Source organism: Lepus europaeus, chromosome 6 (genome assembly GCF_033115175.1).
Source record: "Lepus europaeus isolate LE1 chromosome 6, mLepTim1.pri, whole genome shotgun sequence".
Lineage (NCBI taxonomy): Eukaryota > Metazoa > Chordata > Mammalia > Lagomorpha > Leporidae > Lepus > Lepus europaeus.
In genome coordinates this window covers 32,112,052-32,184,140 of record NC_084832.1, presented here as the reverse complement: position 1 = coordinate 32,184,140, position 72,089 = coordinate 32,112,052, and the positions used below count along the sequence as shown (strand labels likewise).

Below are 72,089 nucleotides of genomic sequence, written 5' to 3'. Positions count from 1 at the left end.
ATTTAAATGAAAGTATTATTTCCCCTATAAAATTTAACCATAGTTACTTTTCAAGTATTGTTTGATGTTTAAATGTTCATTTTCCCAAAATTCATAAGTAAAAGAAGAGTAATTATGCAAGGTTTCAAGGTTTAAATACATTTTAAAGTTGCACTTAGAAATTGATAATTATTTTGCTTAGAAAAAACATCATCATACCCTACCAGTATTTACTGCCAAGTGTACATTTCTATTAACTGCCTTTTTTTCTATTTAGCAAATAGAAATTTCCAAAGTACAGTTTATGAATTACAATGGCTTTCCCCCCTCCCCATAATTTCCCTCCCACTCGCACCCCACCCACCTCCCACTCCCTCTCCCATTCCATTCACATCAAGATTCATTTTCAATTATCTTTATATGCAAAAGATCAATTTAGTATATATTAAGTAAAGATTTCATCAGTTTGCACCCACACAGAAACACAAAGTGTAAAATACTGTTTCAGTACTAGTTATAGCATTACTTCACATTGGACAACACATTAAGGACAGATCCCACATGAGAAGTAAGTACACAGTGACTCCTGTGGTTGACTTAACAATTTGACACTCTTGTTTATGGTGTCAGTAATCTCCCTAGGCTCTAGTCATGAGTTGCCAAGGCTATGGAAGCCTTTTGAGTTCGCCGACTTCGGTCTTATTCCGACAGGGTCATAGTCAAAGTGGAAGTTCTCTCCTCCCTTCAGAGAAAGGTACCTCCTTCTTTGATGGCCCTGTTCTTTCCACTGGGATCTCACTCACAGAGATCTTTCATTTAGGTCTTCTTCTTTTTTTTTTTTCCATGGTGTCTCGGCTTTCCATGCCTAAAATACTCTCATGGGCTCTTCAGCCATATTCGAATGCCTTAAGGGCTGATTCTGAGGCCAGAGTGCTGTTGAGGACATTGTCATTCTATGAGTCTGCTGTGTCTCCCGCTTCCCATGATGGATCGTTCTCTCTCTTTTTGATTCTATCAGTTAGTATTACCAGACACTAGTCTTGTTTGTGTGATCCCTTTGACTCTTAGACCTATCAGTGTGATCAATTGTGAACTGAAATTGATCACTTGGACTAGTGAGATGGCATTGGTACATGCCACCTTGATGGGATTAGCTGCCTTTTAATGGTAATGACCCAAACTATAATTTCCTTGGGAAAAGTTTCAGACTATTAAGATAGCTGTCAACAATTTAGAAATAAGTGCATCAATAACAATATCTATTATTTTTATTCTATAAATCTTAGCTTTTATTATATTTTCCTTCTTCACTTGGCTAGTCATTTTAATTTGTGGTAATTTTTTTTCTTTTTTTTTCACAGATTTATTTATATATTTAAAGGTAGAGTTACAGGGAGAGAGAAGGAGAGACAGAGATCTTCCATCCACTGGTTCACTCTCCAAATGGCTGCAAAAATTGAGGTTGGGCTAGGCTTAAGTCAGGGCCTGGGAGCTTCTTCTGCATCTCCCAGGGTCTGCATGGATCCAAAGATTTGGGCCATCCTCTTCTGCCTTCCCAGGCACATTAGCAGGGAGCTGGATCAGAAGTGGAGCAGCTAGGACTCGAACCAGTGCCCATTTGGGATACTGGCTCTACAAGGCATGGATTAACCCACTGTGCCACAACACCAGCCCACTGTGGCATTTTTTTCCTCAGCAGAATCTTAATACTGCTGATTAAGGTAATGTGAGATTTTTTCCAGTACTTCTTCACACACTTATTATTCTAACCTTGTGAAAGGGCTGTATCCTTTTCCCATTAGTTCAAAAAGAGAAACAATGCTGCCATGCAGAGAAGGTAAATTATTTGTCAAAGACAGGTTAGAAGCACATCAATAATGTCATTCAAAAATGCTGGCTAGTCTCAAATTTTACTGGTGATATATTTACTTCTATTTTCACATTATATCCATAGAGAAAGCCCAACATATAGCTACTCTTACTCTACTTTCAAAATATGTACATCCTCACCATCTCTGACTCTCCTGTTCTACTTTGCTGTTAGAAAAAGGGTACTTGGCAAAATAAATACACATTAAAAAAAAAAAAGAAAATCAGCATCTGAAAATATGTCATCAGACTCTACAGAAATTAGTGAAATCCATAAAGAACCAGTTTCCCTCCTCTCCTGTCCCCTTCGCCAATGCCCACCAAAGGGGGGGAAAAAAACAGACAGGCTTGTAAGCATCCAGCTCTGGCTACAGAGCTGTTTGATTGCTTAAGCTGGGTGGTCAGACAATAGGACCAGAAAGAATGGCCGCTTCCTTCCTTCCTGTTGAGTGTTCTGCCTGAGTGAGCAAATTCAATAGCACTTTGCTTCACAGCAACACTAGGCTCTAGCACAGGGAAAATCAACAAAGAGCCATTCTAGGGCATTTCCAACCCCACCTAAGCCAAGCCTCTGAGCTATAGTACCATGGGGGAGGGGGCCGATTCAGGCACTCCTGGGGGTGTGTGCATGAAAGCACACAAACCTCCACTTATTGTTTATATTAAGGGCCAGAATTTATGCTGCTCCATGCATTTGAAATTTTCTCTTTTAGTTATCATTTTCCACTTTCTAATCTATAGTTCTCTAACACATTTTAAAACTTTCTTAAGATCTGGCGATTTCGTTGTAGCAATAAAGTAAAAAATCGGTGTGGATGATTGTGATGACAGTAATGCTAGAATCATCTTAAATGCTCTCCCAGTAAGTCACCCTTCTCTCCCCCACTGACTTTTAAATCTATGTAGGCTAGATATAATAGTTTATCAATTTGGCAATTAAGAAAGCGAACCAGAGAAGTTGTGAAAGAAAGACATTAAATACTTACTCTTATACAGCTCTCTTTTAACTAATCCTAAATTTCTAAGAAAATTGAATGAATTTTGTATTTTTCTAGAAGGATGTATACATGTGTGTGCAGTGTATAATCTCAAACATCTTCAAAATTACTTATGCTGCATTTATATGGGAGAAATAACTTTAAACTGCAATTTAAAAATTATATGTGTTTGAGGCCAGCATTGTGGCATAGTGGGTTAAAGCCCCAGCCTGTAGCACCAGCATCCCATATGGGCGCCGGTTCAAGTCCCGTCTGCTCCTCTTCCAGTCCAGCTCTCTGCTATGACCTGGGAAAGCAGTAGAAGATGGCCCACATCCTTGGGCCCCTGCACTAGAGTGGGAGACCTGGAAGAAGCTCCTGGCTCCTGGCTTCGGGTCAGCTCAGCTCTGGCCATTGCTGTCATTTGAAGAGTGAACCAGCGGAATGGAAGATCTCTACCTCTGTCTCTCCTTCTCTCTCTGTGTAACTCTTTCAAATAAATAAAATAATTCTTTAAAAAAAAATTAAATGCTTTACATGGTAAAGTGTATTTATTTTTGCCATTCTATGTGAAGCCTACTAAGAACAAATCATGTCAGCCTTGTACTCTTGAAGGGTGTCACACCTTGTTTTCTTCACACCTTGTTCACACCTTGAATTGTTCACACCTTGAAGGGTGGTAGGCTGAATTTCTAGGGATGGTCCCCAATCCCTGAAATCTATGAATATGTTGGCATGCCACTCCTCAGTTAATTACTTAAGCCCTTAAAACCCAAATATATTCTCTAGCTGTTGCAAAAGATGTGAGAGATTGGAAGTAGGTAAAATGCTTGGCTCATAATTGCTTTTTTTTTTTTTTTGGACAGGCAGTTAGACAGTGAGAGAGACAGAGAGAAAGGTCTTCCTTTTCCATTGGTTCACCCCCCAAATGGCCGCTGTGGCTGGCGCACTGTGCTGATCCAAAGCCAGGAGCCAGGTGCTTCTCCTGGTCTCCCATGCGGGTGCAGAGCCCGAGGACTTGGGCCTTCCCAGGCCACCGCAGAGAGCTGGCCTGGAAGAAGAGCAACCGGGACAGAATCCGGAGCCCCAACCGGGACTAGAACCTGGGGTGCTGGTGCCACAGGTGGAGGATTAGCCAAGTGAGCCTTGGCGCTGGCTCATTGATGCTTTAAAGACAGAGGAAGCTGTGTAAGAAGAAATGTGAGTAGTTCTGCCCAGACAGTAGCCATCAGGGAAATGGAGACATATAACTGCAAGGAACTGGATCTTTCCACCAACCTGAAAGAGCTTGGAAGAAAATTCTCTTCTAGAATCTCCAGGTAAGAGGGTAGCCATGAAGTAACTTTGATTTCTGTCTAGTAGGACCCTGATCACATAACCCAGGTGACCCCACCCAGACTTCTGATCTACAGGACTGTGGGATAATAAATTGATGCTGTTTTAAGCCACTAAATTTGTGAGAATTTGCTTTGGCAGCAATAAAAAAGTTATGAATATGAAAATGTGTGTTGCTATCTTTTGTTATTGACTTGGTGACATGTTTCTGCTACTGTGACATCCATGGAGTTTGAGATTTCTGGCAGTGAGAGTGTATGTGTATTTATGCATGGGCATTCCACAAATGGTCTTCAGTGGCATCCAACACCATTACTAAAGAGGTACTGGAGTACATTAAAACTATGATAAGGTTCAACTAAATTATATTACTCACCTGATAGATTTGAACTAGAACATATCTTTGATTCAAAATTGAAGATGACAGATAAGAGTTTTATTAAGTGGTTAAAGAACTTCAAGTGCCTCATTTTTCAATATGAAAAATCAATTTCTACATGCATTCTAATTTGCAGTAATTTACACATGAACTAATTGCATCCTTTATTTTGTTCCACAAAAATGATCTCTAATGGGTAATGGTAAAATTTATAACAACCACAGACTGTATGAAGAGCATTTCTATTTAAATTTTCAAGCAACTCCTTTAATAAGTTTTAATTATGGTCACAACCCTTTCACAAAGGAAGCAACAGCAGCTTAAAGAGGTTACAGGGGATAGCCAAGTTCACACAGCAGGAGCTGGCAACTTGATGACAGACTCCCAGTTCTTACTTTTGTAAATATAAAATATGATTTTATTTTAAAAGAATCTTAAATGTATGAGAGTTGTCAATACAGAACAAAGAACATTTTGTTTTCCTGAACCATATGGGAGTAAATGTCTTAGATGCTTCATGCTGCTATAACAGAATACTACATACTGAATAATCCATGAAGAACAAAGATTGATTTCTTAAACTCTGGAGACCAGAAAGTCCAAGATCAAATGGCTGGCATCTGGGGTTGGTGTTGCAGCATAAGGGTAAAGGTGCTGCCTGCAAGGCTGGTATCCTATATGATTGCCAGTTCCAGTCCCAGCCGCTCCACTTCTGATCCAGCTCTCTACTATGGCCTGGGAAAGCAGTGGAAGATGACCCCAGTGCTTGGGCCCCTGCAACCATGTAGGAGATCCAGAAGAAGCTCCTGGCTCCTGGTTTCAGTCTGGTCCAGCCCTGACTGTTGCAGCTGTTTGAGGAGTAAACCAGAGGATGTAAGATCTCTCCATCTCTCTCTGTCTCTCCATCTCTATCTCTGTAACCCTAACTTTTAAATAAATAAAATAATTAAAAAAAAATGCTGGCATCTGTTGAGGGCTTTCATGTTACATACATTAGCATTTATTTTTATTTCTACTTTTCTCTCTATATATTCCAATCTATAAGTTCACAATACTGCCAGTTCTAATCACTACAAAGTTCATTGTAATTATCTCTCTTTCTTTATTTGTAACTTCCTTCTTAGACAGTAAAAACCTAACATTATCCATATGTTTATGTATTTCATCGATTTGGTTATATGTAACCAATCTCCTATGGAAGAGACAGACCTTTAGGAAGAGATTAGGTCACAGGGCTCTTCTGTCATGAATGGAGTTAAGGTCCCTATCAAAGAAGTTCACACAGCAGTCATCTCTCTTTTGCCCTCATAACCTCCACCACATGAAGACACAGGGACAAGATATCATTCTAAAATAGACAGCAGCCCTTATCAGACACTGAGCCTGCAGGTGTCTTGATATTAGATTGCCCAATGTCCAGAATTATGAGAAATAAGTTTATGTTCTTTATAAACGGTCCAGTTTCAGATATTTTGTTGTAGTGGGTGAAACAGACTAAAATGCACTGCTTGGGCTCCCACATCCACACCAGACTTTGCTCGTACAGGAAGTCTTCTTCACACTAGAGCTAATTGTCTACACACATGGGCAAAGATAAGAATGAAGCTATTACACCTTATTCACAGAATGATTTCCTTTGTAAGAAGTTGCAGCCAGCATGATAAGTGAACACTGCTGTTGAACGTATTTGCTCAGGAAGAGAGAACAAGCTATTTTTTTTTTACCCTGATTTCTGAGATACTCTATTCAAAATAAACCAAGCCAGAGAATTCTCTTCCTAGTTTCTCCATCTTGTCCAGTCACTTCCTTTTCTAGGACATGATTGCTTTCTCTTCCAGTTCTGTAAGGCATCAGGGAGATTCATCCTTAATGAGCTAGACAAATTCCATTTAGTTCTTCACATGAAATGCTGAAGCATTCATCATTTTAGGCTGTTACAAATGGCTTAGTCACTGCCAATGTAAATGATGGATTCCTTTGCTGTTAAGCTCTGTTCTATACATAGAAAGGCACCACTTCCAAAGCAGCCACCAATATGGCCATATTAGCTAATTGTTTCACTTATGCTACTTTGTGTTCTCAACTAATTTAGAAGTTTTAAGGGCTACATTGTATTAATCTTTGTATCTCTTGTGCCAGAAACAGAGAGACTCAACAAAAGTTTAATGAATGATAGAATAGCAGCAAATGAATGAACAGTGGAAGCTGTAAAATGAAACTTCTTCCAATTGTCACCACAGTGCAAAACAAATTATGAAGGCTTCCGGTCCAAACTATCAGTTTATCAGTGTAAATATAAGTAGAATACTTCAAAAAAATTTGTGGACAAAATAAATTAAAAGATAAGCTTATTTTTCATGAAATTTATTGATGTTCACTTATACATGGAAACACAGACATGCATGTATATATAATATGTGTGTCCTATTTTATTCTTCAATATGTTCTACTATGACAGACAAGCAATCTCATATTCCATATAAAAGAACTAGCAGAGATATGTGAATCATTATAATTTCAAAGCTACTTCCTTGTTCTCAGGAACATCTGAGCCCAATTCTACCTATATTTATGGCAGGGAGTCTTTTTTTTTTCAGATCATCTTCCATTCCTTCCCTATCACACATTAGAGCATATAAGATCATCCCCAAGATATGGGGTTAAAATAAGTCAAATATCATCATATTTTTGCTTTAATGGATGCACACAAATAGAAATTAATGGAGATTTGCTAACTCTTATACTCAATCTATCAAAATCTGTGATCTGCATTCAACAAACACATATAATTCTAAACCACATAAGTCTATTTTTACCTATCCAGAATAAGAAATTCTAACACTCTACAAAATCTCCACTGATGTCAGATATGATTTGTATAGTCAGTGAGTGCTGAACAATAAATCAAACCAGTATTGGCCCTGAAAATTGACATTTAGGGGTGAGCAATTAATTTAGCTGTTAAGAAGTCTGTTAAGAGGCTGATGTCTCACTTCAGAGCACCTGAGTTTGGGTACCTGGCTCCTGCTTTAAGCTTCCTGCTAATGTAGATCCTTAGAGGCAGTTTGAAGGCTCCAGTAGTTGAGTTCCTGACACACAGAAGGGAGATTTGGATTGAGTTCCCAGCTCCTGACTTCCCCTTGGCCCAGTCTTAGCCATTGGTGGCCATTAGGTAGTGAATCAGCAGAAGCGAGATCCCTATCACAATCTATGTCTTTGTCTCTCTGTTTTTCTGTGTCTAAAATAAACAAATACAGAATAACTTTTTAAAAAGATAAGTGTATTTTAACCCCATTAATATTCTGACTGATTCACACTGCAGTATAATCAAACAAAAATGGTGACAAGGTTTATTATTTTCATTTATGAGGAAACATTTATAAAATTATATATTATATATAATTCAATTATAGTAGCTCTTTGAACACTGGCTAGGAAAATTACTTTAATAGCTTTTCATGTTGACAAGAATAATTTATTTAAATGTTATTAAAACTTACCAAAATATAATATTATCATGCAAATTTATCTATAAAAGTGCTATATATTATAAATGAAAGGCATTCAGACATTTGGGGAAATATGCACACATGATGTGCAACAATTAAAAGGAATCTTCTCACTCTAAGATCATAGTAAAACATAGATTTAAGTTGACATTTTCAGGGAGATGTCATGGAAAATGGCAGAGAAGGAAGCTCCAGCGATCAGTCCCTTCATCAAAGTACTAATAAGACAGAAAAAAACTATCCAAATTACCTACAAGTAGTGATACAACAAGAGGAGTGCTGGATAAAGCAAGAGATTGGTGGTGGTGGGCCTTGTAGATCAGCAAGTTAAGCTACTGTTTTGGATGCTCCCATCACACATTGGAGTGCCTGGGGTGGATTCTTGTCTCTGCTTCCAATCCAGCTTCCAACTAATGTACTTGGGAGGCAGCAGAGGATAGTCCAAGTGTTTGGGTTCTTGCCACTCATGTGGGAGACCTGGATGGAGCTCCTGTCTCCTGGCTTCAGCTTGGCCCAGCCCCAGCCATTGTGGGCATTTGGAGAGTGAATCAATGCATAGGAGATCCTTTCTCTCTGTCTCTCCTTGTCTCTCTGTCACTCTGCCTTTCAAATAAATAGCATTTTTTTTTTCAAAAAAGGGAGAGGATGATGAAATTTTAAGTAACAGAGTTCCCTGCACAAACCAACTACCATTCTCCATTACTCAATCTGCCTCAGGAATGGGATGCCAGCCCATATCCCTAGAGCAGTTGGCTAAGCTGAAATGGACACTAAGAAAGATGCCTGTCTCAAAAAGTACTCCAAGGAGTAGTGTAGACCTTTGCCTTTGTGTCATCTCCCACTTCCCAGTAACAGTATCGAGTGGAAGATTTAAAGAGACACATACTTTTAAAAAAAATCAGATATTTAAGCAAATATATGTCAGGTCACATGCCAACTGCAGAGCTAATAGTACAAAATATTGTATGACCACATGCAACAAGGAATACAGATTTGCAAAAATAGGTTGGAGAAGTTGGTATACAACCTGAGTCCTTAACAAAGAATAAAAGCAACCGATAAGAGAAAGAGAATTTTCAGACATAACACTTTACAATACTCAAACTATCCAGTTCCCCACAAAAAATTACAATGCACAGAATGAACCTAGAAAATATGGTTCACTCACAGACAAAGGAGAATTTGAAAAATCTCCACAAGGAAGCCTCATCATTGGAAACACTAAGAAAAGATACTAGATCAACCATCTTAAGCATGCTTACCTTAATTAAAAAGAAACCATGGGTAAAGGGAATCAGGAGAACAATATAATGAAAATAGAAAATGTGAGAAAACAGAACCAAATAGCAGCCAAATAGAAATTCTGAAGCAGAAAACTACAATATCTGAATTTCAAAATCCACAAGTAAGAGTTTTTTAAAAAGATTTATTTATTTATTTGAAAGGCAGAGTTATAGAAAGGCAGAGAGAGAGAGAGAGAGAGAGAGAGAGGTGTCTTCCATCCGCTGGTTCACTCCCCAAGTGGCTGCAATGGTTGGAGCTGCACCGATCCAAAGCCAGGAGCCAGGAGCCAGGAGCCAGGAGCCAGGAGCCAGGAGCTTCTTCCAGGAATCCCACTGGGTGCAGGTGCCCAAGGACTTGGGCCATCTTCCACTGCTTTCCTAGGCCATAGCAGAGAGCTGGATTGGAAGTGGAGCAGCCAGGGCTCTAACCAGCACCTATATGGGATGCCAGCACTGCAGGTGGTGGCTTTACCTGCTATGCCATAGTGCCAGCCCCTGCAAGTAAGATTTAACAGCAGAGTTAAGCAAGCAAGAGAATGCTAGCAAGCCTGATAAAAGGAAATTAAAATTACCCAGAGTGAGTAGCAGAAAGAAAAAAGAATGAAGGAAAATGAACAGAATTCCAAAGATCTGTAAGACACACAAACATGTGCATCATGCATGTTCCAAAAGGAGAAGGGAGAAAGAAGCAGAAAAATGAAGAAATAATGACTGAAAAATATGAATGAATATGAATTACATTGTATGAAAGATAGGAATGTCCACATTCAAGAAACTCAACATAACTCCAAACATGATAAACTTAAAAAAAAAAAAATTACATCAAGGCATCAGTTTTAGTTAAACTGTTAAATGTCGAAGGCAGTAAGAGACTTCTCAAATCACTTGAAGAGAAAGGATTCATCATGTATGCGCAATCGCCAATAAAATTAAAGGCTGATTTCCCATAAGAATCATGGAAGCCAAAGGCACTGGGAAAATCTTGTAAGTGTTGAAAGGAAATAAAATTGTCAACCAAGAAGCCTGTGTCTGACAAAACCATCCCTCAAGAATGAAGGACAAATTAAGACATTACCAGATAAAAATAAGTTAGGGGAGTTTACTACCAGCAGATCTGCCTGACAAGAGACGCTACAGGTAGTCCTTCAGGGTGAAATGAAATGACAATGGAGAGTCATCAGAAGCCATATGACAAAATGCAAAACCCTGGGATGGAGGCAGGTGCTGGCATTGTGGTGCAGCGGGTTAAACTGCTGCTTGTGACAGAGGCATCTCATATCGGAGTCTGGGTTCCAGTCCCAACTGCTCCGCTTCCCATCCAGCTCCTTGTTAGTGCCTGGGAAGGGAACAGAAAATGATCTAAGTGCTTAGGCCTCTGTCACCTACATGAGACACCTGGATATAGTTTCTGGCTCCTGGCTTTAGCCTGGCCCAGTCCTGGTAGTTGTGTACATTTGGGGAATGAACTAGTGGCTGGAAGGTCTTTCTCTCTCTCTCTATCTCCCTCCCTCGCTCTCTTCCTCTGTCTCTCTCTTGCATTCTTCCCCTCAAATAAATACAGAAATAAAGAAATCTCTTGGGTCTGACATTGTGGCATAGTGGGTAAAGCTGCCTCTTGCAATGCCAGCATGCTATATGGGTGCCAATTTGTGTCCCAGCCATGTCACTTCTGATCCAGCTGCCTACTAATGGCCTGGGAAGGTAGGAGAGGATGGCCCAGGTGCTTGGGCCCCTGACACACATGTGGGAAACCTGGAAGAAGCTCCTGGCTCTTGGCTTCAGTCTGGTTCAGCCCTGGCCATGGCAGTCATTTTGGGGAGTGAACCAACAGAAGGAACATCTCTCTCTTTCTCTCTCTCTTTTTGTCTCTCTCTCTCTCTTTCCTTTTCTCTCCATAATGCTTTCAAATAAATAAATGAATCCTTTGAAAGAAAGAAATAAAAAAGGAAAGAAGGAAAGAATTATCTTTAAAAAAGCAGGGTAGGCCGGAGCCGTGACTTAACAGGCTAATCCTCTGCCTTGCGGCGCCGGCACACCAGGTTCTAGTCCCGGTTGGGGCGCCGGATTCTATCCCCGTTGCCCTTCTTCCAGGCCAGCTCTCTGCTATGGCCCAGGAAGGCAGTGGAGGATGGTCCAAGTGCTTGGGCCCTGCACCCGCATGGGAGACCAGGAGAAGCACCTGGCTCCTGGCTTCGGATCAGCGAGATGCGCCGGCCGAAGCGGCCATTGGAGGGTGAAGCAACGGCAAAAAGGAAGACCTTTCTCTCTGTCTCTCTCTCTCTCACTATCCACTCTGCCTGTCAAAAAAAAAATTAAAAAAAAAAATTGCTGTATTATTTTCAAACACAATAGATTTTATCTCAGAAAGGACTAAAAGAGAAAAGGAGGCAGGCATTGCAGTGCAGCAGGTGAAGCCCCTGCTGGGGCTGTTCATACCCCATGGCCGAGCACCAGTGTGAATACCAGCTACTCCACTTCTCATCCAGTGCTGGCTAATGTGCCTTGGAGGCAGCAGATGGTAGCTCAAATAGTTGAGTCCTTGCTATCTGTGCGGGAGACCTGGGTAAAGCTCCTGGCTCCTGGCTTTAGTCTGGCCCAGCTCTGGCTTGTTGCAGCCATCTGGGAGTGAACCAGTGAGTGAAAGATCTGTGACTCTCTCTGTTTCCTTGCCACTCTACGATTCAAATAAATAAATAAATCTTTTAAAAACAAAAAGATTCATTATATTTACTTGAAAGGCAGAGTTACAGAGAGAGGGAGAGAAAGAAAGACAGGCAGAATCCACTGGTTCACTCCCCAGATGCCCACCACTGTCTGGGCTGGGACAGGCCGAAGCCAGCAGTTAGGAGATTCTTCTAGGCCTCCCGCATGGTACATGGGTGCAGGGGCCCAAGCACTTGGGCCATCCACCACCACTTTCCCAGGTGCACTAGCAAGGAGCTGGATCAGCAGTGCAGCAGCCGGGACTCGAACCAGCACCTATATGGGATGCTGACGCTGCAGGAGGAGGCCTAACCATCTGAGCCACAGCACCAACCCCAGTAAGTAAATCTTAAAAAGCTGAAGACTAAGAATGATATTATATAGTGATAAAAGACAAATTCCATCAAGAAGATATAACAATTGTTTTTAAAAGCCAATTTGTTTTTAAAACTTTGTATTTATTTAAGAGACAGAAAGACAAAGTCATTCAATCGGAGAGAACTCTGATCTGCAGATTCACTCCCCAAATGCCCACAACAGTCGGGGTTGGGCCAGGCTGAAGCCAGCAGCTAAGAATTCTGTGTGGCTTCCTTGTGGGAGACAGGGATCCAAATACGTTAGTCATCCTCTGCCTCCTCCCAGAGTGTGTAATGGCAGGAAGCTGTAATTGGAAGCAGAGCAGAGATTCAAGCCTAGGTACTCTCATATGGGTTGACAGGCATTCCAAGCAGTGTCGTACCAATGTCCACCACAGCAGCCCTGCTTCGAATTGTATGAAGATTTGCTGAGTCTGTTTGTTAGCATAAATTCAAGTATTGTCAAAGAGTCGTCCTGTGATTGTGAAATGGCACTATTCTCACTCAGGAAAATATGAAGTTTTCAAACTCTGCGCTGAGGTCAGGACAAAAGCCAGATATATATGCTTTATTGTACCACACATGTAAGCAAGTACTTTCAACACTGTAAATTAATTCTCTGGTAGAATCATGTTCAGTGTGTATTGGAACATGAGGAAATACAACCACAAGTAAGGAATTTGGGGACAACCTCATAGAAGTGATGATGTTGCGACAGAAGAAAAAAAATGGGAGGAGCTAAAGTTTTTATTGGTCAAAGACATCTGTTCAGCGTTATGAATCTTCATAGATGACGGGTGAAATGAGGACAAGACCTGAAGTTCAAGGAAGTGGAGAGCCTCAGATGAGGCTGGGAGGTAGGTGGGCTCAGGCTGAGATGGTCTCACCATAAGAACAAAGGGATTGGGGTCTTATTTTAGAACAGTAGGAAGTCTGCTTTGTGAAAAGGGGGGTGTTGTTGTGTTTGTTATTTTTACTTTAATTTACTTGGTTTTTATTGTACTTGAAAGGCAGAGAGACAGGCAAAGTGACAGAGCAAGATCTTCAATCTATTAGTTTACTCCCTAAATGCTGACAACAGCTGAGGCTGGGCTGTGCTGAAGCTAAGAGATCTCAAATCAAACTTGGTCTTCGACATGGGTGAAAGGGAGAAACTACTTGATTCAACACCTGCTGCCTACCAGGGTGTGCATTTGTAGGAAGCTAGAATCCAAAATGGAGCTAGGACTAAAACTAAGCACTCCCAAATGGGACATAGGCATTTCAACCAGAAGCTTAACCCACTGTGCCACAATATCCCCTGCTCTATGCATTATCAAACCTTACCCAGACTCTTGAACCTTCTAACCTCACCTGTGCACTTTCTTGAAAAATCCAGTTTTAGTAAGAACTCTGCTGGGTCAGTTTAGCAAGAATCCCCATCTTCTATATCTGATCAACCTCAGTAACTCATCAGGTCCTCACCTTCCACCATTTTCCTGGTGACATCTTTTACCTTGGCCTGTCTTCAGCAAGAATCCTGTTAGAATCTCCTTCATCCTTGATGGTACAGACCTCTTAGCAATTTTCCACCTACTGACCCTCATTCTGTTTCTTGACTATGAATACCCATATTTGAAACTGGGCCTAATCCCTCTCCCCGACTCCATGGTCTCTATGCCTATTGATATGGTTCTGAATGAAATCTGCCTTACTGGGCTCTACAAAGTATCATTGAATAATTTTTTCAAGGCACTTGAAATCATGTGCCACTGTCCCTAGGATGGTTTTTGAAAAATGAAACCTATTTTTTTAAAAAATGAAAAGTTATTTTTTATTTATTTATTTATTTTTTTGACAGGCAGAGTGGACAGTGAGAGAGAGAGATAGAGAGAAAGGTCTTCCTTTGCCGTTAGTTCACCCTCCAATGGCCGCCGCGGTAGGCACGCTGCTGCCGGCGCACTGCGCTGATCCGATGGCAGGAGTCAGGTGCTTCTCCTGGTCTCCCATGGGGTGCAGGGCCCAAGAACTTGAGCCATCCTCCACTGCACTCCCTGGCCACAGCAGAGAGCTGGCCTGGAAGAGGGGCAACCGGGACAGGATCGGTGCCCCGACCGGGACCAGAACCCGGTGTGCCGGCGCCGCAAGGCGGAGGATTAGCCTATTGAGTCGCGGCTGTATCCTTGTTGGTTTCACTGATGTCTATTCTGGAAGTGAGAATGCATGCTGCTAAGAATCATTCTTTCCATACAGGTACATCCAGGCTGCTGGCTTTAGAATGTTCCTTGCCAAATTCCTGTTGTCATTTCCAAAAATATTGTTTGGTGGGGGGGATTGGGAGGGAGTAGTTTTGCTTTTATCTAATCTTTTATCTAAACTTCCACGGTCTCTTGTGCATACCTCTGCCGTTTTGCTATTACTCTATAATGGAATTCCTGTGCCCCTGCTCTACCAAACTGTAGTGCTATAAAGGTATAGATTTTCCCAATATGCTACCTGGCAGGAATCCAGGGCAGACAGGGAAGATCGGGCAAGAAGCACATTTCTTCTTGGTGTTCTTGTGGACTATGTTTGCCAGCTTAACAGGAGACTTCATCCGTCAGCATGATTTGTTTTCATCTACTATGAATTCCTGTCTCTGTTATGTACAGTTCACTTCTACTGCAAGGTGAGCCTGTCAAGTATGTTCTTAGGATGAAAATAAACACGGCTCCTAAGATAGGTATCACTACATAAAGTTCATAAAACTTCAGAGGAATTGAGAGTAATTAACTGGTACTTTTTGTACTATTAGCAACAGGACAGTAATAACCTTTTTTATATTTTTAAGGCTATTGAAAACTTTCTTAGAAGTATTTGCTGTTGCTCTGTCTCTTAGAATTGGCCTGATTTCAGGAACAAAATGAGACACAGAGTTCAAGGACATGGCAAGTCACAGAGTATTGGACGGGCCTGCATCAAATAGATGAATGCAAGCTTTGAATGATGATCTTTGCTTTCTGACCCTTTGTTCAAAACTCTGTCAATGAATTTGCGGTATTATAAACGAATGTCTTTTTTCCCAAGATTATTTTGTATTCTCCCTCAGATATTATTAGGATTACATCTCTTTTTTAAATATTTATTTTATTTATTTGAGAGGCAGATTTACAGAAAGGCAGAGGCAGAGAGAGAGAGAGAGAGAGAGAGAGAGAGAGAGATCTTCTATCTGCTGGTTCACTCCTCAGATGGCCACAACCGCTGGAGCTGTGCCAATCTGAAGCCAGGAGACTAGAGCCTCTTCTGGGTCTCCCACATGGGTGCAGGGGCCCAAGGATTTCCGCTCTCTTCCACTGCTTTCTCAGGCCGCAACAGAGAGCTGGATCAGAAGTAGAGCAGCCGAGACTCGAACCAGTGCCCATATGGGATGCCAGCACTGCAGGCGGCAGCTTTACACGCTATACCACAGTGTCGGCCTCTTAGGATTACATCTTAATTTTAGTTACATTGAATGATAGCATTTACTCTGATTTTCAAAAAAACAGTACACAACAACCTATAAAAGTCATTGATCAGGCAAAGCCAGTGATAATCTAGGCCTTTACTAGAAAGCTGAATTTGTAAAAAGCTGGAAGAAAAATGAAAATTTCTTGAGTTCACTGGTTAATAACAGGATCTTCAGAGAGAGGTCCTAGCCACTTCTCCTGGGCATTTTACATCCCGGTTGGTTCATTAAATGCCAGACTACACATACTAATTATTCATAATGAGGCCATGTGTTTTGCACTGCTATTTACTGGGTAATAAATATACGAGTATATTGTTTTGCTTTACAAATGGAACCCAAGGAGAACTTTTATTTTTTCCTAGTGATGCCCTGAGAAACAGAGTGAAACATCACTAGGCACAAGCAAGTCAGGATATTAATATGTATAAACTACAAAGACATCCAATAAGATTATTTCAATTGAAATGATTTTCTGTGAATATGTTCTGTTTCCCATATTCTCTCTATAATAGAGGAGAAAAACCTCTCCCATATTCTACTAACAATTGAGAAAAAAATTCTATCCTTTTGTCTGGGTAAAATATGTAACATTTTCCTCCTGCCAGACCCTACCTCCCAGACAAAAGCAATAAATCCATCCCTTTCATGACTTATGGGAGCTCTCTTGAGGTATTCATGTACTTGAAGATCTAATACATCATTATTCTTCAGTGATTATTATAGCCAGTAAATAACTTCCCAAAGTCCACATTTTCACTAAGCCTTTCGGTTCTAATGTATGTATCCACAGGAATTTCCATAGGGGGTCCTAATTCTGAAAACTGGAAGGCTTTTTTAGACGCTCAGCAAGAGGCTTTCAAGGTTAAAATTCAGCAAGCCTCTCTCCTCGAACCTTGCACCTTCCCTCCCTTTCTCCCCCACCCGCCAAGTACTGGAAGAGTTTCCTCCTCTCCCCTCCCCCAGAGAAGGAAGCTCATCAACATTAGCACACAAATGCAAAATAACTAACTGAGCTTCTTCCTAGGAATACAAATTAGGGGCAGGTAGTTGGAGAGCTTAGAAAGCTGAACTCGTTCACAAAGAAAGGATGAATAGAAGTGAGAGTGAAAGTGGGGTAAAGTGTTCAGCTTTTGTCATTTAAAGTGATGTCTTTAACTCTTTGCCTTCTAGATACTACCCTTCAGCAAATAATAGAGCTTTGCAATCGAGAGTTCCCTGGGCAAAAAAAGGTACCCGACTCCTTTTATAAGGTATAATGATAAAAATGAGATATTGTTTTCACAGGCGCAAAAATACAGTAGAGACCTTGTGGTGTTGAATAATTTATTACCAGATTTTTTTTTTAAGGTCCAATTAGCTGACTAGTGTATTTCCCTTTTTTCTTTTGGTCACTACTTTTAGCTAAATGCAAATTGTGTTTTTACTACATTCACAATGGACTAAGTTTTGACTTGGGAGGTGAGTTTGGCTGGAAGCTTGAATCTTATTTTCTAATTAGATCTGTCTTGTCTAGTAATCAATAGCATAGCCTTGTCACAAGTTTTCCTCATAATTGTGGCATCAATGACAAAGTAAATCTTCTAGATTGCCAAAGCTATGGATACGTAGCTTGTATATCCAGAAAATAGCATTGCAGAGAGAACAACTAGTGATCTGCATGTACTTTCTCAAGCTGAAATCTGAATATTTAAACATGATGCTGATTGAGTGGTTAAAAGAAGAACTTCAGATTGGACAATGCCTTAATGTCTCATTATAAGACGACAGAGGTACGCAAGTACAAAGTTAACTATTAAAAGCCAGAGTTCCTCATACATTAGCATGTTTTGAATTAGAACAAAAATTTTGTTTAAATTATTTGTATTGAGGGCATTTCCTAATTTAGAGAAACCAATCATAGCTTTAATACTGGTAGAGATAAAAGATCATATACTATATTTATTAAATACCTTCCATATGCTCTTCAATCAGACATGATCATCTCTTATCCTTAAATCCTTGGTGAGATTAATTTGGATAAATTGTAGTTGTTCAAGAAGACACAATGTCGCCGGCGCCGTGGCTCACTAGGCTAATCCTCCGCCTTGCGGCGCCGGCACACCGGGTTCTAGTCCCGGTCGGGGCACCGATCCTGTCCCGGTTGCCCCTCTTCCAGGCCAGCTCTCTGCTGTGGCCAGGGAGTGCAGTGGAGGATGGCCCAAGTTCTTGGGCCCTGCACCCCATGGGAGACCAGGAGAAGCACCTGGCTCCTGCCATCGGAACAGCGCGGTGCGCCGGCCGCAGCGCGCCAGCCGCGGCGGCCATTGGAGGGTGAACCAACAGCAAAGGAAGACCTTTCTCTCTGTCTCTCTCTCTCACTATCCACTCTGCCTGTCAAAAAAAAAAAAAAAAAAAGAAGACACAATGTCATTGACAGAGAACAAGAGTATACAAGAACTAAATTCTAAGATACTCACAATGGTCATTTATTTTTTAAAAGATTTATTTATTTATTTATTTATTTGAAAGGCAAAGTGACAAGTGACAGGGAAAGATGGCGAGAGAAAGAGAGAAAGAGAAAGAGAGAGAGAGAGAGAGAGAATCTTCTACTTACTGGTTCATCCGAAAATGACTACAACAGCCTGATCAGGGCAGGCCAAAGTCAGGAGTCCTGAACTCCATCTGCGTCTCCTATTTACAGGGCGGGAACTCAAGCACTTTTGGCCATCATCCACTACCTTTCCAGGTGCATTAGCAGGGAGTTGGATCAGAAGCAGAGTAGCTGGGGCTTGAACCTGCACTTTAATGTGTTTCAATCAGCAGCTTAGCTTGCTGCATCCTGACACCAGCTCCCTAAGTGGCCATTTATATGAACTATTTAGCAGTAGCTGAGAGATAGAGAAGCATATAATGAATTTGTACACATACCATGGCATTGTATTTATAATATTGCCATTGTGTAATTTAGGAAGGAGGGCCACACAAAGCTTTTTTTTTTTTTTTTTTACTGTGTTTCCTTGTACTATTTTTTTTCTTCAGTGAAATGCAATGTTTTGCCTTTCTATTCAAAGTTTCTTAAATACTACTATTTACAATATTTGAGCTCTACAAAAAAATAATGATTAGTTTAGGGTATCATACGAATCTCCTATGTTTCCACAGATAAGAGAGAGGCATTTACTTACCACCTGACATCTTTGGTTTCACATACAGGAAACACTGGCAAGTTTATATCCTGAAATCTATCAACAGTAAAACTCCATGTATTAGATCTAAGAGACAATCATTAATATCAGATAAATAGTTCTAAGAAAGACTTTTTCTGAAAAGTATCATGATTTTCTCAATGGAATTCCCTGGAAGGTGTCCTCAAAGTCTTCTCTTTGGTCTGACATTGGGATTGGAAAGTAGTAGCTTCTCTCCTTCCTCTTTTGTTTTGTTTCTTGTTTGATAATTTTTACACATTTTAAAGGAAACCCTGTAAAATCATGGTGAATACAGAGCAGTAGGATGGAAGTTAGGGGATAAAGGTATAAGCTTCGGGATTAGATTAACTTTGAATGGAAGGAGGCTTTGCCATTTTTCATGAGTTGTGCATCCCTGACATCTTTGAACTTTGGTATCTTATCTACAAATGTTAGATAATATCTATCTCAAGGCAGGTTGCAAAGATCAAATGGAATCCTGTTTGTAAGTTTGTGAGCAGGCCTAGTGCCTGCGTGTAATGGCCACTCAATCCATGTTAAGACAATTTCTTTCAGGGAATGTTTAGAATGTGCTTATTTTATAGCCATGTTATTCAGAGGGAAGATGAGTTGAGGATCTTTGCTTAATATCAACATGAAACTGAACTGCGTTTTGAGGAGGAAGCTGTTGGAAAATGCACAGAGAATGCACAGGGTTGACTAGCTTGAATCATGGGCTTCCTGCCAGTGCATCCCTCTCTCAAATGCCCAGGACTGCTTTTCAGTAGGCTACACACTCACAAAAGTCTTCATCTCATGCCTGAATCCTGACTCTTAAACTAAGAGTTTCTGAACTCTACCTGGATGTTCCACATACAACTCAAACTGATCATGTTAAAAACTGAATATATGAATTTCTCCATCCAAACCCACTCTGCCTCTTGCATTTGCTAGCACTATGCTTTATGTTATTATCTAAGCGGGAAAGCTGGATTACATCATTGACCTCATCACCAGGTCACATAGGCTCTTCCATCCAAAGTCATTCTTCTCTTTCATCTTCATCATCAGTCTTCCTTAAACCTGTGCCTTGATCCACCCCTCAGCCATTAGACACACAATTCTCTTCACGTGAATCTCCATTCCTCTCCCTTCTCTAATTCTGGAATGACTAGCACTATTTCAAGAAGCAACTCCACTGTCTGTCAGGGACCATGCAGTAGGTGGCCTTACCTCTTGGTAATAGAAAAACCTGGCGTGTCAGATAAAATGTACTATAAGCCATGCGCCTGTAACCGCCCTGCCCCCCTCCCTAATCTTGTAGAAGCCATGCGCCTGTAACCGCCCTACCCCCCTTCCCTAATCTTGTAGCTTCCCGTAACAGGGCCCCTTCCCGTAATAGGGCCCCGCGGGTTTTTCTTGATTGCGTCAGCACTGCAGTAGCGAAGACAAGCCCTTCCTCTTTCCCATGCCTCAATGATATATAGTGAGCAGTTCAAAAAATAAAGTTGCAGCTTGATCAGCACTTGTCTTGCTGCCATCCTTGTGTCTCCTGCCCCTCTCATTTCTCCTTCTAGGTACTCGACCCCAGTTGCTGTCCCGCGGGTCGGGACATCTGGCGCCCAACGTGGGGCTCGAGTGTGGCCCTTGGGGCTCGAAGTGCCTGTAAGATTGGAGAAACGCCGCCTTCCAGGAGGAAAACTTGGATCCAAGTGATTGTGCGACCAGCTCGGAACTGCCCACACCGAGATCATCAGCATCGGTCGACGCTGAGGAGCGAAGACGGCGCAAGGTAAGTGACAGCCATGGGGCAGGCATTATCGTCACGGGAAATGTTCATTAAAAGCCTCAAAGATACTCTCAAGACACGAGGAGTTCGGGTTAAAAAGAAAGATTTAAAAGTGTTTTTTGATCATATAGAAAGACTGTGTCCCTGGTTTCCCAAGGAAGGCACAATCGACGAGGTTAAGTGGAATAGAGTTGGAAGTTGTCTAAAAGATTTCCATGAGACTTTTGGCCCTGCCAAGGTGCCTATTACCATCTTTTCATATTGAAATCTAATTAATGATATTATAAAAACCCGGCATACAGATAAAGCTGTCGACGCCCTGGTGAGGGAAGGCGAGGAGACGCTACGGCGATGCTCCCAACCCCCCTCTAGATGCCCTTCTGTCATTCTAGATATGCCCCCTGTTTCTGATAATGGCACCCCAGATGACCCCCCAGATGTGATCGAGGAGCCCACCCCTTCCCTCTCCAACAAGACGGGCCAATTATATCCTGTTATTCGAGACCGGTCAGCCTTTGAAGAGAGAGAGGAGACTGCCCATAGTGCCCCAGATCCCCCTAAACCCCCGCCATATAATCCTCACCTACCCCTTACCGTTTGCGCCCCCAATTCCACCGTATTTGTATGCAAGGATAATTTAGCCTATACTGTCCTACCAGCAAATTGGAGCGGTAATTGCGCACATGCTACGCTTTTCCCCAATATTGAAATCATTTCGGGAGATACCCCTGTTCCCATCCCCTCCTTTGATTATATTGCGGGGCGACCGAAACGAGCTGTTCAATTTATTCCTTTAATAGCTACATTGGGAATCTCCTCAGCGATGGTTACAGGTTCAACAGGACTAGGAATTGCGGTCCACAAATATAGACAATTGTCCCACAGCTTATTAATGATGTACAAACCCTATCCACCACCATTCAGGACCTTCAGGATCAAATTGACTCCCTAGCGGAAGTCGTTCTCCAAAACCGTAGAGGCTTAGACTTGCTTACTGCCGAACAGGGAGGTATTTGTTTGGCTTTACAGGAAACATGCTGCTTCTACGCCAACAAGTCCGGCATTGTTCGTGATAAAATCAAAACACTTCAAGAAGACCTGGAACGTCGTCGACGTGCCCTGGCTGAAAACCCCTTCTGGACTGGATGGAATGGACTGCTTCCCTATTTGTTGCCACTTCTAGGCCCCTTTGCTGGAATACTTATTATACTATCTGTAGGTCCTTGTCTCTTCAATAGACTCGTGGCCTTCATCAAACAACAAGTAGACAATTTGGCAGCCAGGCCAATTCAAATACATTACCAGAGTCTAGCCATGCAAGATCCCATGGAAACTTATCATCCCCTCTCCGGCCAATAAAGTATAGCCAATAAGGTCACGGTCCTTTCAACAGCTAACCTTCCCCCGTTCATTGCTGTCCAGTCGGGAGCCCAGGAAGGGCCCCAGGCCTATCAATAAAATGAGCAGTAAGCCAATGACGGGCACCTTCCCGTACCCACACCCGCCTAAGACAGGAGTCCTTGGGGACTGGCAAGGATATCCAGCGACGGGTAAGAGGTGTTAGGGTTTCGGGTCGATTCCTAAGACAGGCACTGCTCGTTCGTCAAACTTGGCCTAAACCACAGCTATCCTTCTTAAATTGATAAAGAAGGGGGATATGTCAGGGACCATGCAGTAGGTGGCCTTACCTCTTGGTAATAGAAAAACCTGGCGTGTCAGATAAAATGTACTATAAGCCATGCGCCTGTAACCGCCCTGCCCCCCTCCCTAATCTTGTAGAAGCCATGCGCCTGTAACCGCCCTACCCCCCTTCCCTAATCTTGTAGCTTCCCGTAACAGGGCCCCTTCCCGTAATAGGGCCCCGCGGGTTTTTCTTGATTGCGTCAGCACTGCAGTAGCGAAGACAAGCCCTTCCTCTTTCCCATGCCTCAATGATATATAGTGAGCAGTTCAAAAAATAAAGTTGCAGCTTGATCAGCACTTGTCTTGCTGCCATCCTTGTGTCTCCTGCCCCTCTCATTTCTCCTTCTAGGTACTCGACCCCAGTTGCTGTCCCGCGGGTCGGGACAACTGTCCTTTCTTTTGAGCCTTTGCCAACCCCTGCAGTGGATGGTTGCTCCCACTCTGATATAGTAGTGTCCATATGAAGATGAAAGTCTTAAGTTTTCCAAAAATGCCTCCATTTTAAATTATAAAATAGAAAAGTGTTCACAGTCAAGGATTCTGCAATGTAAAAAGTATGAAGTGAAGGTTCTGCATATTTATACCTACAGAGTCATCATTGTTAACAGTTATATTTCCTTCCATCCTAAATAAGCAGAGACACACATAAACACATAACAATACAAACATGCACATCAGTATAAATACACACATATTTGTAAGAGAGTGATTTTAAATGCAGATTACCCTGTAATCTAGGTTTTGTACTTTATATACTGCTTACTATTATATATTGTATATAACAAGTTTATACCTGGTAGAGCTACTATTCCAAAATATTTTTGCTAGTTTCCTGTTCCTACTTACTAGTCATAGTGAACAAAACCTAATGAAAGGGCACTTTTATTGGAACAGAAATTGAATGATGTTGCATGAAGAAAAATTAACTTTGAAAGCATATAGGATTCTCATTTATAAATATGACATTTTTTCCTATAACTAAATCTACATTTATATTTTTATATAATTTTCTTTATATATGTTTTGTATTTTTTATTGTCAATGTCCAATTTTGTTATTTTTGTTGTTGAGAATAGGATATTTCTTCCTTTGCAAGGAAGACAGCTATTATAAAGTTATTATAATGACATCTATTATTCTTCATTGTATTTCTAATATCATGATGCTATTAAAGGAATTTTGTTATTAGTTCTAACAGCTGTTCTTTAATACTTTAATTTTCTTCATAAACAATCATATCACCTGCAAGTAAATGATATTACCCCACCCCTCCTATTCATTTTTCTTAGCTGAGTATATTGGATAGCACCTCTAGAATAATCCTGGATATGGTTTTCTCAGGGTTCAAGAAGGTAGGTGTATGCTCTGAGTAAGACTCTGCAATGCAGTTCTTAAAGCTCTTTGAACAGATAAGAAAAGGAAACAGGTGTCAAGGAAAGCTCTAGGGCACTATGTGCTCCAGGCAAGAATTTCTATTTCTTGGTCTTGCAGGCATTTTCATTCTAAGGTTATAATCCTGAAGAGTTTTTTTTTTTTTCCCAAAGAAACCTTTTATTTAAGGGGTACACATTTCATAAGTACAACTTTAGGAGTATAATGATTCTTCCAACCATACCCATCTTCCCACCTCACTCCCACCCAACCTCCTCCTCCCATTTCCAGACCCATTCTCCATTAAGATTCATTTTCAATTAACTTTGTAAACAAAATACCAACTCTATACTAAGTAAAGATTTCAACAATTTGTACACACACACACACACACATAAACTGTTTGAGAACAACTTTTATAGTTAATTTTCATAATACAACTCATTGAGAACAGAGGTCCTGCATGAGAAGTGCATAGTGACTCCAGTTGTTAATTTAACAATTAATACTATTATGTATGATGTCAGTGATCACCTGAGGCTCTTGACATGAGTTGCCAAAGCTGTGGAAGCCTTTTGAATCCACAATCTCTGTCAGTGTTTAGAAAAGGCCATAAGCAAAGTGGAAGTTCTCTCTTCCCTTCAGAGAAAAGCACATCCTTCTTTGATGTCCACTTCTTTCCACTGGGGTCTCACCCACCAAGATCCTTCATGTGGGACATTTTTTGCCATAGTGTCTTGGTTTTCCATGCCTGAAATGCTCTCATGGGCTTTTCAGTCAGACCAGAATGCCTTAAGGGATGATTCTGAGGTCAGAGTGCTATTTAAAACTATTGTCATTCTATGAGTCTGCTGTGTGGACTGCTTCCCATGTTGAAACATTCTCTCCTTTTTAATTCTATTATTATTACCAGACACTTGATCTTATTTTTTGATCCCTTTAACACTTAATGCTATCTATATGATAACTTTAACATTTAGTATGATCACTTTAACACTTAGGAAGGCATTTTTACCACTTAGCTTAATGGGATTTGGGGTCCCATGGCAGATTTTTAAACTGTACCCTTAGAAGTAAGTCTGTAGAAATATATGAAGGACTATACAGCCTTACAGTTATAAACTTCCTCCTCCCTCTCTTATTTCCACTCTTATTTTTATTGAGATCAATTTCAATTGACTTTATACACACATGATTAACTCTATGTTAAGTAAAGAGTTCAACAAATAGTATGAAGAAGAAAAAAAAACTGTTGAGACAAGGACTGTTCAAGTCATTGCTTCTCAAAATGTCAATTTCACCTCTAGATTTTCTTTTAGCTGCTCTATTAGTTCTCACAGATCAGGAAGAACATATAGTATTTGTCCCTTTGTGGCTGGCTTATTTCACTAAGTATGATATTTTCCAGATTCATCCATGTTATTGCAAATGACTGGGTTTCACTGTTTTTTTTTTTTTTAACACTGTTTAGTATTCTGTAGTGTACATATCCCATAGTTTCTTTATCCAAAATTCAGTTGACTGACATTTAGGTTGATTCCATGTCTTAGCTATTGTGAATAGAGCTGAAATAAATGTGGGGATACAGATATGATTTCATTTCCCTTGGGTAAATTCCCAGGAGTGGGATGGCTGGGTCATTTGGTAACTCTATATTCAGATTTCTGAGGTATCTCCACACTGTCTTCCATGGTTGTTTAACCTGTTTACATTCCCCCCAACAGTGGATTAGGGTATCTTTTGAGTTTGTTGATTTCTGTATCAAAGCCATTCTAACTTGGGTGAGGTGAAACCCCATTGTGGTTTTGGTTTGCATTTCCCTGATGGCTAATGATCCTGAACATTTTTTCATGTGTCTGTTGGCAATTGGATTTACCTTTTGAAAAATGTCTGTTTAAGTCCTTGGCCCATTTCTTAACTGGGTTGTTTGTATTGTTGTTGTGAAGTTTCTTGATCTCTTTATATATTCTGGTTATAAATTCTTTATCAGTTGCATAGTTTGCAAATAACTTCTCCCATTCTGTTGGTTGCCTCTTCACTTTACTGTTTCTTTTACAGTACAGAAGCTTCTCAATTTGATGTAATCCCATTTGTTAATATTGGCTTTGATTGCCTGTGCCTCTGGAGTGTTTTCCAAGAACTCTGTATCAATGTCTTGCAGGGGTTCCCCAATGTTCTCTAATAATTTTATGGTATCAGGTTGTAGATGTAGGTCTTTAATCCAGTTTGAATGGATTTTTGTATAAGATGTAAGGTTGGGGTCCTGCTTCATACGTCTGCATGTGGAAATCCAGTTTTCCCAGCAGGTTTGTTGAAGAGACTATCCTTGCTCCAGGGATTTGTTTTAGCTCCTTGGTCAAATATAAGTTGATTGTAGTTGCTTGGATTGATTTCTGGCATTGCTATTCTGTTCCATTGGTCTATCCATTTGTTTTTTTACCAGTACCAGGCTGTTTTGATTATAACTGCCTTGTAGTATGCCTTGAAATCTGGTGTTGTGATGCCTCCAGCGTTGTTTTAGTTATGTAAGATTGCTTTAGCTATTCAAGGTCTCCTGTGTTTCCATATGAATTTCAGCATCATTTTTTTCTAGATCTGAGAAGAATGTCTTTGGTGTATTGATTGAATCTGTAAATTGCTTTTGGAAAAATGGACAGTTTGATACTGATTCTTCCAATCCATGAACATGGCAGATTTTTTCATTTTTTGTATGTTCTTCTATTTATTTCTTTAATGTTTTGTGATTCTCATCATAGAAATCTTTGACATCCTTGATTAGTTTATTCCAAGGTATTTGATTTTTTTTTATAGCTATTGTGAATGGGATTCATCTTTGAAGTTCTTTCTCAGCAGTGGCATTGTCTGTACATACAAAGGCTGTTGATTTTTGTGTATTGATTTTATATCCTGCTACTTTACCAAACTCTTCTATGAGTTCCAATAGTCTCTTTCTGGAGTCTTTTGGATTCCATATATATAGAATTATGTCATCTGCAAATAGGGATGGATAGTTTGACTTTCTCCTTCCCAATTTGTATCCCATTTGATTTCTTTTTCTTGTCTAATGGCTCTGACTAAAACTTCCAGGAATATCTTGAATAGCAGTATTGAGAGTGGGCATCCTTGTCTGGTTCTGGATCTCAGTGGGAATGCTTCCAACTTTTCCCCATTCAATATGATGCTGGCCGTGGGTTTGTCACAAATTGGCTTGATTGTTTTGAGGAATGTTCCTTTTTATATACAATTTTCTTAAGGTTTTCAACATAAAAGTATGTTGTATTTTATCAAATGTTTTCTCTGCATCTATTGAGATAACCATATGGTTTTTCTTCATTTTGTTAATGTGATGTATCACATTGATTGATTTGCAAATGTTGACCTTTCCCAGGATACCTGGGATAAATCCCACTTGGTGTGGGTGAATGACCTTTCTGATGTGTTGTAGGATTTGATTGGTAGAATTTTGTTGAGGATTTTTGCATGTGTTCATCAGGGAAATTGGTCCTTAGTTCTCCTCTGTTGCTTCTTTTTGGGGTTTAGGAATTAAGATGATGGTGGCTTCATAGAAAGAATTTGGAGGATTCTCTCCCTTTCTATTGTTTTGAATAACTTGATAATAATTGGAGTTAGTTTATCTTTAAATGTCTGGTAGAATTCAGGAGTGAAGCAATCCAGTCCTGGGCTTTTCTTTGTGGGGAGGGCCTTTATTATGATTGAACTTCCTTCTTGGTAATGGGTCTGTTTAGGTATTCTACGCCATCATGGCTCAATTTAGGTAGGTTTTATGTATCCAGGAATCTATCCATTTCTTCTAGGTTTCCCAGTTTGTTGATATACAACTCTTTGTAGTAATTTCTGGTATTGTTTGTTGTTGTTTCTGTGGTGTCTGGTGTTACACTTCCTTTTTCATCTGTTTGGAGGTTTTTTTCTTGTCTGTTGGCATAGACTCAGCTGAGTTCCTCTCCTCAAAGGAGACCAGTGCCTGGGTGCTAGCCCCACTGGGTATATTATTTGTTCACTCTACCACAGGGACCACACAAAAATATGTGCAGTCCTCAGTGTAAGCTCAGATTCCCTAGCAATGTCTCACCTCAGGTAACCAAGGAGACCTGAGAGCATGGAGCCTCCCACAGTGACATCCTAAAGTCCCAACCACACCTTGAGTCCTGCCATGAAGCCTCAGTGTTTTCATGGTTCTGGCACAGAAGCCTCCCATAGTCATGAGCACCCAGCCCCCTGTTTGTTCTCCACACCAGGCTTAGGAGTCTCTGCTTAGCTGGTTGTTGTGTGTGGACACAAGCTGGCACAGCTGTTACATATGTCCAAAATGCCGCCTGTATCAGCTTGTTACAGGATGCCATTGCAGGGTGATTGGGGAGAGAGAAACATGCCCCTCACTTTGTTTTTTCTCCTCTAGTTTGTTAGGTACACTATCCCCCACGAGGCTCCAAGCCAGATTCCCTCCAGGCTCTTCCTGCAGCTTTTTCACCAGTGACTTGGGCTGTTGCAGTCTGGTCTCAGCTTACTCTTCAACACTGGTGTGGAGGCCCTCGGCTGCTGGGGTCCTGAGTTGTGGAAGTCCACACCCTCCATGTAGGTCTACTGTGTTCCACTAATTTGTGTAGCATTTCCTCTGCTGTTTTCTCCCTAACTCTTCCCTGAGACTGCACTCTTTCCACTTTTTTAAAACTATCTTCCCCTAAACTAGAGCAGTAAGCTCCTTCCCTGCTCTGCCATCTTACTCTCTCCCTATCCTGAAGATGTTTATAAAATACCTTTTCTGATCTCCTCTCCTACCACTGCTTGTCTCCTGACACCCTTTCACCATGCCTTTTTTTTTTTTTTTTTTTTTTGGACACGCAGTTACAGTGAGAGAGAGAGAGACAGAAAGGTCTTCCTTCCGTTGATTCAGCCCCCAAATGGCCGCTACGGCTGGCGCTGATCTGAAGACAGGAGCCAGGTGCTTCCTCCTGGTCTCCCATGCAGGTGCAGGGCCCAAGCACTTGGGCCATCCTCCACTGCCTTCCCCGGCCATAGCAGAGAGCTGGACTGGAATAGGAGCAACTGGGACTAGAACCCAGGGTGCCGGCACGACAGCCGGAGGATTAGCCTAGTGAGCCACGGCGCTGGCCTCACCATGCCTTTTGAAATTCCTCAAGTTTTCTGTGAAGTTTTTGCCTCCTTACTCTTTTTTTTTTTTTTGGACAGGTAGAGTGGACAGTGAGAGAGAGAGACAGAGAGAAAGGTCTTCCTTTACCGTTGGTTCACCCTCCAATGGCCGCTGTGGCCAGTGCGCTGCGGCCAGTGCACCACACTGATCCAAAGCCAGGAGCCAGGTACTTCTCCTGGTCTCCCATACGGGTGCAGGGCCCAAGGACTTGGGTCATCCTCCACTGCACTCCCAGGCCACAGCAGAGAGCTGGCCTGGAAGAGGGGCAACCAGAACAGAATCCGGCACCCCGACCGGGACTAGAACCCGGTGTACCGGCACCGCAGGTGGAGGATTAGCCTATTGAGCTACGGCACTGGCTCCCTCCTTACTCTTAAACCTGATCTCATCCCACATCAGTTTCCTAACCTTGCCAGGTGTAGCTGTTTTCTCTCTTATCCATACCATTACTAGGCTTGTTGGTAGATTAGGCATTCTATGCTCTGAAATAGTTTGACATTGGAATTATATTTTAATAATCGTTTTATAGCTAGAATAACTCATAAGTTTATCAGTATGTGATAGTCTTTTTTTTTTTTTTTACGATCAAGATCTATTTATTTGAAAGGCAGAGTGCCAGTGAGAGGGAGAGATGGAAACAGAGATCTTCCAATTGTTAGTTCATTTCCCAAATGGCCACCTCAGTCAGGACTGGGTCTTCCACTTGCACATCAGGAACTCAAGTACTTAAGCCATCATCCACTGTTTCCCAGTAGCAGGGAGCTGCATCTGAAGTGGAGTAGCTGGGACTCAAACCCACCCTCCAATATGGGATGCAGCTGTACTATCTCTCTCTTTATAGCTTTCAAATAAAATTAAAATATGTACATTTTTTAAAAAGAAAATTATTGGGGTATTGCATTGTGACATAGCAGGTGAAGATGTTGCCTGCCTGCTGGCATCTCATATGGGTGCCATTTCAAGTCCTAGTTGTTTCACTTCCAATTCAGCTCCCTGCTAAAGCGCCTGGGGAAGCAGCAGAAGATGGCCCAAGGACTTGGGCCCTATACCCATGTTGGAAACCTAAGAGACTGGCTCCTGGCTTTGGCCTGGCGCAGCCCTGGCTATTGCAGCCATTTGGGGAGTGAATCAGAGTACAGAAGAGCTCTCTCTCCCTCCCTCTTACTCTCTGTAACTCTACTTTTCAAATAAATAATATTTTTTTTAAAAAAAAGAATTGCTAAACATCACTATAAGATTATCCTATTCAATGCACATCCAATCAGTATCTACATAAGTGGTTCTATGTTTAGCATTATTTGTCCTTGGAAAGTTACTCATGGAAGCAGGGAAAACTCAGATATATACAATTAGCTAAAAAATGATTTCTTCATCTATAAAATGCTGAGGTAGGGATAGGGGGATGGAGAAGGGAAATCAGGATAGCTCAAGTGAGCAGGCTAATGATGATTAATGTAACTAACAGTGAATTCAGGCAAAAGAACATGTTGTCATGGAACAATCAGAGGAGAGTTGAGCTGAAGGTGCAAATTTTGGAATCAGTTTCATGTTAGCAATAACTGAAGCCTTGGGAATAGATGACTGGGCCCAGGGAAAAACTTTGTGGTAAGATGAGATAAAGAAACAGGCTAGGATCCTGGGGAAAACCCAAGGTCCACCCAAGTTCAAATCAGGCGCCCTGAGAGTTTAAGGAAGGCAGTTCTGTTCTGGCTGAGGCAATCAGAAAAGGTGTGTGGGAGGCAGTGGGTTTCACAGTGGAATTTAAAGGTCCAACTGAGGAGTGCAGTAGAAAAATGGAAACTCCAGGCTGAGAGATCGTTTGCAGTAATGGCTGCTGAATGTTGCTTCAGGAACTTACCATGTACCCAGGAAGGGTAACAGTGGGGCAAGAAGGAGAGAAAGCAGGCAGTGATTGCTACAGCTGGCCATGTTAAAGGGTCAGCCCACAGAGGACATGGATTGCCATGTACACATTTTGAGCAGGGTCTTGCAGTCTGCGTTTCAGAATGAAAGCTCATGGAAGGCCCTCTTGGGGGAAGAGGCTCTGTCCTTGTCTAGGCCAGATCTCCACATGACCGCTGTGGGAGGAAAACGGAGAGAGGCCTTAGTCCTTCCCAGGAAGAAAAAGGGATTGGAAGTATATCTTTTCTTTCTCATAGATCCCAGGAAATCTTTAACTCAGCCCACTATCTGACCCATGAACTACAGAGACAGACTCATTAATCATCTAATTATGAAAAATCTGGCTTTCAACTTGCATAAATTTACAAACTAGTTATGACAGAATTTCAGAAGAAAAATATCTTTCATCATCCCTGTAAGTTACAGAGCAAACCCTTAAATTATATATTATTTACAGTGTTGAAAACTTGGAAATTGTTCAAAAATTTGCCAAAAGGAAGAAATTATTTGTGAATATATGATTATTTATATTTTAGCTATGATATACTTGTTCTTACAAGCGGATATATTAAAGTTAAAAGTGAGCTTTCACTGGTCCAGGAAGCACTGTAGCTTCTTTTATTTACGTATCTCAGTGATTTATGAAACACATTTTTATGCTCTATTTTATTTTTTAAAACAGAAGAGAAATGCTTAAGAATTATTGTTATTCCTAGAAAGAGTTCTGTTTATTCAAGGCTAGCAGTTTTCTTAAAGCTGTTTAAAAAGTTTCTTCCATTATATATTGCTTTACATTTCATATTTTACATATTAAAATGCTTTTTGTTGCAAATTTCTACGAGAATATAGGAATGATATTATTGAAAAAGGCATAAAAAAAGAATAAAAAGAACCAGAAAAGGTTCCAATGACATTTTAAATATGGATGTTGAAAACTCTTTCATATCCTTTGCTATTTGCAAGAAGGGTTGGAGGTTTTGCTAGCTAAAATCAATAATTGTTTTTTTTTTTTAAAAGACTTAGAAGGAGTTTGGAAGTGGAGCAGGTATTCTGCAGGGCTGTCTTAAACCTTAGAGCACCTGAGTAGGAAATGGAAACACATTCTCTGAGAGAGTGAACAGCAATGTTCAGTACTTGGCAACCTTTCTCTCTCCAGGGAAAGCCCTGGAGAGGCTGTTGCTAACTCTGTACTCAGCAATGTTCACACCTGATTCATGCTTTATATAGGAGAGGTCAGAAAATGTTAAAGTTTATTTATTTTTCACAGCCCAAGAATTTAAACCCACTGGGATTATAATTCCCTCTCACCTCTTGTATGAAGCCACTGTGTTATTATTTGAGTAAGTTAATTTCTGCAAAGCACTACAATAACAAGAAGCACCATGATCAGAATCAGCATTCAGTTATTAAATGCACGCTTTCTCTGGGCATGGATCTTGACACTGAGGGTTTCTATCAACCAATTTAAACTTTAATATTCAGAATAATATTGACAAGATACACATAACCTGCATTTTTTATAAAGATGTATTTATTTCTTTGAAAGGCAGATCTATCTATCTATGTATCTATCAATCTATCTATCTAAATCTTCCATCTGCTAGTTCACACCTCGAATGCTCACAACAGTTAGGGTTGTACCAGACTGAAACCAGGAGCCTGGAACTTCATCTGGGGCTCCCACGTGGGTGCATTTGGGCATCTTCCACTGCTTTTCCAGGTGCATTGGCAGAAAGCTGTATTGAAGAGGAGTATCCAGGACTGGAACCAGCACCCATATGGGACACCAGCATTCTAGGTGGTAGTTTAACCTTCTATGCCACAACGCTGGCCCCATAACCTGTAATTGAGATATGTACATGTGTGTTCCAGAGATAAAAAAAGAAGAGGGGAGAAAAAGAGGAGTTAACATATTATTTCAAATTCAAGATGAATCAATAGATTTTCCTGTGACAGTGTAAATTCATTGATGATTTTTGAATCCGTGTTGCCATGAACCCTTAAGAAAACAGATGCCAAATTTTAACATAGTATTATAGAATAATCACAATTTGCTGAAAATGCTGTTAAAACACTCCTGCTGAGGCTAGTGCTGTGGCATAACATATTAAGCTGCTGTCTACAATGCCAGCATCCCATATGGGGGAACTGGTTCAAGTCCTGGTTGCTCCACTCCCCATCCAGCTCCCTGCTAATGTGCCTGGGAAAGCAGCAGAGGATGGCATTTTAAATATGGATGTTGAAAACTCTTTCATATCCTTTGCTATTTGCAAGAAGGGTTGGAAATTTTGCTAGCTAATGGCAATAATTGTTTTTTTTTTGTTTGTTTGTTTGTTTTTTAAATTTAGAAGGAGATTGGAAGTGGAGCAGGTTTTCTGCAGGGCTGTCTTAAACCTTAGAGCACCTGAGTAGGAAATGGAAACACATTGTCTGAGAGAGTGAACAGCAATGTTCAGTACTTGGCAACCTTTCCCTCTCCAGGGAAAGCACTTGGGCCACTGCACGCACACGGGAGACCCGGATGAAGCTCCGGGCTCCTAGCTTTGGCCTGATCCAGCCCTGGCCATTGTGCCTATTTAAGAAGTGACCCAGCTGATGGAAAATCTCTATCTCCTCCCTTCTGTCTTGGAAACTCTACCTTTCAAAGAATTAAAACAAATATTTTTTAGAAAACCTCCCGCTTTCTTAAAGTACTTATCTGGGTAAGGCCAGATTTTCTTGCACTGCTTCACCAAATCAACATTTCACAACAGTCTGCATGTAGGAGCATAAGAATCCAACTGTCTGTCATTAAGCCAGACATTAAAGAGATTTGAAAACATGTAAGACAATGCCACTTTTCACTGAATTCCTTTTGTTTGATAAAAGTTTGCATAAAAACACATTAAATTAATTAAAATATTAATAAATATTTTATAAAATATTTTTATAAAAGCTATTTTGTTAAAAAACAATTTCTGCAGTCAAATGTACTTGAGAAATAAATTAAACAGGTTCATTTCAGATAGTCTCCAAGTCATTGGCAGAGCAATTTGCTTTACAAATCTCCAAGAAAAGATAAAATCTGCAGTGTTGTTCAAATGTGTACAAACCAGGAACGTGCCCTGGAACAAAATTTGGGAATAACAATAAGTGAGTAGGTAAATAAAATTTAGCACTTCGCCATGGTGCACACTATGTACTAAGCACTTAAGACAAATGTTCAACGTTCACAAAAATCTTGTGGATTAGATACTATAATTATCCCCATTGTATTCATGTAGGTGAAAAATCTGAGATAGTTTCCCAAAGTCACGTAAGTTGTAAAGAATCTTCCTGTGTTGTTTAAAACTTCTCTCTAACTCATTGATAACATACATGTTTGTGAACCTGGCAGTAAAAGTTTAGTGTGTTATATATTAATTTGTAAATATAGGGGGCCCACGCCGTGGCGCAGTAGGTTAATCTTCCGCCTGCGGCACCGGCATCCCATATGGGAGCCAGTTCTAGTCCCGGCTGCTCCTATTCTGGTCCAGCTCTCTGCTGGGATGGCAGTGGAGGATGGCACAAGTCCTTGGGCCCCTGCACCCGCATGGGAGACCAGGAGGAAGCTCCTGGCTGCTGGCTTTGGATCCGCATAACTCCGGCCATTTGGGGTGTGAACCAACAGATGGAAGACCTTTCTCTCTGTTTCTCCCTCTCACTGTCTATAACTCTACCTCTCAAATAAATAAATAAAATCTTTAAAAAACAATGATAATGTCTGATAGCTCTAAATTATGGGAGAAAGGTGCCACGCTTATATAAAACTATACTCTCGATGTGTTTCATTGCTAAGGATAATGGATATAAATCTATGTTTCATACATCTCTTTTCCTTCCTCTATTTCCTCTCAGACTATTGTTTGCCTAGTTTCATGATGAATAAAGAGCATGGACCTGGAGTAGAAGTATCAGCTGTCATTTTCTTACTGCTCACTTTGGATTAAGTTATTCAGGCTGTGAATGTGAGATTGCATATACTTACTTAAATTAAATAATATAACAGACCAAACACATCTAGCCAGAACGTGTGACAGTCAAATGTGGGTACCTGCTGAAATCAAAGCTCTAGTGCGAGCCGTACTCAACTTTCCATTCCTTTCAGAAAATAGCTCACCATACACACATGCCTGGAGCACGGAACAGACTTTGTAGACACTAAGAGTTATTTTGCTGCCTCTTAAAAGTTAACAACACTTGTGAAAAGTAGAGTAGCATTTTATTCAAGATAATTTTATTTTCTATACAAGAATTTGCACTTGAACACATACCATTTAAATACCATTTAAATTGATGATTAGTCTGTTTTCACTTTTTTTTTTTTAAATCTCTCATGTAGTGGACTTCACAGGATATTTGTTCATTCTGTATTGAAAACTGAATTTACTAGAGCGCTGCTTGGCCTAGAGGTTGAGACAGCAAGCAGTTAAGATGCCTGCATTTCACAGTGTAGTGCCTAGGTTCAAGTCCTAACTCCACTCTTGATTCCAGCTTCCTGCCAGTTCAGACTTTAGGAAGTAGCAGTGATGGTTCAAATAATTGGATCCCTGCCACCCACATGGGAGGCCTCGATTGAAAGCTTCACTCCTGGTTTTGGCCCAGCCCAATCCTGGTCATTGCAGACGTTTGGAGTAACCAGTTGATTGGAGCTGTCTCTGTCTGTCTCTGGCTCTCTGTCTCTCAAATAAATTTAAAAAGAGAAAGAAAGAAAGAAAGAAAGAAAGAAAGAAAGAAAGAAAGAAAGAAAGAAAGAAAGAAAGAAAGAAAGAAAGAAAGAAAATTGAGGTTATTGTGTTCCAAGATAGTGTAGAAAGTTGTCAACACACTTTTGGAAAGATAAGAGTGTTTAAGGGAAAGCAAAGCAGAATACCTTCTTGGTGACTAGATGGGAAAATGACGCAAGTGCTAAGTATTGCCCACTTTTATTTTTCCCTTTGCTAAAACAAGAACCCATTATTGTTGGAAAGGACTTAAGTGACCATGCAGTACCAGTCCAATTCTACTTCATAGGAGGCAAAAACGAATTAAATGATTCACCTGCTATCACACATACAGTGCCAGAATGCCAGAGTCCAGGATTCCTCATTGTTATTCCACAGTTTCTCACTTATGAAACTCACCCTACTCATTCACTTTTTAGAGAGTAATAGCCGTGCAACCAAGGTACAAACAAGGCAGTTGGCCAGATTAATTAATCCCCATAAATTTATGGTATTAAACATAAACAAAGCACTGCTTTGAGCAAGTAAGAAATTTAACAAATGTTTCTGGTTCTATCAGGCAGCCTCTCTTCAGGTAGCATTTATTGTCCTGGAATTTTATGAGAAAGATATATCTCTGCCAAACTGTTGCAGAGAACTCCAAGTGTCTGTGACACACAGCAACCTTACCATTGCTTTCCAAGAGTGAATTTCCTCACAACCATCGAACTCCTACAGGTTATTTAAAAACACAAGCATCTCCAGGGCACAGACACTTCGCTGTCGTGGGGGCTAGCCCACACGTTGCACCGGCAGTTCCCCTGGCTGCATCTGCTCCGTGCTGGTGATAGATACGGTTGCTGGGAGAACAGCGACTGCCTGATGCGATCCATTTCCCCCAACCTAGATCCCTAGATGTAGTGCCACCATTAACTTCCATAGCAGCCCTTCTATAGGCTAGACCACATCCCTGCCTCCCAGATCACCACCAAATATGTTGTGCCTTGCTTTGCTCATTTTAGTATCTGTTCTATTTTCTGCGTTGGAGTGTAGGCTCCCGGGGGCTCGGTCTGTTTTATTAGCGTGGCTTTGCTGCATCTGATGCCCAGCCTAACTGGGTGCTTGATACGCGGATAACATTGGATAAATTCTGTGGCATAAGTAAGTTCAGCTGTTTCTGTTTCAATAGCGTTGCATTGCTTCTAGTTTTTGTTTGCTTAGTTTTTGACTGTCTAATAAAAAGGAATAAATAAAAAAAAACCCACAAGCATCAATTCTGAGGAATATAAGAAATATAGTTGCTTGGGATAGGACATGTTCCAGCATGTTCTAATGTTTAGCTCACTCATGTTCCATCAATAGAGGGAGGTAATAGTGGCAGAAGCAACATATGTAGGAGCATGTAAAGAAATAGACAAAATCAAGACAGTTATTACAGTTAATTGCATCCTTTCCCATGAGCAGGATGAGAGGGGCCTTAGACTAGGAGGAAAACTGAAAGAAAACCAAACAGCCAGAGTATCTTGCTTAACTAGAAATCTAATGATGATACACCAAAGCCATGGGTATAAGAAGAGGCACAGGATATCATATCAGAAGGATAGGATTGGGAAATGTGAAAACTGAAAGATATAAAGGAAGTTACATTTATCAACCAACCAGAATTAGGTGCTATGCTTGGTTGTCTTGAATTCTTTTAGTATTGCAAAGAATTACTTTTCTCTTCAAAGGGTGAAGAAACCCACAGAGGCTGACATTCACCTGTTTTTCGACTTTCATAGTAGGACTCAAATAAGGTAGTGCTGATTTTAGATCCATGTTCTTTCTGGTACCACTGCTTCGGTGAACAAGTAGAAAATTAAACTGCGTTACTTATTTTTTGTAGGAAATTAGTCCCATAGTAAGCAAATAAACCATTAAATAAAATGACTCAGAAGAGTTTTAGTTTTAGGTGTGAGCCATACTAGCACACAAATTCCCTGCAAAGGATCAACCTACATTGATGATGTTGACGGAACCTATGACGACACCTCAATGTAACTAGTTCATGGCTATGTAGAGAAACAGGAGTGAGGAGTTCTATCAGTACACAAGGGAGGGAGAAAGAACAAGGCACCTGGGCCTCCCCTCCTAGGCCCTTCCTAAGCACTAGCTAAGGTGAACTCTCATCCCTTTATGCTCAGAGCAGAGACAGCCATGGGGGCATTGCATGTATGTTCCTCTGTAAGAAAAATTCCCAAGAAATTTACTTTGAACATTTGGAAGTGAGTTTTTTTGCCCTGTATGTCTAACTTTCCCTTTCAACTATCCTTATTTTACTCCTTTAAAAAATAAACAAATAAGCCATATTTATTCTGTAGTAAATGCTTCATTTTAAAAACTATTTATTTATTTGAAAGGCTAAATGATAAAGAAAAACAGAGAGGCAGAAATACCTTCAATCTGCTGGTTCATTCCCCAAATTTCTGCAACAGCCAGGACTAGACCAGGTAGAAACCAGGAGCTAGGAACTCTATCTGGGTCTCCCAAGTGGGCACCAAGGATTCAAATATTTGACCATCATCTGCCACTTCCCATGGTATGCCTTAGCAAGAAACTGGATCAGAAGCAGAGACAAGACTCAAACCTAGACACTCTGATATAGGATGGGGCATACCAAGCAGAAGTTTAAACCACGGCCACAATGCTTCATGAGTATTTTTTTAAATAAATTTCTTTGTTTAAAAAATGTTTGTTAGGGTTGATACTATGGCATAGCATATTAAGCTACTGCCTGCAATGCCAGTATCCCTTATGGGCGTCAGTTTGAGTCTCAGCTGCTTCACTTCTGATCTAGCTGCCTGCCATCAGTCTAGGAAACCAGCAGTGGATGACCCAAATGCTTGGGCCCCTGCAGCCACATGGGAGACCCAGATGAAGCTACTGGCTCCTGGTTTCTGCCTGAATCAGACTTGGTCATTGTGACCATTTAGAGAGTGAACCAGCAGATAGAAGGTCTCTCTCTCTCTCTCTCTCTCTCTCTCTCTCTCTCTCTCTCTCCCATCCTCTTCTCTGTAACTGCCTTTCAAATAAATAAATTAATTTTTTAAAAATGTTTAATTACTTTTTAAAACTTATTTGAAAGGCGGAGTGACAGAAAATTAGAGGGGAAGACAGAGAGAGACTGAACAAGAGAGAGGGAGAGATACCTATCTACTAGTTCACTCCCCAAATGTCCACAGAAGTTGGGACTGAGTCAGTATGAAACCAGGAGCCAGGAATTCCAACCAAATCTCCCACATGAGTGACAGGAACTGGAATACTGGAGCCATCACCTGTTGCCTTTCAGGGTGTGCATTAGCAGAAAGCTAGACTAGAAGTACCAAGCAGCCAGGGTTTGAACCAGGCACCAGGCACCAGGCACCAGTGTGAGGTGCAAGCATCCCAAGCAGTGCCTTAAGCCACTGTGCCACAATGCCTAACTCAGTGCTTCAAGTTTTTAACACTTGCAGCCAAAACAGGGGTCAAAAATTCTAGGCAATGGCTGTGGAACTGATGCTAATTTATATTAGTAGGAAAGGAGATAAAGCAAACACTATATTTTCTTCCATAAATTTTAATGGTTTAGCCCATTTCAAAATTCTGTCACTTTTTTAAAAACTCAATGAATTACACAATTAGCCAAAAAATTGATAACACTGAGCTTCAGATAGTAGTACTCTATCCCACCTCCCTTCCCCACTTTTGTTTAAATTTATACAAATCAGGGTGCAAGATGTGTGAGGATGTTGATAGCAAAGTGAGGAAGACGTGAACTGTCCAGTTACCAGCTGCTTACAGCCATAAGAATTGCTGAGGCAAGAATCTGAATTCTTATATTTGACAGCCATGTGTTTAAAGAAGAGACAAATTTTTGTCAACTTAAAACATAAAATGGTGATTTAGCATGGTTATGATTGGATTTGGGTAATGAAAATAACTCTTTATTGCAAAAAGAGAAATACAAATTTGAAGGTGGAGTTCATACAAGCTGCTTATGGCAAAAGAGGAGTCTTTTAAAAGGTTGTAGCTACTAATGGAAATTGATTTTATATTCCTATTGAGGCCAGGGAGATGAAATCTGTTCTTTTTTTTTTTTCTTTTTATTATTTCTGAGAGGCAGAAACACACACACACACACACACATACACACAGAGAGAGAGAGAGAGAAAGGGAGAGAGTGAGCTACTACTTACTGGTTCATTTTCAAATGAGCCCAACTGAAACTTGGAGCCAGGAACTCAATCCAGGTGGATTGCAGGGACCCAACTACTTGAGCCATATCTACAGCTTCCCGGGGTGCACACTAGCAGAAGATTGGAACTGGGAGCCACAACCGGGACTCAAACTCAGGTACTCTGATATGGGACATGGGTGTCTTCACAGGCATCTTAACCTCTAAACCAGATGCTTTCCCACAAAATCTGTTCTTGAAACATTTCCGCTCTCTTCAGTATTTCTCTTAAGTTATCATTATTCCCTGTACTAATCTCCCTAGCTAGCAATCTAATAGCCATTGGCCAAATTCAGATATTCTGCAGATTGCTATTTAAATTGTAAGCTTTTTTTTTTTTTTCAAAATTAGGCAGGTAACCAACAGAAGGTTTGGTCTTTTAAGTCAAATCCTTGTGTCATTCTTCCTTTAATGTGTGCACAAGAACTTCCCCTGCCAAAAAAAAAAAAATACAATATGTAAATTCAAATTCCTGGGAAAGAACATTTGGATTTTTGTTTGGGGTTTAAGGGCATGGATGAGGGATGAGGGGCCATGTTTATCTCAATGTGTCTTTCAATCTATATAATTTGGGGAAAGTTTAAATACATATTTTTCCTTTTTTGACAGCATATTTACTGATATGACTCAGAGTTTAGATATATGTGAGATAAATAATGTATGAAAATAATAAATGTCAAATTCAGTAGCTTAGTATTTTTTCCTTTTGATTTTTGATCAGACAAGCAGCCCTGTAAAGTTTGTAGGACAGGTATTATCATTCCTATCTTACATAAGAGGAAATGGGAATTCCTGTGGATGACAGAATTGTTCCAAATCACAAAGCAAATGCAAAATTTTTAAGATTTTTATTTTATTTATTTGAAAAAGTTAGTTACAGTGAGAGACAGACAGACAGACAGAAAGAGGGACCGCCCATCTGCTGGTTCACTCTCCAGATGGCCACAAAAACTCAGCCTGAATCAGATCGAAGTCTGGATCCAGGAGCTTAATCTGAGTCTCCTATTGGGTGCAGGGGCACAAGGAGTCAGCTGAATGCTCTCCAGGAATGAAGGGGTTACAGAGGGACCTTTGATTAAACTACTAACACAGGTTCAAGAAATTCATCATTGGGCTGGCTCTGTGGGTAACAGGTAAAGCTGCTGCGGCTGCCTGCAGTACTGGCATCCCATATGGGTGCTGGTTCAAATCCTGGCTGCTCCATTTTCCATCCAGCTCTCTGCCATGGGTTGGGAAAGCAGCAGAAGATGGCCCAAGTCCTTGACTTCAGCTTAGCTCACATTTCTTTTAGTAAGGTTTTTCTTCATTTGAGAGGATTTTGCCTTTATCTTTCTGTTTTTTGAAATATTATTTAGTTTTTAAAATAGCTTGATTAACATAATACGCCTATATTTTTATGGAGTACAGTGAAATATTTCCAAACATATACACATATAGCCAGGAAACTAGCTTTCTACTTCCTGATATTTTATTGTGTATGGAGCATACCAATTCTTTTCTTCTAGTTCTTTACAGAGTATATTACACATTATTGTGAACTACGGTCACTCTACTTGTGTCATGGAACTCTAGAACTTGTCCTATCTGTGTTTCAGTACCAATATCCAATTTCTCTCCATCCTCCACCCTCCATAGTTCACATTTCTGTTTGGATTTATGAAGTCAACACAGAGGCCCCTTGGCTAAAAGGAAAAAAATCTATAAATATCTAAGATTGTATATACACACACATAACACACAGATATATATTTTATAAATATATTTTATTTATATTTTTATACATAAAATGGCGACAGACCAATCTCTCTGTAACAGTTAGATTATGGTTCATAGTATCCCATTCATTCAAATGTGACATGTAGGGAGCATCAATCTTGCATGGGGGCATTGTAGAAAGCTCTGGAGACATCAAGAAGTGCTCATCTCTGTCTTTATAAAGCTTGTAATGAAGTCCAGTTCCACTGGAGAGCAAGAAGTAAAACAAACAATCCTACAGCTAATTCTATAACTACATTGATAATAAATGCTTTGAAAGAAGAAGACTGAATAATATGACAGCAAATTATAAGGGAACCCATCTGGACCACAGGTGAGAGCACCTCTGGGGAAGTGACATTTTTCTCTCGGCTTTAAGAATGAGTACAAAGTTTTCAGGGGAATGGACGTGAGGTTACAGTTAAGGATAGGGAAATTTCATGTTAAGATAATAGTCTCTGTAAAGGATTAGGGAGGGGCCACTCAAATAAATAGACCTTCCTAAAAAATGAAAAGAGTACTGTAACATCTTGATCCTTTCAAAAACATATTTTGATGACTTTTTTTGCTTCTTGAACAAAATTTCTGTTCTTTCAAGATGCTGAGGTTAAGCTACTGCCTGCAGCATCCCGTATGGGCACATGTTCAAATCCTGGCTGTTCTGCTTCTGATCCAGCTCCCTGCTAATGCACCTGGGAAAGCATCAGAAGATGGCTCAAGTCCTTATGTGGCTGCCACCCATGTGGGAGTCCTGGATGGAGTTCCTGGCTCCTGCCCATTGTGGTCATTTGGAGAATGAACAAATAGAAGATTTTCTCTCTCACTCCCTCCACCCGCCATGTAACTGCCTTTCAATAAATAAATAAATCTTAAAAAAATTAAAAATTGGGCCGGCGCCGCGGCTCACTAGGCTAATCCTCCGCCTTGCGGCGCCGGCACACCGGGTTCTAGTCCCGGTCGGGGCACCGATCCTGTCCCGGTTGCCCCTCTTCCAGGCCAGCTCTCTGCTGTGGCCAGGGAGTGCAGTGGAGGATGGCCCAAGTGCTTGGGCCCTGCACCCCATGGGAGACCAGGAGAAGCACCTGGCTCCTGCCATCGGATCGGCGCCCTGCGCCGGCCGCAGCACGCCTACCGCGGCGGCCATTGGAGGGTGAACCAACGGCAAAAGGAAGACCTTTCTCTCTGTCTCTCTCTCACTGTCCACTCTGCCTGTCAAAAATAAAAAATAAAAAATAAAAAAAAATTAAAAATTGGATTTGGGAGCACACATTATGATAACGTGCAGATTCTTTAGTCTGAAATTCAGCTTCCTCAGAACTGAAGACAAATCTAGTTTCTCATCTCCTGCTTCATTTCTACCTTACATACATATGCATTTCAACCAGATTATTCTATTACTTGTCTCCTGATCAGGATTTCATTCAGCCTTGATTTGGCTTCCTACAATACCTCATCACTAACCTATTTTTCAAGATCCAGGAAAATTTCATCAGTCCTCAGTATTCTTGTTGGCTTTGACTGTCTAACATCAAAAATGACAACTGGGGGCCGGCGCTGTGGTGCAGTGGGTTAATGCCCTGGCCTGAAGCGCCAGCATCCAATATGGGATACAGTTTGAGACCCAGCTGCTCCACTTCTTATCCAGCTCTATGCTATGGCCTGGGAAAACAGTAGAAGATGGCTCAAGTCCTTGGGCCTCTGCACCCACGTTGGAGACCTGGAAAAAGCTCCTGGCTCCTGGCTTCAGATCAGCGCAGCTCCAGCCGTTGCAGCCAACTGGGGAGTGAACCAACAGATGGAAGACCTCTCTCTCTCTCTCTGCCTCTCCTCTCTTGTGTAATTCTCACTTATAAATAAATCCTTTTTAAAAAAATGACAACTGAAAATTTAAGACATTATTGACTGTAAGAGACACTATTACTTTTAAACCAGGGAAAAAATAAAAGTACAACTGATAACATCATTCCAAAATCTTAAAGTTAGTTATTTGAGATACATAAATTGGTCATACTATATTCATTGCTTTGAAATATCTTTTTCTAAAGTTTATTTATTAAGTTTATTTGAAAAACAGAATAACAGAAAGAGAGACATAGAAAGAGAGATCTTCCACCTTTTGATTCACTTTGCAAATACCATTAATAGCCACGGCTGAGCCAGGCAAAGCCTGGAGCCAGGAACTCTATCTAGGTTTCCATTGTGGGTGGCAAGAATCCAAGTGTCTATGCCATCATCTGCTGCCTCTCAGGGTTCCCATTAGTAGGAAATTGGAAGCAGAAGACAGATTTTATCCCAGGCACTTTGTAAAGGGATGAGGGAGTCACAAGTAGCAGCTCTAGTGCACCACACTGCCTGCCCCACTTGGAATTTTTCTTATCTATCTATGTATGGGTTTCTCCCTTTCCTAGGTACTATAAAGCACTTTATTCTTTTCAAGAAAATTGGATTACAAGTATTTCACCAATAACAGGTATTTGTTCCCTTATAATTAATTTTAAACCCAATAATACAATATTTAGTATTAAGGGCTTCAATGTGCATCACTTTAAAATTTTTTGCTGTGGGCCAGTGCTGTGGCGCAGCAGGTTAATGGCCTGGCCTGAAGCACTGGCATCCCATATGGGCACCGGTTCTAGTCCTAGCTGCTCCTCTTCCGATCCAGCTCTCTGCTGTGGCCTGGGATAGCAGTAGAAGATGGCCCAAGTCCTTAAGCCTCTGCAACCACATGGCAGACCTAGAAGAAGCTCCTGGCTCCTGGCTTCAGATCAGCGCAGCTCTAGCCGTTGCAGCCATCTGGGGAGTGAACCAGTGGATGGAAGACCTTTCTCTCTGTCTCCACCTCTCTCTGTAACTCTGTCTTTCAAATACATAAAATAAATCTTTAAATTTTTTTTTTTTGCTGTTTCATGAAGGCATTTCAAGAACTAACCTTAAAATATGTACATTGTATAAAAACTCAAAGTAGAGAACTGCTATCACGTTCAAGCACAGTATACCATGAAAAGTGTATTGTGACTGGTGCCTGGTCAATGGCAGTTGAAAATACCATTGAGTGTAACATGCATCCTGATTTCAGAGACGCATAAATGAGAAAACAGATGTTCATTTTAGAAATGAATACCTATACCGAATCTCTACATTTTGATAAATATTATTGCTATTCCTTCTTTCATGACATTCTCAGTACGCCTTTACTTTCCACTGAATTAATTTATTCATTCATTCATCAGATGCTCATTTGACCATATCCTATGTGCCAGGTTGTAGAGTTCTGCCCAAATGAACAAATGCCAAAGGCCCCTGCTCCTCCAATTCCCTAAGTTGGAGGCGTTGACAGAAATCTAATTAGGAAGTTATCATTTTATAGATGTAGTATTTGGGATTATGAATGAGTTCCTAAAGTCCTTTTTTCTGATACTATCCTCACAATAGATTAACAGTGGATAAAATTTAAGTCTATAAATCCATTAACATGACTGTTTTAGTAGAAACATTGTAAAAATTTATCTGTACACAAGAGTATACATATACATGTATTCATTCTTTTGAAGAAATAATAGTAAACTGATTGACAGTTAAATATTTACAAATGTAAGGCAGTTTTCCAAAAGTTTTCAGAGGTTTGTCATTAAGGATGGGAATTCCAAAGTTAAAGTCAAAGGAATCTCTACATGTGCTTTGATCTCATTCTCCCTCCCACAGCTGACAGCTTTCCTTGTCTCAGAAGGATACATTAGATTCTCTCTACTACTCTCCCAGCTTCCTCTCTTAGCAGAGTTTCCTAAAATTGGCATTACTGGCATATGGGGCTGGATAATTCTTTGTCATTGTGGGTTGTTCTGAGCATGGTAGGATGTTTAGCAGCATCTCTGACCTCTACCCACTCAATATAAGGAACTTCTGCTACCCACCCCAAGTAGTGAAAACTAAAAATTTCTCCAGACCTTGCTAAATATTCCCAAACTTTTCAGAGTATTAAGTGGAAAATGTTACAAGTCAATTTCTATTAATTAGAATTTAAATCCTGGACTCCAAATAGCTATGGGCAGTCAGCCTTTATTCCCCTCCCTCTCACCATAACATCTTCTGCACTGAAGATATACAGCAAGTATGAAGTCAGTGATGAGTAATTGTACTTTGGGCCAGTAGTTTTGATCGTTTATATGGAAGGACAAAGACCCAAAGATGTCTTTTCACAGATTATCGCACTCTAACCAATGGTTCATAAATGAGTTCATATTCTCAGTATTTCCAAAGTTTAAGCTTATAGTGATAACAAGACTAAAAGTAAAAGTAAAATAGTGTTGTAGTCACACACGCAAAAAAAACCACTAAAGTCAATTAGACTGTATTCTAATGGTGTAGATTAGCGTCCAGGTGACATCTGCCCTAAATGCAACTGTTGGTTATGAAGTTGCTCATTCTATTAAACAGCTTACCATTACTTCAATGAAATAGCTGAGGTCACTAATTTTATAAAGTGAAAAAGGTTTACTTAGTTCAAAGCTTTGGAGGTTCAAGTCCGTGATTTCACAGCACTACACGTTTGGTCTCTGTGAAGGTGATAAATGGCAATGGCAGAGCATGTTGGGGAAGGGCACGTGGTGAGCCAGGAAACAGCAGCTGGGCTCAACACAGGCTTTGATAACCTACCTTCTCAGGAGAGCAGCCCTTCCCAATGGCATGCCCCCAGTGACCCAAGAACCTCTCACTAGATGTACCTCCTAAACACCTTAATTGGATTTAGTTTCCACCCTTAGTACTATTAACTATGATGTCAGGTTTTAAATGTCAGCATGAGTTTGGGGGTGAAACCATTTCCAAACGATAGCACCCATGCTCCCAGAGCCAGCTGTCCACGAGAGGGCCATGGATCATTCAAAGATCTCATGGCGCATCCTAGCTCTTAGTCTTTCCTCCAGAGTTGGTACTGCGTTTACCCCAAGGCTCTGTATGTGCTATTGCTTGATGCATGTAAGCTTCATAAGTTGCTTTTATAATGTTCACATCATGACTGCTAGATATTGACATCCTTTAGTAATTCCCAAACTTAAAAATATTTTTTTTTTAATAAGAAGGAATCTCAGAAAAAGTTTTTTAGTGTCAGCAAAAACATCACTGCTACTTAGTGCCTACCTGAGTGCAAGTTGGGTCTGGAGTCAGTCAGAATCTGGAGAAGGGGCCGGTGCTGTGGCATAGCAGGTAAAGCCGCCACCTGCAGCATGGGCATCCTATATGGTTGCCAGATTGAGTCCTGGCTGATCCTCTTTCGATCCAGCTCTCTGCTATGGCCTGATGAAGCAGTGGAAGATGGCCCATGTGCTTGGATCTCTGCCCCATGTGGGAGACCCAGAGGAAGCTCCTGGCTACTGGCTTTGGATTGGCCTAGCTTCAGCCGTTGTGGCCAAATGGGGAGTGAGCCAGCACATGGAAGATCTCTGTCTATCTCGGCCTCTCTGTAAATCTGCCTTTCAATTAAATAAATAGATCTTTTTAAAAAAATCAGGAGAAATGATACAAATATACTATTTATTAGAACTCTTTGATGCAAGTAGAATATTGCATGCAATATTGATGCAAGTAGATATAGCAAATGTCATTGGAAGCAAAATTTCTTCAAAAATGGAGACTGAGGGGCCAATGCTGTGGTGTAGGGAGTAAAGCCACTGCCTGCAGTGCCAGCATCCCATATGGGTGCCGGTTCTAGTCTTGGCTACTCCACTTCCCATTCAGCTCTCTGCTATGGCCTGGAAAAGCAGTGGAAAATGGCCCAAGTGCTTGGGCCCCTGCACCCATGTGAGAGACCCAAAGGAAGCTCCTGGCTCCTGGCTTCGGATTGGCGCAGCTCTAGGAACTGCGGCCATTTGGGGAGTGATCCAGAGGATGGAAGACCTCTCTCTGTCTCTCTCTGCCTCTGTAGCTCTGCCTTTCAAATAAATAAATAAATAAATCTTTTTTTTTTCTTTTTTAACAGGCAGAGTGGACAGTGAGAGAGAGAGAGACAGAAAGGTCTTCCTTTTCCGTTGGTTCACCCCTCAATGGCCACTGCCGCCGGCTCACCACACTGATCCGAAGCCAGCAGCCAGGTGCTTCTCCTGGTCTCCCATACGGGTGCAGGGCCCAAGGACTTGGGCCATCCTCCACTGCCTTCACGGGCCACAGCAGAGAGCTGGCCTGGAAGAGGAGCAACCAGGACAGAATCCGCTGCCCTGACCGGGACTAGAACCCTGAGTGCCAGCGCCACAGGCGGAGGATTAGCCTACTGAGCTGCGGCGCCGGCCATAAATAAATCTTTAAAAAAAATGGAGACTGCATTAGCTTAGGTACTGGAGATGGTCATCTAGGTTTTGAGAGAAACCTGGGAATCTGAGTAGTCAGGTGTCAAGTGCTGTTTTTGGCAACGTCAGAAATTGCTCTAAAAGCCAATAGCTTCTTTTCACACCATCACCTACACTTTTCTCCCCTCCCACCACCTAGCCGCAGCTTGATTATTGCCAATTCATTCTTTTTTTTAAAGGATTTATTTATTTATTTGAAAGTCAGAGTTACACAGAGAGGCAGAGAGAGAGGTCTTCCATCCGCTGGTTCACTCCCCAACTGGCCACAATGGCCAGAGCTGTGCCAATTCGAAGCCAGGAGCCAGGAGCTTCTTCCAGGTCTCCCACACAGGTGCAGGGGCCCAAGGACCTGGGCCATCTTCTACTGCTTTCCCAGGTCACATCAGATAGCTGGATCAGAACTGGAGCAGCTAGGACTTAAACTGGTGCCCATATGGGATGCCCACACTGCAGGCAGCGGTTTAACCTGCTACACCACAGTGCCAGCCCTGCCAATTCATTCTTATAGGTATTCATCATTTTCTAAGTGCAGAAGTGAGAGAAAATTATGGGTTAATGACAAGAGGTACATTCCAGCAAGAACTGGAAGAGCAAGAATAGACGAATCTTTTCAACTTAATTCTTAGTTATATATTTTGAAAATGTATTTTTTAAATTTGTATTTTGGTAAAGAAAGGTTTTAGTAAGTCATACATCTCAAAGTTAAGCATAAACAACATAGCAGAATGCTTGTCCGAATATTCATCATACACCTCTACATTTCACTGAGGATGCAGGATATGAGCATGGTGAAGAGTTTATGTAATGAATGATCCAAATTCTGCTGCAACTGCCTTAGCAAAAATTCTGATTGTTTAAATATCTGCAACCATGCAAAGGCACGGAGACTAAATTCACTATCATCAAATCTTCTCCCAATTCATGTATTTTTACAGCACCTTGCTTGTGCTCTTACTGTATGCCCTGTCTTTTGTGAGAATTGTTAACCCTTTCCTTTTGCTTTGGAGCAAATAACACCATGATTTCTAAGCTGTGGGCACTCAAAAATACTCAACAAGCCAAATTATTGTGGTACTCAAATTCCATTAGAACTGGGCCTAAGAATTAAGCCAAATTATTGATTCTTCTGTATATTAGCAACTGTATTGAGAAATAAACTACTTTAGGGTATACTGAAGCTTTACATGCCCCATCTAGCCAAGCCAGAGGCCATGACTTCATTCTAATCTCCTTTCACAGTTTGTATAAAGTTGCCAAATGGGTTTTTACAATTTTTACATCAATTAAGATGTAGAATTAAAAATGTGGAACATTTGCTAGGCACAGGATAGAAGTTTAAGTGCTAGGGGCCGGTGCTGTGGTGCACCAGGTTAAAGCTCTGGCCTGCAGCATTGGTATCTCATATGGATGCTGGTTCCAGTTCCAGTTCCGGCTGCTCCACTTGCGATCCAGCTCCCTACTAATGTGTCTGGGAAAGCAGTGGAGGATGGCCTAAGTCCATGGGCCCCTGAACCCATGTGGGAGACCCAGAAGAGGTTCCTGGCTCCTGATCAGCCCAGCTCCAGTCATCACGGCCATTTGGGGATTAAACAAGCAGATGGAAGATGTCTCTCTCTCTGTGTCTCAATCTCTCTCAAGTAAGTGAAATAAAAAAAAAATAAATAAAAAAAGTTTAAGTGCTAATGCTTTTTTTTTTCATTTGAAATTAATTTCCCTTTTTTCTGATCATAAGTCAAACGAATATTTTAATTCTGATGAGAGGTGCAACATTATTGGTGGTCTTTCATGTGGAAGTGGCATTCAAATAAAATCCAGAATGTAGAGTATACACATTTTGACTACTCTCCTGTGAATGGCCAAACTGGTAACGAAATGTGTCACCTGTTAAGCTTCACTCTGATGAAGCTTTAGGCCAAATCGGAAGGGCCTGGTGAAGATTCTGTCTGGTCTCCACTCAATAAATAATGAGTGAAGCACGTCACAGAGAAGTGAAGCAATGGCTCAAAGCGAAACAGAAATTTTAATGACTTTGCCTTAGTGTAGATTGCAAACAAAGACTAAATATTGATACAATATTGACATGAATCCTTAATAACTTACTTTTTAATTTACTAAAATAATGTAAAATATTCTCCACAAGGTGACAAACTTGTTTTTGACCTACAGAGGTCAACCCATTTTCAAAGTTGAGACTTTTGCACCTATACCCTTTTGCACATTTGGGAGAGGAAAGCAAACACCCACTTGTGAATAGAGCTGCAAGTAAAACTCTAAAACCCATTGCATTTTGAAAATAAAAGCAAACGAATGACTCCAAATCCATCAACTGCATAGAAAGTACTTCAGAGTGCATTGGGAAGAGGTAATTCATGACATTATCAATACCTTGTGGTCCTTGAGACAGAAGTGTATTACAGAATGAAGTTATGCAAAAAGTTTGGTTGGGATTGCTTCCCTGGGCTTCGGATTTTTTCTCTTTCATATGATCCCCAGAGCATGCTCTAACATGGCAGAAAATTTGGCAGGGCCTTAAACTCTCCTCCAACCTCATAAATGAGTGTTTTAAGTAACAACAATCAAGTTGTCATTCTTAAATGAATGTCAAATACAGAGCAGGCATAGGTCTTGAAAAAAAGAATTCTAAAAATTCCCCTGACTGTTTACCAGTCACATTTGCCATTACTACTATATTTTTGATCTATCACATCAAAATTATAGCCATCAGGTTACAAACTCATCATCTATGTGATTTTCACAAGCTTTGTTAACCGACTAAAAATTTGAAGTGATTTTCTTCCACATTTGTTCTCAAGTGAGAAAACTTGCAGTATTTAGAAAACACTTTTAGCACACTGAATGAGACCACCAGCTGTTTTCAATCAGTTTAGATTTAAGCATTTCATTTTCCATATTCTGAAAATGAATTCTAGAGTGGTTTATAGACAAACTCAACTTTTAATAGGTTAAAAGCTTCTTGAGGAATTCAATTTTTCTCATTATCTTTCAACAAGTTATTGTCATCAGGGCTTATATCGAACCCCTTCTAACTTCAGTTGACTATATCTTATTATGCTCTATATTGAATTATATTTTACCAAAGTCCCTTGAAATATGCTGGATTAGAAAGCACTTCCTAGGTCAGCAGCTCTCAACTACACATGAGCTTTTGTGGAACAGTTAAAAATGCGAATTTCCTCACCACATCATTAGAGATTCTAAATCAACAACCATGAGAATGGTTCTTATTCTACCTTTTCAATAAACACCCAATGGCATCTGAGGTGATTTGTCTATAAAACTTTGAAAACTGCTTATGAGGGGAAAGATGATAGTTAATTCTATTTCTATTCCAAAAATCTTTATCAGTGCATGTGGAAGTTTTTGATGAACAAAGGTTATCTGTCAAAATTTTGGGGCTTTACAAATGTTGAAAACTATAAAATAACAAGTATGACCCTATTTTTCTGACACTTTAATTCACCAGGGTGAAATTTAAGAGTATGCATTAGAATCAAAACATGCAGTATTCCAAAGCAAAAAGTTAGTGGTAAACAATTTCTAAGTTAATTTAACCTTGTGTTTCTTGGATGAAGTTCAGAGAAACTGAAGAGCCAGAGTAAACGTCTGATTTGGGGGGCTGATATAGTTCCTGGAAAGCCAATTTTAAAACACAAAACAAAACAGAAGACAACCTGTTCTAAGACCTCTTAAACCAAGAGGAACTTCAGAACAGGAAACAAGAGATTAAACAATAATAACAGGTAAATCATTTCCTAGACTTCCGGTTATTCTTGGCAGAATTTGTGCTTTTGGAAAAAAAAAATCAGCCACAAAGTGACTAATCAAGTGACTTAAGAAAACCTAATTTTTGTCAAAATAGTCTTGTAGTAGCTTGCTGTGTCTGTGTTCTCAAAAGACAATTCCAAATACAGTGATATTTTGCCATAATGCGTCTTCCACTCAGAGTAAAATCTAACAGTTTTCCAGGTTACTTGATTACATAAGTCAGGGCTAAGGTGGCCTACTTGGGTTTGAATTACAAGACCAGTATAGGATGAAAGTTCATGATAACAAATACCTGAATCGCAGCAAGTTATAATTTTTCTTGTCTTTTCTAATAGGAAATTTGAGGTGATGGTGATGACTTGCAGAGTCTAAAGTCAAATCAATCAGAAAAAACAGGGACATAAATAGTTGTCAGGAAACCATTTTTGCCTCAATTAAAAGACTTGATTTCTCTATATGCCATGATTGACATACGGGCAACATTTAGTAAATGTTTGTTGAATTAAACATCTTCCTCTGTTTTGAGTTATCTCCACGGCATTCATTCTTATTACTGTCTATGGGGTGCAAGTCTGATTGTTAATCTTTTAGGAAAGGCTCATGAATAAATCAGTTCAAGGTTTCTATCTGCAAAACAAAGAAAAGTCAGAAAATCTGAAAAACAAAGGGAGTAACAGGAGGGAAAATATAGCCAAAATAAGCTCTCATGTGATTAATACAGGCGAGTCAAACATTGAGTTCTATTTTGATTGGGGAAAAAAAAAAAAAAAAAAAAAAAAAAACAAACTTTAAAGCAGCAATCCCAAGACAAAAACAGCCCTATAGATAGATAAGTGAAACTATTTCACTAACATGCCAGCCTTAACATTCATTCTTGAACTTTGCAGAAAGAAAGAAAAGGTATTACAATAAGACAAAACAGCTCAGTTTAATTTCAAACGTTAATATATTTTCTATTTTATATTGAACATATGCATCTGTAACCCCTCATTTGCAGCAACAATCACATCCTCATAAAAGGGGCAAAATTTGTAAGATGCCTCTTAAAATAAATATTCTTTTTTATAAAATAATAAAACTTCAAATAAATATTCTTTACACTAAACAATATGTTGAAAAAATTAGAAAATAAAGGTTGAATTTTACTGTAACTGTACAATATACATGAAGTCCAAAGGGAAATCAAAGTCTTACAATAAAGGCTTTCTGTAAGGCAAAATACAATCTAAAAACATACTGATTGATTCACATTCTTCCGAATGTACAACATATTAGTATAATATTTTGTGACTGTGCCATGTATGGCACAACTTGTTTTTCACAGTTGCAAATATTACTGTATATACAAAAATATAGCACATTATCTCTGGAGAAGACAATGGAAAAAAGGTCATTTGCTAATTTACAAATTTTGCAAGTACTATTCACAAACAAAAATTTCTGCCTAGGAGTGTCTGTGTTGCTTTAGCTTATGCAATGTGTGGGTCACCCAGTTCTGTATCCCATTCTTTGAGCTCCATTAGCTGAGTTCTACCAAGTATATCAGTTAAAATGGCACATTGGACAAAACACTTCTCACTGCAAACAGCAAAGAATATGCCAACTCTATTAACAGTGCCAATACTGTAACTGTAACTGTTTAGTTGGTTTCATATGCATGTTAAAAAGAAAACGGGTAGGGAGAGACACAATCCTTATTATTGTAATATTCCTGATTAAGGGTGCTATGTTGGCTTTTCAAAATTCCTGGGGGGGACAGTGGGAACTTTGCAGCAAACTGTGTTTGAGTTTTTACAACGGCATCCAGGCCTGTTCACCCGGTCATAACACCCCTGGCACAATTTAAGGCAACCCTTGGCTGGAAGGTAACACCATAAACAAGGCAGAAAGAGAGACATAACACCCATGGCTGACCATCGTGTACAACAGTGAGACTGGCTGCAAGAACAAGGGTTGTCTGCACAGTTGTCCTCATCATCATTAGAACAGTGATAGAAGAGACCTTTCACACAACACACACAAGTCCCATAGTCAATCACGTTCTGGGCTGAGCAAAGGCACTGCTTGTCGCAGATCCAGTCTGATGGCAGAGGCCTTGGGTAGGTGCACTCCTTACATTTGCACTTGCCACAGTCCTCACACCTGTAGGCGTGCAGGCCCAAATCTTCCTTGCTCAGTGGCTTAAACTCACCTGGCTTGAGCTCAGATTTGGGCTGCACCCGGATTATGCCATCAGCAACCAGCCCCGAGGAGAAGGAAGATCCTAACAGTCTGTGTTCAGAGGAGCTGCTGCTGGTACTCGTCCTGGTACTGCTCCGCGACCCTGAGCTGACGGTGCTAATGGACCTGGACAGAGGGGCCCGTGCAGAAGAATGGACCTGTGAGTGCTGGGCCCGGGGAGGCTGGCGGTGCTCAGGCAGACCATGGAGTCTCTCGTGTTTGTGCTGAGTGGAGGGGCGAGGAGCAGGCTTGAGCCCAGGTCTTGGCACCACAGTCGGCCCCTCTGTGTACTCATTGGTGTTTCGGATGGCTCTGATCTGATCCAGGGACAACACGTGTACCTGCTGGCTGAGGGCGTCTCTGGGGTCCAGTTCCCCACGCTGTCTGCCACCGTCACGGGACTCCTGCAGCAAAGGCTGGGACCCGTTGCCACTTTGAGCTCTGGCCTCCATCAGGTCTTGAAAGTGTGGTCACTCCAGCAGGCTTAGAACACATCTGAACTCCTGCAGACACCAAGAGGAAAGACAATGGTTTACACTCGGAAGACTCTCCACCCACCTGAACTTCTCACCTGCTCTAGAGAAACAGGGTTTGAAATGGAGTTGTGGTGGGGAAGTATTGTAACAGCCATAAGACTAATGCCCAAAACAAAAAGCAAGAATTATGGCTGGGTACTGACAATTCTGTAATCCTGTGAAATGCGCTGACACAAAGCTGACCTTTGTTTGAATCACTTAAGTAACAATCCCTTATTCAAATAAACACACAATTTGCAAGGTTCAGGTTCAATGTAAAAATTGCAAGAAAGTAACACTGGATCATAACATTGCTACCAACATTTGCAAAAGCTGAATGCCTTTTCAAATTCTGAAATAGGCTTAAATTTGTCATGGCTATTTTTTTTTTTTGCCTTAAACATCAATAAATGCAGCTGAGAAAATTCCTTCTTGGTTTTTACTTCAAAACTGTTTTTACATCAGACACGACACGTGCAGTATGATTTAGCCAATATTCTGTGACCTTTTCAGTCCTGCAGGATGAAGATGACATGCAAAAAAAGCAAACGTCCCAAGAACAGTCACAAATTTTACAACAATGTGCCATTTTTATTAACTACCTAGTAGGGCAAGCTACAGAACTAAAAACAAATCAAACCAAATCCTGTTAGGTGCCAGGAACAGATCACAGCAGAGGTACACAACGAGGAACAAGAAAGACAGGGACTTATTCTCAAGTTCTCAGCAACCTGGGGCTCATTTTACAGCCTGATAGCCTGGAACACTTCAGGGTCTGCAGCTAAAGGCTGTTCTCCCCGTTTTAGGCCTGAAATGTGTCAAAATCTTAACTTTCCTCGGAAAGTTAACAGTCGAGAGCATAAACCCACCGTTAGTACGGGAAACGTGTTCTAAAAACCCAAGCGCCACATCTCAAACCCAGCATTCTGTCCAGCAAACCTGTGGCTCGCAGCCCCTTTTAAGTCTCAAAACTACCATACCCGTTCCCAACACTACACGAACATTAAAAAGTCAAAACGGGCAAAAGTGCATGTTTCCCCAACCTCCGCTTTTTACAAAAGGCAGCGCCGCGGTGAGCGAGGCAGGTGACAATCGCCTCCCAGCTCGCGACCAGGCAGCGCCTGGAAACCGGATCTCCTCACCTCAAGCAGGACAAGCACACAGGACAACGCGGCGCTCGGCTTCCTCTCGGTCTATCGGCTCTATCTGCGCCCAGACACCGTCCCCGGCAGGTGGGACACAGCCGGAGCCCGGGGGACTTTTCTCCAGGCTGACTGACGCTGTCCGGGGGCCAGGCGGCCCCCAGCCCCGCCGCGCCGGGGGCCGAGACGCACCGACCGGCGGGGGGCGCGGGCGCCTCGGAAGGGGACGTGTCATGAAACGCACGAGCACACTTCCCCCGCCTGCCCCTCCCCAGCTCCCGAGAACCGCCTGCCAGCCCCAAGAGGGAGCCGCGCACCAGCAGGCAGAGGTCACGCAGCCCACGACGGGTCTGCAGGGGTCCGCGAACGTGGGGCTCAGGTTTCCAATGGAGCCCGGGGAGTCTGACCCACGCGCACGCGGCCACTGCACGCCGCACCGACTGAAGCAGGCTTGTAGCGCGCACGCCGGTCTCCTGGGTCGAGGGGAAGGGAAACAGGAATGATCTGTTTCTTAAAGTTTAACTTAAAAAAAAAAATAATAACCCGCCCCCCTCCCCCAGGGCCCAGAGCCTACGCCAGGCGTGCAGGATCCAGTCCCTGGGCTGGAAACTTTAGAGGTAGATTTGCATACAGTGTAAAGTAGCATCTTTGGGAAGCGGAAAAAAAAAGTGATTTCTGCCGATCCCCGGCCTCCTCCTTGCAGCCCCCCCTTTCCCCCTCGGCTCTCTCTCCGGTCCCCCCTCCCTCTCGAAGTGCTTTGAAAACCCCATTAAGAACAGTGTGTGATCAGACTGAGGATTAGGGGGGGGAAAGGACTTCAGCACTTAGGGTGGGGCAAACCGACACAGAAACCGCTTTGTAAAAAAAAAAAAAAGTGCACAAGATTCCAAATTAAACGACAGCGACAACATAAACCGGAGAACTTACAAACGAGCCTCATCTGCCACCTACTTTCAGGTCATGCAAAACGATCGCACACACTCGATGACTTTTCCAATGTACTAGGTCAATCCAAGCTCTCCCCTCCACCCCCCCCCCCAAAAAAAAAAAGCGTGACCCAGGCCGATCACGGGGAACGGAAAAAGGAGAAAGCTGCACTTCCGAACCGCAGAGCCTCGGCGCCAGGCTGGGCGACGCTCCCACCCTCAGTGGGCCAGGCTGTCCACAGAGGGCAGCGGCGCGGGCTGCCTGCACCACGCACCCTCGCCCCTTTTTTCCACCCGCGGGGCCTACTGCCCGCGTGGGGCGAGCACCCCACGCACCCCGGTCCCACCGCCCCGGGACAGACTCCCCCATTAAACTTTGCCTCGCACGGAGGGAGGAACAGGTTAGAAATGCGAGCGCCCGCAACGGCGGCCAGAGAAGCACAAAGTGCTTTCCCTCCGTCTCCCGCTCTCAGCGCCGAATTCGCGGCCGACGCAGGGCTGGGAACAGACCAGGGGAGAGCCGTCCTCCGACCCAAGCCCGCAGCGCGCGGGCGCGCAGGGTCGCCGGCTGGGGGACATCGCTCGGGGCGCACACGGCAGCCCCCTCCCAGGCAGGCCGAGCCCAGGTCCCCGGCCAGGGAAATCCGCCGGCAGCTCGCCGGCAACCTGCGGGGTTTGAGAACGCGAGGCTCGGGGCAGAGGCAGACCCTACTCCCGGTCCAACTGCACCTACTCCATGTTGCCCACACCGCGCCAGCCACGGCGCCAGCAGGGGAAGAGCGAAACGCGCCTCACCGTGATCGCGGCTTTGCACCAACCCCTCTCCCTTGCAGTCTCTTCTTTCTGCGATGTGCAAATAAATCCAGCCCCGATGCAAACTTTTTTTCCCCCTTTTTTTTCCAAACTTTGCTTCAGTCCAACTTTCGAGCAATCGGCGCGAGGAAACAAAACAAAACAGAAAAATACGAGCGAAAAATTCGGAGCCAAGTCCCTCGCCGATGAACAACTCCGGGTTTCAGGGCTGGAGGCGAGCCCCCTTGCAGAAGCGCACGCGGAGTATTTCCTTTTTTTTTTTTTTTTTTTTTCTCAATGAACAAGAGGCCGAAGCGCCAACAGCGAGTCCCCGTCCTTGGCAGATGAGCGAATGAGAAAATAAAGTGGCCTTACAGAAAGACCCTAGAAGCCAGATCGCCAAGCCGTGCGGCCCCGGCCGCGTCGGCGCAGCGGTGGCACGGAGGCGCGGGCGGCCGTGAGCCGGGCCGGGCGGGCGCGGGGGCCTGGGCGCTGCGCGCTCCGCCGGCCCCTCTCCTCCGCTCGCGCTGCGGCGCGCAGCTCTGGGCGGTGCAGACTGGGCGTTGTGGAGGCTCGGCAGCGAGGCCGAGGCGGGGGCGGTGGGTGCCGAGGAGGAGGAGGAAGAGGAGGAGGAGGGGGAGGCGGAGGAGGAGGCGGCGGCGGAGGAGGGGGGTCTGGGGCCCGGCCGGGGGGGGCTCGCTGTTGGCCTGCGCCCTCGCCTTTCCGGAGGAGGCAGGGAGTTCTGCGGCGGCCGCGGCAGCAGTAAATGGCGTCATGTGGATCCGAGGCGGAACAGAGCAGTTGTTGTCCCAGAGGATATATCGCATCCGGTCCCAGCTCATTGGCTCCGCGGGGCTACATTCACTCACACTCCAGCGCCCGCCAGCGCGCCGAGCCGCAGGAGGCATTCAAAAGGGCAACCGCGCCGCCCCGCGCGTCCCCGGGCCGCTCCTGCCGTCCCGCGGGGCGCCCGCGGAGCCCGGCTGCGCGCGACGGGGTCGGTTTATCCAGCTTCAAGGAAACACTGACCTTAAGGCCCCCCCCCAGCCCCCACCCCCGACACCCCCCGAGGCCAGGAGGATGAGCCGGAGGCTCGGGCTGATTTATGGAACTTTCTCTCGCCGCCAGAGAGACTGATCGGGGCCGTGCCGCGTTAGCAATGAAAAACAAGTTGCAGGTTTTTAAGACTTCATCCGGAATCCATTTCGAGTCTGCTCGCCCCTCGGCTGCTCCCCCTCTACGCGGTGGGGGTGGGGGAAGGGGAGCGGGAAGTGCGGTGGGAGGGCTATTGGTTTATTCTTTGTCTCCCGGATTAACCCGATTATACACCAGGCACCGGCCCCAGCCGCGCCTCCCCCACCTCCGAGCCTTGTACGAGAGGAGCGGAATGCAGATTCGGGTTTCAAGTACCTCCTGCTCAGGCTGGATTGTGGCGACTGGGAGTTTATTAGAATTTTCGTGTTTTAAGGGAGGCAGACGGTGGCTGCAGGGAGAGCTCTCTGACTGCGTCGCCGGACGCCGCAGCCGAGGGAGAGGCTGCAGCCTCGCTCTTCAAAGTCAGCTCTGCGATCTCGGGGCGCTGTGGTGGGCTTCCGCGATGGGGGTGGGGGGAGGGCGCTCCCGGCGCGGGTTTCTCCGCGGCCCGGGCAGCAGTCATCTGTCCCTTCCCACTCTTCTCCGGAAGCCCCCACGGTCCGTGCTGAAGGCATTCAGTAGAAAGTCCTATACATATGCACGTGCATTTGCTCAGAAACGTGCCTGCACGTGGGAGCCCCGGTGGCAGATCGAAATGCGCGCACGCACACCTCTAACCGCGCATTCTGAGGACTTAAAGGCGGGGAAGCAGTTGCCTGCTAGGTCGCAGGTCCCGAGCAGCACCTGCACAGCCCTGCCCCACACGGGGGTCCACCGTGGCGCTTCGTTCCTCCACTCCCTATCACGGCGACCCGGGGTTCTGCTGCAGAATGTCCCTGGCGCTCTCCCGGCTGCGCTGCGCGCTCGCCCTGCCTTCTCCATGTTTCTCTAGGGCTCCCCACCTTCATCCCCTGGGATTTGGAACTAGGGATGGACAAGGGCAGGCGCCTACGTCCCCCAACTGCTCTGGGAAGGGCGGACGAGGTTACGTCCGCCCGCCACGCGGCGTCCTTGGGACCGCGGGGGTGCTACAGCTGGGCCTCGGGCCCCGGCCGTTCGCCCCTCGTCCGAGTCCATCCAGTCTGCGAAGAGTGACGCCTCTGCGCGTGTGGCCCGTCCGGCCACCAGGGGGCGCTCGCTCGGTGCCCGGCCAGGCTCTTTTTTTCCCCCAGAAGTTGTCCGCAGGCTGGCGGGGTTGCCTTCCAAAATGCGCATTAAACCTGCTGGTTTAAAAGGAATAATAATAATAAAAAAAGGTATTTATCCTGTAAACGCCGCTCACGGCGGCTTTCCCTGCGATTCCCTTGGATGCACTCCGTTTTCAGTGTGAGACGAGTTGTCTTGGTTCCGAGAACCGCAGCTGAAACCTTGGGAAAGGGAGCTGTAGGTCACAGCCTGGTTGTGCAAAGCTTGTGTGGGACGGGCGGTCGGTGGCCGGCCAGCAGATCTGAGGAGCAGAGCAGGTGGCAGAAGCGCCTTCTCTACGGCTCTGCAAACCCCGGCACCCGCTAGCGGCTTCTTGGGAGACGTTTGTGCCCTTGGTGTGTTCTCCCAGCGCTGCAGGAACTTTGCGAAGAAGCAGAGTAGTTACGGATCAAAGCCTTAACACTGAATTTATTCGGACTGGCTAGAACACCTTAAGTTTTTATTGAGTCAATAAGGAATAAACTAACAAGAGGGAATCCCATGTCATCTAGGTCTCTTTTTCTCCCTCCAACAATCTCCAGTTTGCTGTCAGTGGAAATATTTAACCAATAATATAAGCACAAGCTAAACACAAGAAACTGTCTAATTGAAAACAAAAAGGACTCTGTTGGACTCTTTCTAATTTGTTCCGTCGTTTTTCAGTGGCATGTAAAAGTATAATGCTACCATGCTATTCGTCACATTATACCCTCAAAGTTTACATAGGGAGTTACAATCCCAAAGAGGAATTATGGTTGTGTGTAGGCACAATGAAATGTTTCATGCAGCTATTGTGATGTGTTCCTAAATTGATTCTCCCATTACATTCCAAGATTACAACTGAGATTGATTTTGAAAGATATTCCAGAATTATGATAGGATGTTAGGCAAAACCTTAATGCAGCCCATTTTCAAATGTAGACTGTTCTGGAGAGGCAGTCTGATGCATGAACAGGTGTTAAAGCTGAGTAGTATCGAATTCGTGAAGACCCATGCTGCACAAATACCTCCAAGTTCTTAGGACTCACCAAATAACATTCTTTGCCAGCCCTAGCTGTTAAGAACGGCTTTGTGTCGCACACTGGGGCTCTCTCACCTTTGACTTTATTTTCTGTAGTGATTTATTTATTTTATAACTAAAACCTCCCACGGCATTTTTCTGAGGCAGTGTAGAAACATGTGAAGGTCGCCTCTTCCCATTATTGGTAAAAGTGTTGGTAGAGACACTGTAATCATGGTAGTTTGCCAGGAGGTGCAGTGCAGCTGGGTGAGTTGAAGTCAGATGGTTTAATGATTGCACTTGCTTGCCACTCTAAGCTGTGGATTTAGGTTATGGTATAAGACACCTTCAAAAAGTTAATGGAAGTCTGCATTCTTTTTAGTTTTTAAAATTAGTTTCTTGTTCATTGTATCTTCATTTTTTCCCTATTTTTATTTATTCATTCATTTGAAATACAGAGCAACAGAGATGGTGGGGCTGAGGAAGAATCTTCCTCCTGCTGGTTTACTCCCTGAATGCCTGCAACACTCAGGTCTGGGACAGACCAAAGCCAGGAGTCTGGATCTCCATCCCGGTCTGTCCCATATGGGTGGGTGGGTGGGTGAGTGAGTAGCAGAGACCCAAGTATTTGTGCCATCACCCGCAGCCTCCCAGGGTGCACATTGTCGGGAAGCTGGACAGAAGAGAGGTAGCAGGGATTCAAATCAGGCACCCTGATATGGAATGTGCGATGGTGTAACCTGCTGAGCACAATGCCCACCCCTCCAGGATCTATCAATTCCACTTTATCACAAAGTTTGTGAAGCCCCTTTCTGATGGGAGAATGCAGCTTTAAACAACTGTAGTTCCATGTGGCCATAGAAGGGTTCAATCTTAGTTTTGATAACCAATCAAAGGAAATCTGGCAATGATGACGATTTCCTGAGAAAGAATTAAGAGCCCCTTGGTTATTAGTTTGGTTAGGAAGGTGAATCTGTGTATTCACATGTGAAGACACACACTGTGCTGCTTTCAGAGGTCACAGTTTGGAGTTTTCAACAATGATTTCTCTTTCTAGGCCAGTTATTGTAGTGGTGTGAATTTATGTGTGGAGTCCACAGGGACCTTCTGGAGACAGAGGGCTTTACAAAGATGGACCTTTTGATATGGCAGCCAGGACACTTGTCATTTCACTTTTCAAATTACTTGGATTTCCCCAATTCTGTTGCTATTGCCTCTAGGAAGGAATTGCAAGTGGCTGCAATAAAAGATGCAAAGGAATTCAGAGTAGACCACTTGAATGCTTATCTGGATTGCTTGGAGGACTAGAAGCCGCTATCTCTGTATCTGCCCTGCTTTGGAAATGTCCTTTATCCTTAACTAAACTGGAGGAAAGATGTGGGGTCTTGGTGAGTGACCTTGAGCTGGAGGCTCCTGCGGGTCTGGCCTTTTTCCGAGCTTGTGTGTTTAACCGGAATCTACCTGGCGGTTTCTACTGGTTAATTAATGAATATTCCTGCGAGATTGAAGCGCATTGTCAGTACAATTTATGCAAAGTCAGATACCCGCTGAAATTCTGTAACAAGGTGGAAACACAATTTCTCTGCTGGCCAATATGGATTTTTTTCTTTTTCTTTTCTTCTTCTTTTTTTTTTTTTTTTAGTATAATTGTTCCTAGGCCTGAAGATCAAACTCCTTTTGTAGGGTTAATGTGTGCAGAGAAAATCTAATCAGAGAAGACACTGCATTCTTGCTTTGCTTTTCCCTGAATAGCCTTAGGTCTATTTGTTCTTCTGTTTGTTTTGAACATTTGATACCCTTTGTTCCGGAATCTTTTTAACCCAGATGCTAAGGCTTTAGAGAAATGGAAATCATGAACTGAAATTAGTCTTTGGATATTACTGCCTAGGTTTAGTAGCAATAGGAAGATTTTTAACCTCTGAATAAACAGGAGGTTTTAGCTTTATACTTCCTATTATGTGAGCACTTGATCAAAAGGGCATGGAAAGCCCAATGTGTTTTCTAAGAAAGATGTAGTCAAACAGATTTTCCTAAAACAATGCTTGTGGTCCAGATGCCGTGATATCAAGGCTGACAGCCAGCTCTGGATTAAACTCAGTTAACAGATCAAATCTAGAAACGTTCAGTTTGAAACACAGAGTATGACCGTACACACATTTAGTGTTCCTTTGAATAGGAGTGTTTTAAAGTTGCTGAGAGGCATTTGAGAATTTTCTGAGGTTATATAAAATCGCGGCTTCATACTCATTCTGGGTTGAAGGTAACTAAGAGTTACTCCAAGAATCTGAGGAGTCCATCAGGGCTGTTTGAATTGCCTTATATACAGATTTCTTCACTATCTCATTCTTTTTTTAAAAAATGAATTTTGGGGGATGGTGCATGGTGCAATAGGTTAATCCTCCGCCTGCGGCACCGGCATCCCATATGGGCCCTGGTTCTAGTCCCAGCTGCTGCTCTTCTGATCCAGCTCTCTGCTATGGCCTGGGAAAGCAGTGGAGGATGGTCCAAGTCCTTGGGCCCCTGCACCCATGTGGGAGACCTGGAAGAGGCTCCTAGCTTTGGATCGGCACAGCTCCAGCCGTTGAGGCCATTTGGGGAGTGAACCAACTGACGGAAGACCTTTCTCTCTGTTTCCCCCTCTCACCTTCTGTAACTCTACCTCTCAAATAAGTAAATAAAATCTTAAAAATAAAATAAAAATGAATTTTATTTATTGTTTTGAAAGGGAGAGTGACAGATGGAGACAGATTTCCCTTCCTCTGGTTCACTCCCCAAATGCTTGCAATAGCCAGAGCTGAGCCACTCTAAAGCTAGGAATCCAGAACTCAATCCAAGTCTCCCACATGAGTGGCAGGTACTTGAGGCATCACCTGCTGCTTCCCAGGATGAGCGTTAGTAGGGAGCTGGAATCAGGATGAGTTGCAACTTGAACAGAGGAACTTGACTGTGAGACCACTAAGCCAAACATCCTGCCCCACCGTCTCATATTAACCATTTTTATTTAAAAACTATTCTTGAAGATCTATTTATTTGAAAAGGAGAGAGAGAAGACGAGAGGGAGAGAGATACCTTCATTCCTCCAATGCCCAGAACACAAGGCTACTGAACAGGAGCCCAAAACTCCCTCCAGCTCTCCTTACATGGTGACAAGGACCTAAAGATTTAGGCCATCATCTAGCAGGAAGCTGGATCAGAAGCAGAGCAGCCAACACTGCAATCAGTACTCTAATATGGAAGCTTATGCTACTGCACCGCAACACTCACATCAACATATCTGAATTTTTTCATGAAAGAATTTTTTTACCAGTTAGAAATTCTTTTAGCGTATACAAACTTCATGCGTTTCATGTACAAATTTAGGAACACAGTGATTCTTCCCGCCTTCCCCTCCCTTCTGCATGCACTCCTGCTTTCTTCCTCCTCCTCCTATTCCCATTCTTATTTTTTGCAAAGATCTATTTTCAGTTAACTTTATACTCAACAAGACTAACCCTAATCTATGTAAAGAGTTCAACAAATAGTATGAAAAAAAAAAAAAAAAAAACAAACAAACCTGTTCTTCAGTAGTTGAGACAAGGACTGTTCAAAATCATCACTTCTCAAAGTGTCAATTTTACTTCTGTAGATTACCTTTTAGGTTTTCTGTTAGTTACCACAGATCAATGAGAACATATGGTATTTGTCTTTTGGGGACTAGCTTATTTTACTAAATATAGTGGTTTCCAGTTGCATCCATTTTGTTGCAAATGACAAGATTTCATTTTTTTTTACCACTGTGTAGCATTCCATAGTATATATATATATATATATATATATATATATATATGTATATATACCATAATTTCTTTATCCAGTCTTCAGTTGGTGGACATCTGTATTGATTCCATATCATAGCTATTGTGAATTGAGCTGCAATGAACATGGGGGTACAGATCACTCTTTCATTTGCTGATTTCTTTTGGTTGGGTAAATTCTCAGGTTGGTTTATATGGTAGGTCTATATTCAGATTTCTGAGGTATCTCTATACTGCTATGACAGAACTTAAGAGTCATTCTGCTACACTGAAAATTATCAAGTGGTTTGCATAACTATCAAGAAACGACTGAAGCAGGTTTGTTAGGTTTGTAATTTTTAATAGGAGAGATAGTTAATATTTATTAAGTTAAAAATAAATGTTGATGGAAATTTCATATAATTGAAAAGAAGGCTATAATAAGGAAACTAGCAAATAGGCTGGTGATGGGTGGGTAGAGAATGTAGGTGAAGGCAAACTCACAAACTGACTTACTGCATTTGGCAGTAAGCATGATTATATAATTTAAAAGTACAGTATTAAATTTTTCATTTCAAATTAAGAAGTTAGCACTTTGTTAATTTTTAAGAGCTTATGTTAAAAATGGTTGCAAAGAAGCACCAAATAGTGCATGTTTTTGGATGAAAATGTTCTCAACGAACGTGTCCTTCTTCTCAGACAGCACATAAATACTTTTATTATTTCATAATAGTTGTTAAGATTGTGTATGCTCAAAATTAGAAATTAAATCTTCAAAATCGTTGTCATTTTCTTTAAGAAAAATGATAAAAAGAAAATGATTCTACTCTTAAATATTGCAGTGGATTCCAGAGGCTCTGAGAGTCGAACAGATCTAGACTTGGGTTCAATTGAGGTTACTTTTGGCAAATCTAGTCACAATCTGCTGTTGCTTACACATTCCTCCCTGGCTTCACATTGCTTCTGGGATAAAGACTCAACTCCTTAACACAAGTTCAAAGTTCTAATGAATCAGGTCCCTCTCCTTCCCCATCCTCCAGTTACACCATATTTCCTTGAAAGCAGTCAAGCCTACTTCACAGTTACTCCACAGTACATTTTTCCTACAGCAGGGACTTAGTATCTGCCATCCCCTGAGGTTCCTTTCTGGGCAGTCTCTTGCCTTTTAGCTACCACTTACCTTTCAAATCCCTGTTGTCATATTCTCAGGAAAGCTTACTTCAACTTTCCTGACCATGTCAACTCTTCCTTTTTTTTCCCTTTCATGACTTTCCCCCATATGACTGACTATATGCGTAACTGAGAGATAGTTTCATTAACAACCATCTTCTTCACTGTACATTAGGGTCCATGAGGGCTGTAATCCAAGGCCAGTTTTGCTAGCCATTTTATCACCAGAATTTAAGGACCTGGTACAGATAAGGAACTAAAATATTACTTTTAAGTAGAGCAAAGGGATAAATGAACGAAATAATTGGCCTTAGTTCTCACCTGTAAAAGGGGTCAAAGTGTTGTGAGGATGGAATGGCATTTAGTATCCATAAAGCCCTGCATATGGGAAGTTCTCAATAAGTAGCAATGCTAAATTGGGTTTGAGATCTTATTTGATACAATTAGCTGTTTTGCCCCTGTACTTCCAAGAGCTTTAAACATAGTAAGCACATTACTATTTATTTTATATTTAGTTTTAAAATTTTCTTCATGTTTTTAAAATTTTCATGTATATTTAATTTTTTTATTCTTAACATTTTCATGCTTTTTAATTTTAATTAGTTTTTAACAGATTCATTATGATTATATAATTTTTTTTAGAGCTGCAGAGAGATGAAGGCAGAGGCAGACAGAGAAAGAGGTCCTCCATCTGTTGGTTCACTTCCTAGATAGCTGCAACAGGAGCCTCTTCCAGGTCTCCCATGTAGGTGCAGGGGCTCAAGGACTTGGGCCATTTTCTACTGCTTCTCCAGGTCATAGCAGAGAGCTGGATCAGAAGTGGAGCTGCCGAGACTCAAACCAGGCTCATATGGGATGCTGTCAGTGCAGGCAGCACATGCCACAACATGGGCCCCTAGATATAATTCTAAGAGAATAATGATAATCCCTTCCTCCATCCCCCCTCTGCCCCACCCTCTTTCATTTTCCTTTTTTTTTTTTTTAGTTTTTGAGATAACATACTTTAAAATTACATTACAATAAAAAGGCTTAATACTTCATGGAACAAGAAATTTAACCAGTAAAAAAGCAAAAAGACCCCAGTTTAGTAGGAATATAGACAATGGCTAAATACAATAATTGAATGGAAAAATGGCCATTTCACCCATATGCAGTAAATTTTAAAGTAATCACAGATCATTAAAATTATAGTAATATAACATTCTTAACCACTGGTTTGACTAAATTATAAAACAAAGTTTTACAAAACTATATTTTTATGGGTACACATTCCAATCCTGGCTGCTCTACTTCTGATTCTGCTCTCTGCTAATGGCCTGGAAAAGTAGTGGGAGATGATCCAAGTCCTTGGGGCCCTGCACCCAAATGGGAGATCTGGACGAAGCTCTTGGCTTTGGATTGGCCCAACTCCTGCTGTTGTGGCCATTTGGGGAGCGAACCAGCAGGTGGAAGACCTCTCTGTGTCTCTCCCTCTCTCTCTCTCTCTGTCTATAACTCTGCCTCTAAAAAAAAAAAAAAAAAACCTTGAAAGAACCACTATATTTTTAAAACCAAGTTTTACAAAAACTATGTTTGCCACAATACTGATACATACAGACATTTATTTCTTTCTTTCTTTCTTTTAAATTTTAGCTTTTCGTATAAGGGAGAACATGTCTTTCTGGGTCTGGCTTATTTTGCTCAACGTGATATCCTCCAGTTGTGTCCATTTTGTTGCAAATGGTAGAATTTCATTCTTTTTCTAGCTGAATAATAGTCCATTGTGTATATATACTACATTTGCTTTATCCATTCATCTGAGGGTGGACACCTTGGTTGGATCCAAATTTTGGCTATTGTGAACAGTGCTGCTATAAAAGTGCTGGTGCAGATATCTCTTTGCTACATTGTGTTCAAGTCTTTTGGGTTTATATCCAGTAATGAGATTGCTGGATCACATGGAAAGTCTTTTTGTAGATTTAAAAAAAAAAAACTCCATATTGTTTTCCATAGTATTTCCCACCAACAGTGTAGAAGTATTCCCCTTTCTCCACATCCTTGCCAGCATTTGTTACTCTCTGTGTTTGGGATTTTAGCAATTCTGACAGGGGTGAGGTGATATCTCATTGTTGTTTTAAATTGCATCTCCCTGTTGGCTACTGATGTTGGGCATTTTTTCATATATTTGTTGGCCATTTGTATTTCTTCTTTTGAGTATTGAAATTTTTAAAATTAATTACTTTTACTTCTTTGAAAGTCAAGAAGAGATGTCCCTGCTGCTCATTCTACTCCCCAAATGTCCACAACAGCCAAGGAAGTGCTGTGCTGGAACCAGCAGTCAGGAGCTCTATCCTGCTCTCACTTGGGTGACCAGGACCCAGGTACTTGGAACATTACCCCTACCTCCTGGAATGTGCTTTAGTAGAAAACCAGAATGGGATGTGGAGCTGAGATGAACCCAGATGCTCTGATATGGGATGCGTGCATCCCTATCAGCATCTTCTGTGCCAAACACCTGCCCTTAGAACAAGTTTTAATGACTGTTCTTCGTGATATTCAGTTATTAATAGTATTTCTATAGAAACCTTAGCCTTATGTTGACTTTTTTCATGTATGACTTTTCAAAGAAAGTAAAGCACTTTAAGCATGAGGGGACCTGTTTAGTTGATGTGGTTGTTTCTGAGTGGAATGTCTTCTCACTGAATCACTTTTTCAAGGAGTCTGGGGGCTGAGAATATGAATTCCCTCTTATTTGGAAGTGGTCTCAGCCTTTGGACTATTATTGAATTCTATTTTGACTGTATGTTTGGGGGATACAACCCTGTAGGAGTTCCCTGTAGGAGAAAGATGTATGTTCACTTATATTGCAGCTTGTGTGATAAAGGTATTTGCAATATACTAAAATGTGGTGACATTTCATCATTCTAAATTTTTTAGGTTAGTAAGATCCTGTAAATGTGAATCTGCATATAATTAGAATAACAATAATAATCAAACACAATTCTTGGCCTTAGGGTCTTATACTATATTACAAGTCATATTTTCTAATATGCTGGGCAAAGCATATATGAAGTACTCCTTCTTAACACCAGTCTCACATGGCCTTCTAGGGGCAGAATTCCCATGTTCATTGTTCTGACCTGTTTACTACTGGTTCCATGTCTTTGTTCAGAGGATCTGAGATGAGGAATAGGTAATTTTCTCTGCTTGTTTCTCATCTTTGCTGCCTAAAAGACAAACAGATTTGTCTTATTTTTAAAAACTGCAAGCTCACTGGAAGAAGAAAATGTAATAATTCATAAAACTATAAAAGTAAAAACCATAATTATCGCCAACATGGTGAATGTTTATTTAAAAAATTCTATACCACTGATGATTAGATTACAGTTACTGGGAGTCTGGGAACAGTTTGTTTTGCTTGAATAAACAGTGTTGCTGTGGCACAGCAGGTTCAGCCTATCCGGGAGCACCAGTTCAAGTCCCTCCTGGCTGCTCCACTTCAGAACCAGCTCTGTGTTAATGAACCTGGGAAAGCATATAGGATGCCGGCACTGCAGGCGGCAGCTTTACCCCATACGCCACAGCGCCGGCCCCCAAATTAAACATTTATTTGTTTGCTAGTTTGAAAGGCAGTGACAGAGAGAGAAAGGGAGGGACGACAGATGGAGAGAATGAGCTCTCCGATTCTCTGGTTCCCTTTCCAAATGGTTACAACAGATAGGACTGGGCCAAGCCAAAGCCAGAAGCCAGGAACTCCATCCACATCTCCCATACGGATGATAGAGGCCCAAGAGTTCGAGTATCTTCTGCCATTTTTCCTGATCTAGACTGGAAGCCGAGCAGCAGGGACTTACTTCGGTACTCCAGTATGGGACGCAGGCAATGCAAGCACCAGCACATAAAGACAGACTCCAAAATAAGCATATTTTAATTCCATTTTCCACAAACTTTTTGAAATACCCTTATAGATATTGACTTTCATTTGTTGGATAGTTATTGCATCTCAGCTCTCTTCTAAATCATTCATTATGGCTTTAATTCTCAAAATGATGCTGTGATATAAGTAATATTTTTATCTTGATTTCATAGGTAAAAAAACTAAGGCACTGAAAGATTCAATTATTTATAAAAGGCTTCCTCCTAGATCAACCTAAATCAGATTCTGTGCAAATGTTCTTGCCACCAGATTTTTTTTTTAAGTTTATTTATTTTCATCTATTTGAAAGGAAGAGAGAGATGTCTTCCATCCAATGGTGTTCTTCCCAGATGCCCACAACAAACCAGGGCTGGGTCAGGCTGAAGCCAGGAATCAAAAATTCTATCCATGTCTCCCTTATGGGTGACAGGGGCTCATGCACTTGAGACATAATCCACTACCTCCCAAGAAGCTGGACCAGAAGCAGAGTGGCCACAACTCAAACTGGTTTTCTCATGCAGGATTCAAAGGTTACTGAGAACAAGAATAGACAATAGAGGAGACATTGAATAAAGTATGGATAGATGAACGTGGGTACCTGCACAGGCTCACAGCTGCTTGCAAGAGCTGGTTATGCATATTTTTCCTCATCTCCATATTTAGTGATGTCAGATTGGAGAATTAGCCATGGTGAGCATATTTACGACACATACAACACCCAATGCTGAAACCAGGTGCTTCCTCTACCCCTCAAGAGAACATTACCATCACCACATGAGAGGACAGAAGCAGTGGACAGGGAAGGCTAAAAAACATTCAAATACAACCTTTCTCTCTTTATGATTTGGCCTTGGCTAGAACCTGGCCAGACATGGTCTCTGTCATTCATGGGACAGGTTCCAAGGGGTGGCAGAAGGAAGGCCATGTTGGGCCTCTTCTGGCTTTAAATATAGAATCCCAAGGTGTGTTTGAGCTTGAACCAATCCTAGCTCTCAACCTTGGAGAAAGTTATTTCATCCTTGTCTCTAAAGCTGATGCTTTGTAACTGTATGCCAGGAGTCACAGAAACCTGCAAGATAAACATGGTTGGAGCTGGCGCTGTGGCGCAGTGGGTTAAAGCCCCGGCCTGCAGTGCTGGCATCTCACATGGGCACCAGTTCAAGTCCTAGCTGCTCTGTTTCTGATCTAGCTCCCTCCTAGTGTGCCTGGGAAAGCAGCAGAGGATGGCCTAGGCCCTTGGGCCCCTGCACCCACGTGGGAGACCTGGAAGAGGCTCCTAGCTCCTGGCTTTGGATTGGCTCAGCTCTGGCCATTGCAGCCCTTTGGGGAGTGAACCAGCGGTTGGAAGACCTCTCTCTCTCTCTCTCTCTCTTCTGTAATTCTTCCAAATAAATAAATATTTTTTTTAGAAAAAAGATAAACAGATCCACTCAACTCTATTTCAATTTATGGATATGCTTAAAGCATAGACCAAAAATAAATAGTCCCCACCCTGAGGCTCAGTGGGTCAGTTCTGGAACTCTTCAGGAGCCTCTTCACGGACTTTGGCCTTCAAGAGAACTCAGGTGGAAATGGACCCAAAGTATTAGAGTGCCTACATCCACACTCGTCTTTCCTCCCTGATCAGAATGGGATGGTTATCTGGATGAAATGAAATAATGAATGGTAACCAAGAAGTAATTGCAGTTAGCTTTTCGTTTTTTTTTTTAGAAAAAAAAAGTTTTTTAATTTATTTGAGAGACAGGGAAAGAGAGAGATAAGGAGAGACAGATAGACACATAGAATTCTCATCTGCTGGTTCACACTCAAATGCTTCCAACAGTAAGGACCAGGCGAGAGTTGAAGACAGGAGCTGGGATGTCAGTTCAGGTCTTCCAACATGGGTAGCAGGAAACCAGTTTCTTGAGCCATCACTGCTGCCTCTAAGGATCTGCATGGGTGGGAAGCTGAAGTCACAAGCAATCAATCCCGGCGCCCTGATGTAGGACATCGGCGTCTGAACTGACAGACTATATACCTACTTTGAGTCTCTCAGATTCTAAGAATGTTTATGGCCTAGGACCTTAGAGATAAATAAGTACCCAAGCCAGAGTCTGAACTTTGACCTCAGGTTTCAGCTATCCTATGAGCTCCCTCAGAATGCTAGTCCTAATATTGATTGAGTGTCCCTTATCTGAAAGGCATGGGACCGGAAATGTTTTAGATTTCAGAGTTTTTTTTTCCCCTCAGGGTGATCATTTAACCTAGTAGTGAATACACCCATGTCCCACATCAGAGTATTTGGGTCTGATTCCTGGCTCCAGGCTGATCCTGGGAAGTAGTTGTGATGGCTCAAATAGTTGGGATTCTGCTACCTCCAAGGGAGACAAGCACTGTGTTCCTGGCTCCAGACTTGGGTCCCAACACACCCTGGCTATTAAAAGCATTTAGGTAGTGAACTAGCAGTTGGAGGTCTCCTTCTCTGACTCCCCTTTCTGCTTCTCAAATACATAAATAATTTTTTTTTGTTTTTTTGTTTCTAAATTTTGGAATATTTGCATAGACTTTACT

The 72,089-nt window shown here is 42.0% G+C and overlaps 1 protein-coding gene across 1 annotated transcript; it reads right to left on the bottom strand.

Moving 5' to 3' along the window:
- Window positions 1–51,558: 51,558 nt before the first annotated feature.
- Window positions 51,559–57,834, bottom strand: SPRY2 (sprouty RTK signaling antagonist 2). Its single transcript, XM_062194039.1, has 2 exons — window positions 57,386–57,834; window positions 51,559–54,510 (listed from the first exon to the last, which is right to left on the bottom strand). Exon 2 carries the CDS (start codon window positions 54,457–54,459, stop codon window positions 53,512–53,514), a length of 948 nt encoding a protein of 315 aa, XP_062050023.1. The 5' UTR covers window positions 54,460–54,510; window positions 57,386–57,834; the 3' UTR covers window positions 51,559–53,511.
- Window positions 57,835–72,089: the final 14,255 nt, after the last annotated feature.

Coding starts and splice junctions, on each gene's coding strand:
- SPRY2 (XM_062194039.1), bottom strand. CDS start 54,459: ATGGAGGCCAGAGCTCAAAGTGGCAACGGGTCCCAGCCTTTGCTGCAG.